This window comes from Eucalyptus grandis, chromosome 3 (assembly GCF_016545825.1).
Source record: "Eucalyptus grandis isolate ANBG69807.140 chromosome 3, ASM1654582v1, whole genome shotgun sequence".
Lineage (NCBI taxonomy): Eukaryota > Viridiplantae > Streptophyta > Magnoliopsida > Myrtales > Myrtaceae > Eucalyptus > Eucalyptus grandis.
Window position 1 is genome coordinate 63,668,895 of NC_052614.1, and position 60,948 is coordinate 63,729,842.

A 60,948-nucleotide genomic window follows, 5' to 3' on the forward strand; every position below is an offset into this window, starting at 1 on the left:
GGGCCAGAACATTACTGTGGTTTTAACAAACACAGATGGAGAAGTCAAAATTGTAGAGATAACAAAAGAGGACAAAGTTCCAACATCCTTGTAAATCATATCTTGGAGACCAAGGCTCCAAAAGAGATATACGATATGATCGAAAATAGTCATCGGAACAAGCTGCACAAAACACATCCTAGATATTGTTGGAACACCATACTACTCATCAAAATTATTGCTGCTTGCGTGGAAACACTATATACTCATAAAAAATCCTGAAGCCAAGTGACCTACTTCTCAGTAGATTGAGAAAAAGTGTCCAAAATGAGATTGTTTAATCTTTAATCAATGCGGCTCTCTCCACCACTGCCTGCATCTCGGTGAATTGCAGTTTACTCCTTTCTTTCAACTCCACCCTCCCTATTTGAGTCTTCCAACAATTCCAACCCTTCCTTCCTAACCCTTCATCCAAGCCATCCAAGCCAGTCCTAGACATTTGTAACATGTCATCAATATATACATGCATAATTTGACTTTGATGCCAGTCGAAGCAACAAATTTATAGCACCACAAGTCATGCTCTTCTCACCATTGCTTCTTTGCGCCAGCGGCAGCATCACCAATCTTCTCATCGCCCCAATTTTTCTTCGACAAATTGAAAATTTTCGGCTCGCGAGGATTCACGATCATCGATCCTCTCTCTCCATTCTTCCCCTGTCTACCGTACTTCTTCTTCAGAACTCGGAGCCGGCTGACCATCGATAAAGTCCCTTGACATGATGAAGGAATGCGCTGGCATTTAGTGAGGGATCCATGCCTTTCTTCTTGCAGTAATCGATCATGCCCGATCTGGTCGTAGTCGCCCCATAAGGTGGCTTCTTCAACTTGTCCCTTGTTTCCAAAGAAGAACGTCTCCTTTGCCTTATGGAGTGTTCGAGCTTGTCAGGAGGTGGATGGCTCGGATTTCGGATTTCGACTTCTTCAGAAGAGGGCCTCCCCGTTCTCGGATTCATACTCAGATTGGGTAGACAAAGACGCAGAGATTTTTGCGGCTGCAGAGGAGGCTGTTTGCGAGGGGTTTTTCTCGCGTTTCGTGATCATCGTTGCGTTCAAATTCGGACCCCGACTCTCTGCATTCATGCCCTTCTTCTTATGGTCCTTCATCGGACGATTCGTTGGAGAAGGAAACCGGCAGCTGCTCTTTCACCGGAACTGGATCCTTTCACTGGAACTGGACGACCAAACGCAGCCAAAGGTTCCAGTTCCGGTGAAGAAGCAATTGCCAGCCACTTTCTCCAACAAATCGTCCGAGGAAGGACCATAAGGGAAGAAGGGCCGAATCTGTATCTGACGACAATCAAGAAAAGCAGAAGAAAAATCGTGAGAGCTAGGGTTTATGTGCATTGGATGGAGGTATGAGATCGGCGGTCTAAAAGTGTGTTTCCCCTTTTCCAAGTACTGACCGGTAGGGTAGGGTGATTGGTTCTCGATGCGGTCTAATCCTACCCATGATCCGGACCAGGAGGACCAGTAACTTGTTTTCAGAATTGAGAACCGGATAACCTAAGACCAGATCGGGCTGGACCGACTTGTTCAGTTTTCGGGCAGTCCAATTCAATGGGTGGATTCACATATCTTGGCCGAAAGTTTTAGATTAATTGAATTGCCAATTCATGTCACAATTTGAAACTGGGATTTCGTTCAAGATTTGCTTGTAGGGGCACACTCGATAAAAGGAGGATTCAGTGGATTTTTTTCCATAAACGATAGATTCACAAATTTAAGGAAGGTGCGGGTAAGTGAGGGAAGTAAAATTAGTGAATCTTTACTAGGAAAAGAAAGAAGCAAGAGACACAAGGAGCAAGTTAGATGAATATTTATAGCAATATGAAAGAAATAAAGATTTGCTTCATTACGTGAAATAAGCAAGGCGTGGAAGTTTACATTTTACTTTGCAAAACAAAAAGCATGTAAATTGGTCTGTTTTGGTTCCCACTCTGGAATTGGACATAAAATCACCAATTCCAATTTTATGGAATTGAGAACTGGACCGGTACCCCTAAGAATCGCTCAAAATCGGCCGATTTGATTTGGTTTGGGCGATTTTGGGTTTGGGTATTTCTATATGATACCCTTACTGGCCAGAAGGAAACAAAGGGATCTCTACAAAACAAGAAAAAAAACTTCTTTTAAACCTAATCAACAAATTCCTTTTCTCACTTTTCTTGCAGCAAGCCACATTTATTATTGCAAATGACTTTTGAATTTTTGGATGCTGTGCTTGTCTTCTATGTTTATATGTAATAAAGTAGTCATTTAGTAAACGAATTTTTTTCCCATCAAAAAGAAAAACATAAATCCTTTTTTTCTTAACTTCATAAACGGATTTTTGATATGTCTTATGAGTAGGATTTGATTAAAAAAATGTAACTGTTAAATTCCTTACAATTGTCATAGTAGAGAACTCAATTCTACCCATATAAGTTTATTATTTTTTTTTTGGAAGAATTTATAGGACCATCCTTGTTCCCAACAATGGGAATGAGTCGGTTCTCATTAATTCTCTAAAACTCTTAATATAACGTTTATTAAAAAATGATGATTCTTCATTTCTCATAGAAACATCAGTAAAAGAATAATGCAAATCATGTCTTTTGAAAAAAAATGAACTGGACGACGTGGTTTTCACTTTGACCATGGAGAAAAAGATAGTGTAAACCTTCACCTTTTTGGGGTTCTTTATGTCTTGCAGCTTTAAAATGAAAACTCGATGATAAGTTTTGGATTTTGATTAGGTCAATTGTCAGTATAAAAAAATTTACACATGGTGTTTATAGATATAATTCTGTAACCGTATTCATTTACATGTCTTCATCTAATTGTAAATGTGCAAAATGTTTTCTACCCTAGTAATGGACATAACTGAACGAGATTAACTGTTATTATCTTGAAAATAATATTTGGTAACACCCGTCACTCTATTTTCCTCTTCTTTTCGCAATATTTCTATAATTTTAGTTTTTTTTTTTTTTTTTTGGCGTCTGAATGTTTTAGTGGAATTATTTTGAAGTTCTAACTAGTGTGACCTTTCTCTAAAGTACGTCTTCAAAGGCTGTAATTTAACGGAAAATGGATGATTTGGAAAATATTTTCCTAAAATAATAATTTGTATTGTTAATAAAAAGTAGTCAATGAAGATCATTTTCATTGTTAATAATGATTTATTCCTATATATTTTCGTTGAGGATGAAAATATTTTTTCTTCCCATATTTTCAAATTGATATTAGCAATCATTCTGAGAAAAATATTTTTCAAATTATTAAAATATATAGTCTTTATTTATGTCCAAATAAATGGAGAATTACCAAAAAAAATCTTGAACCTATTCAATTCAGTCCTATTTTTTTTTTTTTTTTTTTGCCAATTTAGTCCTAAACCTTTTATAATTGTGTCAATTTAGTCCATTCGGCCAAAATTGGCCGGCGAATGCTGATATGGCAATTTTTTAATATTTTTTAATATTTTTTCGAATTTATTATTATTTTTTTTCCCCAATGGCTGGCCAGCGGCGAGGGTTGGCGAATAGCATCGGCCACTGGCGAATGCGAGCCTCGCCCAGTGACGGCGAGGCTGCCGTCGCTGGCCACCGACAAAGTCGACCCTTGCCTTGGCTGCGAGGCACAATTGCAATAGGTTTATGACTTTTTTGGTAATTCTCCCTCTAAATAAATGGCAATGGATTAACTTGAAATCGCCCAACATTCCACATAATCACATTTGATGCATTTTCTTCTACGTATTTATTTTTATAATTTACGGTGTGATTAATAAAAGTCTCTAGCTATATGGAAGGACTTATAAAAAATATTGATCATGCCTCTTCTATGAAATTAAAAGGGAAAATGATACAAATAATTCTTGAATTAATGTAGTCCATGAACTTTAACTATTTGTGCAATATGGTCCCTAAATTTTAATTTATTCGATGTTATCCTTAAACTTTTAGTACTTGTTCAACTTAATCTCTGAAAAAGGTCGAGAACTATATTATATATTGGGTTAAAGTTCAAGTACTACAATGAACAAATTAAAAGTTCATGGACCATATTACATATTGGGCAAAAATTTAGAGACGATTTGGGTCATTATCCCAAATTGAAATGACATCTACTACAATAATTTAACTTCAACCCATGTGAGTTAATATTAAGAAAAAGTTAAATCTCAAATAATAAAGGTTAAAATAAAAATCAAAAGTAAAAGTCATCTAGACACATTTACTTAGCATGTCTTGTTTGTGTTGTCTATTTTAGATTGTGTTTGATGTTTTGGATTCTACTTAGGATAGAGTTGAATATGATAGAATATGAAATTTGAAGAATTTTCTATATCCTATCAATTGCTTGATGAAAACGGTGACAAAATAGGATAATTCCATTCCATATAATGTCCATTGTTTGGTAGGAACGACATATCTATGTAAATGGATCTAAAAATGCACAAGTGAGATGGTAATAATCTATACATGTTTATCTTCAACAAGAAAGGAACTAATCACACCATTTTAGAGTCACAAGTACGATTATGACAAGAAATTTAAAGAGGTTACGGCAACATTGACGATGTCGATTCCAATGAATGTCAAATCTAGTCCAAGAGAGAAAATATGATTATTTAGCTTCACCATTCCAAAAGAATAGTGCTTTAAACTCTCCTTGCCTTCATGAATTTCTATGTGAACCACAAAGCTATGAAGGAGAAGAAGTTTCAACTCTCTTGCTGTCTTAATAGAATTTTTACGTGAACCAAAGAGCTATGAAGAATGGGTGAAAGTCCGCAAAACTCATTTCCGAAAAATGTTTTCACTCAAACAAACACCCTCTTAGTTTTAATTGTGCGCATGGGGCCACTTTGAGAGTAGAAACATTAATTTGCTCCAAAATGAGAACAAAAGGAAGGGTAAATACCACAAACAAATCCCAAATTATGTCAACAGCGACGCAAATATCCTAAACTTCGGTTTGTATCACTTAAAACCTTAAACTTGCCCATCATGACGAAAATATCCTACATTTTTTTTTTTTGTTATGGAAAAACCTAAATTTATACCTATGTGACATATATACTATCTATTTTAGTCACACTGGTATAAGTTTGAGGTATTTTTATGACATAAAAAATTTGGAAACACTTGTGTCACGATGGTCAAATTTATGATTTTTAGTGACACAAAAAAAGTTTGTGATATTTGTATTACGATTGTTATAGTTTAGAGTTTTTTATCATGTTAATCCCAAGATAAATGATATTGACAAGAGAAAAAAAGATACAATTAATTAATTAGTGAGCGAAAGGAAGTTGTGTATTTTCAAGGACGAGAACTTTATGGCGCGTTTGGTAACGATTCTATTTATGGGAACAGATTTTGATCAGAAACGATTCTTTTTTATTTTGTTCCTAGGAACAATTTCTGAGCAAAAGAGCGCGTTTGGTAACTATACAAAATTTCTAATTTTTGAATAAAAAAATAACAGAAATGCTTTTGCTACATAAAATTTCTATTCAAATTCTAAAATTTTATCAAATTATAGAAATTCTATTGATTAATTATATTTATACTAAGTAATAAACATATTAACTAATCAATTTTTTATTAAATAGTAAATAATAAACTATAGTATAAAATATAAATTAAAATAAAAAATTAAATATGTATTCTATAAATAGAAAAATTTCAATTCATATTTCAAATCATTTTTTTTATTTTAAAAATAATTTTATTAATTTATTAATTTTTCCTTTCTTCCTCCCCTTCTTCTTCTTCTTCTTGGCTGGTCACCTTGGGACGATCGGCGATCGGCGGATGAGGGCTGGCGACCTCACCGGAGCATCACTAGCCCTCGTCGGCCAAGCCTTGCCGGTGGCTGCTGTGCCTCGCGGATCACGAGGCGCACCCAGCCCCACTAAGCCTCTTTGGTGGCTGGGCTTGCCTCCGGCAAGCTCGCCGGACGTCGCCCTGGCCTAGCGAGCCTCTGTCGAGCTCACCAAACTGGTTGTCGGCGACCGACGGCGGTGGGCGGCAGTGGGCGGTAGACAGCAACCATAATGATGGCGGTAGATGAATAAGAAAAGGGAAGAAGAAGAAGAGAAAAGAGAAGAGGAACAAGAAAATGGCTTGATTCTTGTTTGATTCTTAGATTTGTTCCCGGGAATAAGAATCAACTTTTTTTTCTTTTATTTTTTATTCTTTTCCAAATTTACTTCCGGGAACAAAAAAATAGAAATTTGTTTCTGGGAACGAAAATTTTACCAAACACGATTATGATACAAAACTATTCTCGGGAATAAAAAATCAGAATCAAGGTCTGTTTGGATGGTTACCAAACAAGCCCTTATAATATGTGATTTGTTTTCTTTATTAGGGTTACCGAAAAGCATGTGCTCCTTGTGCTTTGAGAATCGCGGTCTTTGCTGTTTTAAGGTCCGTCGCGCGCAATTTCCAACGCTATCCTCGGTTGCCATTTCTGTCGAACTCGAGTGACCGCTCTTTCTAGGATATGTTCCCATGATCAGGAAGCACGAATGTTGGACCATCAAGCAATGTCAACATAACGTGAGACACCAAGAATTTCTTCTTCTCCTCTTCTCTTTTTATTACAAAATTCCTTTTAAAATCTAATGATTATTCCTAGTGCAAAATGTACCATCATCTCCAGACATAAAGTTAAAGCAACGTCAACATAAGGTGATACACCAAGAATTTCTTCTTCTTCTCTCTCTCTCTCTATTACAAAATTCCCTTTAAAATCTAATGATTATTCCTAGTGCAAAATGTACCATCATCTCTAGACATAAAGTTGGCGACCGTATTGACAAATGACATCTCAAATCTGGTGTTTGTTAATAATTGAACTAAGCCAAATGTACTTCTTTTGTTTAATTTTCAAGTCAAAATATAAAATATTATTCATATATTTTTGAAAATATGAACATACGTATATCGATGTACCTGCCGATGTTTATATCATGAGTCATAAGATACAAATTAAACAAAAAGTAAAACCCAATTCAAACACATTCTCGTTTTAATAAAACAAACAGTTCATGTAAAAGATGTTTGGATGTCGTGTTCATTTTTTTTTTTTTTTTTTGGGAGGCATGAGGCACTGGTTTTGGTGCTCCAAATGGGGGAATGTTACTCAATTTTAAACTTATTATATCGTTACTAATTTAGTTTTGAACTTTCTAATTTTATCAATTTAGTCTTAAATCATTATATGAAATTTCAATGTAAATCTTTGGGCTAACTTTCGCTTGAAATCACTATGTATACTAATTAGTCCAAACTACGTATGCTATTGTATATATATGCTAATTCAGTCCTAAACTTTCAATTTAGTCTTAAACCTTTATATAAAATTCTAATGTAAATCTTTCTATTAATTTTCGTTGGAAATCACTACATAGCAATTCGGTTAGCATTAGCCATCCTATGTGACACATCATTGAGCCAATGATTTTCAGCGAAAATTGACCGAAATGACTACATGATAATTTCGTACAAAGATTTAAGAAAATTGAGAAGGTTAGGATTGAATTAACTAATAAGTTTAGAATTGATTGGGTAAATTTTTTCCCTCAAAAGGTAATAATGGATTAGCATCTCTCAAACTCCCCCTCATGTTTCCTCGGGCCAATTGATCCATAGCTCATGGAGCATTTCCGCATCAATGCTTTGCAACTCTCACTCGGCTCACATGGTTCCCTTAAATCTAATTGGGTCGACATTAATTAATCCTTCAAGGGCTGATGATCCCAATAGTCGTGCGAGAATTTTCAAAAGGCCATGGGACTGGGAGCAAAAAAGCTGCTTAAATTGGCCTCGACCGCCGCAAAGATGGGATGTTCTTGTCCAACCCATCGGAAGCAGCATTTCTCTCGTTCACGTAAATTTCCCAAAATTAGAGCCGGCCCGCTTATCAAAAATGGAAAGGGAAATGGATGGATGAATCGAGGGATAACTGCGGAACTGCCCTTTAACGTGTTTGCCGTGGATTAATTGAGTTCTTAACGTTTCAATTAGGTTGATTAAGTTTTTAGTATTACGTCTGTTGGTCACTTAGTTCTTGAATTTTCAATCAGGTCCATTAAATTCTTAATATTTGCAAAAAAAAAAAAAATACAATCATATCCTATAATTGCCATAAGTGGCTTTTCGACGCTCAAAAAGATTCCTATGAGGCTTTTCTGCCACCGTGCGCATGTACATGTTAAATGGCACAACTGTCTCAGCCTAGAAAAGACGGTGTTTGAGATTTTCCCTCCAAAACTGCCAAAGCAAACCTTCAAATCCCCAATTAAGCAAAACCTAAATAGCAATTAGCAACAACAAAATCCCTAATTTCATTCCCTTAAGAAATTGCATCTTTTGTTGAGAAAGTGAGCCACTGTTGCATGATGTCAAGGGTAATGGAGGGGAGAATGAGGGGAATCGCATTCATCATAGTTTGAGAAAAGAAAGGCACTTACTTAGGACTTCAAGAACTTGATTGATCAAATCGTAGAGTTAAGGACTCGATGGCCAGCGACTACGATGCTAACGGCTTTAACTAAATTGAATTCTAGGATTCAATTAATAAAAGGCCAAAAAATAAACATTTAATTTGGCACTTATCTCGACTTTCGGTGAAAAAAATGTTTTGTTGCGGAGCAATTCCGGCGAAACAAAATTTTTATATTCCACTATTGAATAAAAAAATGTTTATATTCCAAGATTGAGCATACTGTGGTACTGAACATTACAAAATATTGTTTATGTGCAGAGTCAATTTTGAAGTATCTATAGGCTGAAATTTTAAATTGATCGGATTATTCTATAAATCGATCTTTGGTAACAAGGTAGGAAACATAATGCATAGTAGTTGTTCAAATACATTGAGGAAATACATTCAGCATCACTTTGGTCCCATGACAAACAACCAACTATAATGGAGATATACACCCTCAAATCAAATTCGTCAATCACGTGATCACGTCCAATAATTATGCCTCACTCCGAATTGCTCTCGGGACGAAAGATGCTGGTTCCATAAGTGGATTTAACCATTTGGTGTAGTAGGGGAAGCTGTAGTACTAAGAATAAAAATGCGGGGATGGTCAGCAAAATAATGGGAATGAGAAGCCACTTCGGTCTCTTGTCCAGCACAATTGAGAGAGTTGCAGCGAAGGCCACTAGCATGAAAGCCAAGGAGAGGAAGAGGAAAGAAAGGCCCATTATGATCTTCCTAGGCAATGATTCGAGAAAATCTTGTGCCTCATACCGCGAAGTTAAGATGGCTAGGAATAGCAAGATGGCCGTCACGGATGAGAACAAACCTAAAGCATCCGAAATTGCGAAAACCAAGAAAGATTCATGTCCTAACAACAAGGGGACTCCAGTATTGTTGTTATTGCCTCCAGGCACAGTGAAAGCAGCGGCGAATAATACTGTGGCAATTAGAGTTGAGACAAGCATACATGAATTTGCCGTGTCCTTCATCCACTTCTCTCCACTCTCAAGCAAATCTTTGTGGTTGTCCACAAATTTATTCCAATATGTTTTCTTGTCGTAGTAGTTGGATGCCATACCAGGGATACTCCAGCTTTCCACGGCCTATGCAAAAAACTCACAAATAGGGGTTTCAATAAGTGGATAAAGTATTGAAAAAAAAAAACTAACGAGGGCACATTTTAAGGAGATTGACTTATCCAACAATTGATGCGAAATTGCTTAGAGTTCAGGTTCATCTTTGCCCAAGAATTTCAAAGGTCACTTTCTTCATAGCTTTGATGATGATTTTGTGCTTCATTTTAGTCCAATAAACATAGAAAGCACTATGTTTCTACTTTCTAATGAATTGAGTCTCATGAAATTTTGAGTCCTCTAGAAGAATCAAGGATGTAGTGTTGTATCTCAACTCACTTTAGCAATTTATGTTTAGCATGTAGATTTATAAGTTCTATATATCGACAAAGTGTTGGTTTAGATGGCAAAAGAGTTGTTTCTTGTCATTGTGATCTTGGATTCAAGTTGTATTGGAAGCATTTTAGAAGTGAAGTCCTGAATGCACCGGACGGATCTCGTGGTGTGCAAGCCTGATTGCTATAAAAAAAATGTTCTATGTATATTCTCAAGACTATCCAAATAGAGTTCTAGCCATTGTATTTTAAGAAATTCGTTAGGAAATTTGTCAAGAAGAGAATTATCATTAAGTGCGGTTACTAAATATATGAAAGGAAAGATTCTTACCTTGTACCATTGGAGTTCTCTTTGCATCTGAAATGCTGCTCCGGCCACATTAGTTACTGCATCGAAACTAGGGTAGTACTCTGCTGCTGCATACTCTGCTGCTGCGTCCATCATCTTCTTCGATTCTTTCTCTGTAGGCCCTGGAACTAATGACAACTTATTGGTCGAGCTTACCTTCAAAAAGAGTCTGAGAGTCCTTTCTTGGCGATACTTCACAGCACTTGTCGTCAACCTGTCGTCATCACTATCATCATCAGGCGAAACCAAAATAAGCTCCGGGAAAAACTGAATAAGTATCTTCACGATTTCACTGATGCCCCTTATTGTAGCTTCACCCAACACGTCTTGCTCTAGGATAAACTCGGTGATCTCGGTAGATTCCCAATCAGAGATAGCATTGCAAACTTGTTTTGCCAACTCGACTGCTGCCATGTGTCGCAACTTCACCTCGTGAATCCTCTTAACTATAGGAACTGCAAAATGTTAAAGAAAAAATGAAAACAAAAAACGAAGAGGTGGCGATTATATTTTACTTAAAAAAACAGTCGTCCAGCTTTGCATCCCAATTTTTGTTATCAGACACAACAGTTTATTAATTGTCGTATTTTCCCACAAATGCCCCTACCGCATTTAGAGCTTTGGTTGGCGGGTGATTGGGAAAACGATCTTATTCTTTTTAACTTTTTTACTCTTCTAGAAAAGCTATTTTGACCTTTTTTCTTCATCGGGATTCAGTTTCTAAATGCAAAGGGTGAGTTTCAGCAATTGCTATCGCAGATTACAAAAGAAGGTACAAAATCATTTTTGGCATTTTTCAAGAGAAGGTTTATATCAGCATGTCTGGATAAGAAAAAAAATAATTGGACGTGAAGAAAGGAGAAGCGATTAGAGGGTAACAGAAGAAAGTGATCTTCCTTGAAGTTCAAACGAGATTTATAATGTTAATCATACCTGATAGAACATATCGAAAATAACCACGCTAATGACATCTTCCAGCTAGAGTAAATCAAGTAGTCTTTGCGTAGATAATATTATTCAAATATGAATAGCAGCTAGTAATAAAAAAATCATATTAATTGTACAATCCATTGAATTGTTATTTATGCTCAGCACAAGAGCAATTTTTTTTTCTCCATTCTCTGTCCCTAGCAAAATCAAAACTTCCGCCTCAGGTCACATAATGCTATGTGATGTTCAAGTTTACTTGTTACACCCAAATGACATAGTGGTTAGAGTTAACTTGACTCTATTCTAAAATAGCTTCTAATTTGATAAAAATATGCAACGACTTGACCCAAAAAAAAAAAAAAAAAACCCACAACGACATTATACTTCTGTCTTCTTTTTGTTCTTTGACATAAATAGAAGAGTTAGGGACAAGGCTAAAGGGTATTTCTAGTGCATGCAGGTTGGGTGAAGATGACAAATGCAACTGTGGGCAAAGTTGTTAATAAATTTTGAGAACTGTAGGATTATTTTTAGTGGTCGCTGGTCAGGTGGTGTTAAGACTAATTTTCGAGCACTTTGTGGTCCAACTTCTCAGGTTATCTTAACCAAGGGTACTTTCCAACAAATTTGAAATATAGGATTAGAAGAAGAGGAGAAAACTCCTTTATTATCTAACCAAGAACTTGTTGGTATAGAATATATAAAGTGGGGTGAAATTCTGCTATGCACGATTTTGTTGAGACCCATGAAATTCGCTCCCATCGAAATTTTCTTCTATTGCAAGCCCTCCCAAACAAAGTTTTTTGAGTTTTCCTACCTGCTCCTATTCCTATTGTTCACGCCTTTTTTAAAGTTGCCAAATAAAAGTGTAAATTTACTATATTAAATGCGATTAAATGATAAACCCATGCGATCATCTATTGGAACCTTATTTTAGAGTAAATGACGCTTGGGGCTTGGCCCCGTCCTATGCCCAATTCTTGCACGCTCTCAACATATTTTTTCATGATGTGTTGAGATGGAGTAGTCAAAGTAAATAATATATGGGCTTTAAGCACCTCATATGACAAAATTACTAAAAAAGTCATAAAATTATTGCATGGTATCAATTTAGTCTCAAATCTTTCAATTGAACCAATTTAAGCTTAAACTTTTTTATATTGGTATTAATTGAGTCCATCCGGCTAATATAGACCATAAGTTATTGATGTGGTGCTAGCCATCTTATATGGCACGACCGACGTTGGCGTAGACATTTTTTTAATATTTTTAAATATTTTTTTAAAAAAATTCCTCTCTTTTTTTCCCCTCCTCTGTCTTGCATTCATCGGTGGCCACCAACCTAGGCTATGGCCAACAAGGGCTGGACTCGCCTAAGCGAGTGTCACCCTTGCTAGATCTAGGGTTTAGAGTGATCCTCTTGGAAGCAAGCCAAAACAGTGAACAGAAAGCAAAGGCGTGGCCGGTGCCATGGCCACCTAGCCTTGCCTGGCTGCGACCCTTGCCAGGCAAAAATACATGTCACTCATCAATGATAAATGTGTAATGGTTTTTTTAACACATGAAGTGGCCCTAACGCAAATTGTTTTCCAAATTATGACAACGGATTAAGCGGGATCTTTTTTTTACTTATAAAAGAAGTCAAAAACAAACAAGCCATAGACTTTTAGTTGGAGAGAGAGGGAGGGAGATAGAGACAGTTTCTCGATAAAATGGAAGTGTACCTACAATTTTGGCAGCATTCCGAAGTGATCTTGTAAGACTTTGAAGCGCTAGAATCACGTTGCAAAGAAAAGTCAGTCATTGGACATGAAATCATTGTAAGACCTTGTAACTCGTTAGTTACATTGTCCAATCAATTAAGTAATATGATACTTACACATTTGGTTTAATCATACATGGTTAGTAGGGGATAGCTTATCCATAAAGTAGTTTGTTTTCAGGCCATTATTCAAGTAAAACAAAGTGAAGTTACTAGAGTATGTCCAGCAAAAGAACAATCGTTTCAGTTTCTTTTGCGAGTACGGAGGGAATCAATCTAGGAAAATTGACTTAAAAGTTCAAAATCATAAAATGTCCTAAGGTAACGCCCAACAGCAAAAGTGCATACCCACCCGGATCTGAATTTTTACCTGTTGGTCTGTAGTTCAAGTCCACCGGAATACCTTCAGGTCAGATACAAAAGAGCAGGTAATGAGCTAGGTATGATCATCTTGAGGGGAATCAGTAATGAAGGGATGAGAGTGCAGAAAGTACTGACATTTGTATATCAATTTTTCCATGACATTGAGCCTGGTCCCACTGGGAAAGTTAGACTCCCTCGACGCCAATGCGTCCAGTATAGAATAGCGTTCATTATCATCCTCACTTTTTTTGTCATCTTTTTTATCATCCTCACTTTCTTTATCATCTTCTTTATCATCCCCACCTTTTTTCTTGATAATTAAGTGAGGGTACCGCCTGACTAGATAAAGGGCGATATCTGTTTGAATTCACCAGCAAAGTTGATCAGGAAAATAAGGTAAGTCTAGAATCAAGGAAAAAAAACAGATGGAATTGAAATAAAGAGCGATGGTGATCTTACCTAGATGGCCAGCATAGACGAGATCTATAATGGTGTCTATCGCAGGCTCATTGTCAGTTGTATTTTCTGCCAAGAACCAGGCAATCTCCTTATGCATAGAAGCTTCCAGAGCAGATATTCCCAAAGGAACACGTCCTTTATTATCTTCAATTTTGGTCAAATTATGATTACTTCTAACTAATACCTTGACCATCCTTATCCTTCCACACAGGACAGCAATGTGGAGGGCTGTGCGGCCATCCCAATCAACCATTTCAAGCACATACGGATATGGAGTCAAGAGCTCAACCAGCTTCTCAACAAATTGGTCTTGTGCACTCAAAGCAGCTATGTGGAGCACTGTTTCTGATCTGCGTGTTATTTTGGTCGTCTTTGAAGCAGAATCTTGATTGAAAAATCTTTTAGCAAATTCCCAATCGCCCCTAAATGCAGCTTGCAACAATGGTCGGTAATAGAGTTCATTCACTTCCACTGCAATGGATGCGAACTTTTTAGGCCATTCAGTTTGTACTTTTTACTTGCAAATATTGAGTAGTAGTGTCCCAGAAAAGAACTATTTCATCAAAGTCCGCCCCAAATATTAATTTCGCAATGAAATAAATCTGTAGAGGGATATCGCACCTGGGGCACCTCTGGATTGAGGGGAGGATCCAACGGTTTCATCTTTGACATCTGTAGGAGGAGTGAGCACAAAGTCCTTCTCATAATGATTTTTTTTTTTTTAATCTTTTTATAAGCCAAGGCGGGAGTTATGTTTGTTCAATGATAAAGGAAAGAAAAAGAACCGTGAGAAAATACAAGTTCAGCATATTTAAAGACCAAAGCGCTTATACCATCTTTTTTCTCGGTTGGAAAATGCAAGGTCAGGGTTATGTTTGAAGCAGGATCTTGTTCGAAGAATCTTTTAGCAGATTCCCAATCGCCCCTGAATGCAGCTTGCAACGATGGTGGGTTACAGGGTCCATCCACTTCCATCTTCGATATTTCTGCAACGGATGCGAACTTTTCAAGCCATTTTGTTTAGACTTTTTCCTAGTAGATATTGAGAAGTGTCCCAGAAAAGAACAATGTCATCAAGATCCGCCGCAAATAGTAATTTCACAATGAAATAAATCTTTCGAGGGATACTGCACCTAGGGCACCTCTGGATTGAGAAGGAGCTGATCCAACGGTTACATGAACATCTTCGACATATGTAGAAGAAAGAGTGTGTAGAAGAAAGAGTGAGCACAAAGTCCACATACTGATTTTTTTCTCTCTTTCCTAGCCAAGGTCATGGCTACGTTTGTTTGAGGATAAAGTAAAGAAAAAGAATAATGAAAATATACGAATTCCAGCATATTTAAGACCAAATAGCTCATACCGTATTTTTTCTCGTTTGGAACTTGAACATCTGCTGGTGGTTCTGCATGATTCGAGCTCCCTTGTTGTTTGCTTAGTTGCGTCGCCATTGAATTGCTGTCCTGGTTACAGTCTTTCAACAACAAAGCAAACGGAGAATGCAAAAGAGACTTTCTACTTTCCTACAAAGTTAAAGATGAGATGTCAAGTGGCTTAAGTTGCACGGTCGTGGAAATTGTGATCCATTCTCTAATTCTAGAAACTACTTGCTTAATGATGAAGTCAAGAACTTGAAGGTTTAGTTGCAAGTAGGAATATGTTTAATAACCATTATGTTCTCGGGAACAAATTATGCTCAAAAATAGTTTTTTCTAATTTTGTTCTTTGGACGAGTTTTTGAGCATTCAAACGCGTTTTGTAGTTATACAAAATTTCTATTTCCGAAATAAATAAATAAAAGAATAGGAATGAAATTTGGTATTACTTTCAATTTTTTTGTGATAGAATTTCTTAAAATTTTTTAATAATTTTATGAGATTTTTCTTTCTCTTCTTCTTCCTCCTCTAGTCAATTGTCTAGATGAGAGCCGACGACCTCGTTAACCTCGAGGAAGCCTTGTTGGCCCCCGGCAAGGTCGAGAAGCACAAACGTTGGACCAACAACCAATGCCAACATAATGTGAGACACGAAGAATTTCTTCTTTATTATTATTATTATTATTATTATTATTATTATTATTATTATTATTATTATTATTATTATTATTATTATTATTATTATTATTATTATTATTATTATTTTAAAATCTAATTATTATCCCTTTAAAATCTAATGATTAATCCTATTGCAAAATCTACCATCATCTCTAGACATAAAGTTAGCGACTCTATTGACAAATTACATTCCAAACCGGATGTTTTTCAAGAATTAAATTAAGCGAAATGTACTTTTTCCTTTTATTTCACGTCAAAACATAAACTACTATTCATAATATTTTTAAAATACGAACATACCATATATCTATTTACATATCGATATTCATATCATGAATCATAAAATACAAATTAAGTAAAAGTAAAACTCAATTCAAACACATACAAACAGTTAGTTCCTACAAAAGTTCTTTGGATGTCACGTTTATTGAGGGGGAGAGAGGGGGCACTGATTTTGTTGTTCTCAATAGAGGAAAGTTACCTAATTAATTATAAACCTATTGTACATATAATTCAATTTTAAACTTTACATTGTTAATTTAGTCCCAAATATTTTTTAGCCAATTTTTGCTAGAAATCACTAATGTAGCTGTTCAACAATCATTAGCCCTTATATGTGACACACTACTACATCAATGATTTTCAATGAAAAATTGATTGGAATGATAATATTGAAATTTTGCACAAAGATTTGTGACTCTATTAGCAAAATTGAGAAATTTAGGACTGAATTGACATCTAGATAATAGATTTAGAATTGATTGGATAGTTTTTCCAATTCAAAAGGTAATAATGTATTAGCAAGTGTCTCTCAAACTCTCCCTCATGTTTCCTCGGGCCAATCATCCGTAGCTCATGGAGCATTTCCGCATCAATGCTTTGCCATTCTCACTCGGCTCACATGGTTCCCTTGAATCTAATTGGGTCGACATTAACTAATCGATCAAGGACTGATGACCCCAATAGTTGTATGAGAAATTTCGAAAAGCCATGAAACTGGGAGCAAAGGAGCTGCTCAAATTGGCCTCGACGGCCGCAAAGAAGAGAGGTTCTTGTCCAACCAATTGGAAACAGCATTTCTCTCGTTCACGTAAATTTCCCAAAATTAGAGACGGCACGCTCATAAAAAATGGAAAGGGAAATGGATGGATCAACGGATAAGTGTGGAACCACCTTTTAACGTGTTTGTCGGAGGTTAACTAAGTTCTTAACGTTCGGAGATTAACTGAATTCTTAACGTTCCAATTAGGTTGTTTAAGTCTTTAGCATTCTCCTGTAGGTCAATTAGTTCTTGAATTTGCAATTGGGTCAATTGAGTTCTTAATGTTTGAAAAAAAATACAATCAAATCCTATAATTGCCAGTAGTGGCTTTTCAATCCTCAAAAAGTTCCTATGAGCCCTTTTTGCCACTGTGCTCGATTTTATGGCAGATGGCACAACTGTCTTAGCCTAAAAACAACGATACTCGAGATATTCCCTCTAAAAGCCCCAAAGCAAACCTTTAAATCCACAATTAAGCAAATCCTAAGTTGCAATAAGCAACGACAAAATCTCTAAATTCCAATCCCTTGAAGAAACTGCGTCCTTTTTGTTGAGAAAGTGACGTCACAGGTAATCGAGGGAGATTGAGGAGAATCGCATTCATCATAGTTTGAGAAAAGAGAGATGCTTATATATGACTTTAAGAACGTTATCATTGATCAAATTATAACGTCAAGGCCTTCATGGCAAGCAACTACGGCGCTAATGGCTTTGACTAAATTGAATTATGAGGATTCAATTAATAAATGGCGAAAAAGTTAAAATTTGGTTTGGCACTTATCTCGATTGATATATATTATCTATTACGAAATATGCTACACATAGATCTTTGACCAGCTTTTTGATAGCTTTGACTTTTGAAAGAACAACTTCTATAACATAATAATATAGCACAGATCAGGCGTTCAAATCATGATACTCCTCAATTTTAACTCTCATGTTATTGCTGTTGTTGTGCATGTTTTCTAGCTCTTCGGTTGTCTCATGTAATTACGGCCATATCTTGTCTTGCACTTTTAGAGGACTAACTTATCTCTTGAAGGAGAGTAGCAAGTAATATACTTTCCCATTTTCTGATCGATTTACTTTTCAAAAGAAGAGATTGTCTAACCATGTGGTTGGTTTAAATTGATAATATACGATTATGGGGCACGTCGAGGAAGAAGTGTTGCCTTGTGCTTTACCATTGCATTAGAGGAGATCGCATTCAGATGTGGAAAGGAAAGATGTGACTGCCTTTCGAAACTGAGGTGGCAACATCATGAGATTGAATTTTTAGTCCCAAAAAGATAGACACAACATCTATAAATAACCATGGAAAAGAGTATGACAGCCATACTCCGATTGCCTAACACCTTAAAAAAATCTTAACTTTACGTTCAGTCCCAATTTTATTTAATATTTTTATCTCATAAAAAATCCTCAACTTTAAATCCAATTCCTAAACTTTTTTTTTTGTCCCAAGAAAAACCTCTAACTTTAGGTTATGTCTCATTTCTACTGTTCGATATTAATTTTACCCTACAATTCTTTTAGTACCACAAAATACCATCAACTTTTACTTGAATTACAAATATGCTCTCCTTGACTCTTTGTCAAAAATTTCCCACCGACAACCGAGAGATGGAAAACTCTCAAGCATGTGCTGTTCAAGCATCCCAAATTGAGAGTCCCAATCATAAGCTCTCTGATTTCAAGAGATGGAATACTTTTGAGCACAAAATCAAAGATCCCTGAGTGAGATAGAAACAAGTTTTTTAAGAGTAAGAAAAATTGAAGAAAGCCAACCTAATTGTTCTAATTTTTACTCAAAGTTCAGATCCAAGAAGACCTTACTTGGCCGATATGGAAATTCATACCCAAAAGATGTATTCTTGGATGTGAAATTTGGGGAAAAACTTGAGCAATAACGTGGAAATGCCACATGAAATCACTAATAGCAATTTTAGATGGAGGGTTCATGATGGCATATTTGGGACTCGAGTAAAAGTTAATGATTTTTTATGAGACAAACAAAAATTTAGGGTAACATTGGAATTGGATCTAAAGGTGGGGTTTTTTATGAGACAAAAAAAAGTTTAAGGTAGAATTGGAATTGGAATTGGAGCTAAAGTCTTGAATTTTTTAGGGTATTAGGCCTAGCTTTACCTGTTTCTTAAAATTATAATTGCTATTGCCAATGTTTTGGAATGAGTTCACGCAATATAAGTGCTCATTTTTCTTCCAATGACGGATTAAGGCTCAATTGATGACACAGTGATGGCGGATTGATTCCTTGAAGTGTTTTGGCAAACATTTCACTACTACATTGCTTCCAAAACAATAGTAGCTTTTAGTGGTTTTTAGAAAGTTTCTTAGACAGAATATTTATTCCAAGATTGATTATTATTATTACACTGCTAATATAAAAGACATTGTACACAATTGCAGTTGGATGGACACGTGGATGAATTCGATTACATAATTATCTTTAAATAAATGTCACCCATCCAAATGAATGCGTACCAAGTTGTTAATAACAATGGATTTGATTAAATCCCATCCAATTTTCCAAACATGAAGTTACAACAATTCAAGCACCATTCATCTATTGGGAAATTACCAAAAAACTCATAAATCTACTCTACTTGTGTCAATTCAATCTTAAATATTTTAATTTTGCCAATTGAGTCCTAAACTTTATGACGATTTACTAATATAATTTTTTTCAACCAATTTTGATTGAAAATTGATGATTTGGATGTTGGCCGTGCCATGGCCGATCGATGTTGAAGTTGAAAATTATTTCATTTTATAAAAACTTTTTGAAGTTTTCACAAATTTTTTTCTTTTGAATTTTTTTTTTATATACTAAGTCTGGCGAGCATCACCAAGAAAAAAAAATTAATACGAATCATGCCACTATTAGCCGGCCGGCATCCATGTCATCAATTTTTTTTAAAAAATTAGCCAGAAAGACTGTATTGACAAATTGTCAAAATGTTTAAGATCAATTGGTAAAACTAAAAGATGTAGGACTAAATTGATATAAGGGCAATAAATTTATAACTTTTTGATAATTTTCCCTCGATCTATCAAAAGGGTGCATGGCCCTTTTTTTACTCATATATATTGGATCGGGTTATACATGGGTTATTCAAACATTTATAGGGCCAAGTCAAAGTGGGTTTAAAAGATTATGGTTCAATTAGTTTGGGTCTAAATGGGTTTAAAGAATGATATATTTTAGACCCATTTAAAAAATTGAGTTGAATCAACTTAGGTTGGGTCATTTATCATGAGTAGAGACACACCCCCATTAATCTCGACCGCATCACTTGTCGTCTATGTAGCATGGACACTCTCCGGAAGCTTTCGTGTTATGTCCGACACTCCGACATGTATCCGACACGTTTCGACACGTCCTGACACGCTCCGACACGTAGTCAACGAGTGTAAAAAAATCCGACATGTGGTCAACTCTCTTCGACACGCGAGTGCAGAATTCCGACATGCGATTCCGACACGCACGGGGTCAATTTTAAAAATTTCTAATATTTGAGGGGTCAAAATATAAATATACACAAAAGAAGTAATAAAAGAAGTAATAAATTGCTATAAATATACACGCATGGGTCAATTTTTTATTTTTTCAGTTTTGTTTTTTTTAAAATTGTTTTAGTTTTTTTAGAAGTCTTTTACTATGAAAGAAAAATGCTATATATGATAAATAAATAAATTTAAAAATATCATTTCAACATTTTTCTTTAAACAATGTTTTTTTCCTCTAAGTTTTATGTATTATTGTAACAAATTAAAATAATGAATGATTTTATTTAATATTTTTCGTGTAAATTAATTCTAGGCTATTATTATTATTATTATTATTATTATTATTATTATTATTATTATTATTATTATTATTATTATTATTATTATTATTATTATTTATTATTTATATATAAAAAATATTTAATATATAACGTGTCGGAACGTGTCGAAATTCTCTATTTTTAAGAAATGATGTGTCGGTGTATTGTGTTGTGTCATGTCATGTCGCGTGTCGCGTGTTCGTGTCGATGCTACATAGCTTGTCGTTGCATCGCATTCTCCACTTTGGTCTTGGTCATCGCATCTATCTTCCCCCTCACTTAGGTCGGATCTGAGCCCATCTCTCTCTGTCTTCGTTTTTTTCCCTTGTATCGGTCTTCATCATCTTCTTCTGGCCTCGATTGCGGATCCTTGCTGCCTCTAGCTTCAATCCTGCGCCTCTGTGACGTCGATTTGAGACCAGCCAAGGTGCTTGACCAAGGATCGAGCTCGTAATAGTCGCCCAAACCCCAAATAGGTTTTAGTGCTTCGGCAGCATCGGATATAGGCTGATCGGGAACAGTCCAGCAGCGCACTATTGGCATGCAACGAACTAGATTTTTCCAGCTGCCACTCCGTATTCTTTTAGTTTGCTTATTGATCGCAGGGTACAAGGTCGGTTCCCATATAGAAGTTGGAAGCAAACTGGCTTGAACTAGGGGTGAAGAAGGGACATTGAATGTGTTTGATAGTTTGTTGGAGATCCGTTTGCGTACTTTTGGGCATTTTCATCATAGAATCAAAGCATCATTTTTCTTCAAATGAGATTAATTTGTATTGCTTGTGATCTTTAAGTACATTGTTCATTTAACATCGATTGAACAATTAGAATGCAGCACAGGTGTTCAATATCCCCATAGGAAGAAGGAAACATGGGATGAGAGTGATGATGAAATTATTTAGTGTGTTTTTGGCATCATGTCGTGGTCCTGAGGGATCCTTGAGGGATAAGTGATCAAATTTGCATTTTCAATTTTACTCTAGCCCAATGAGATTTTTCTCTTCAGATGGGCCTCAATGTTCTCGAATGAATCTGAGCTGAGAATGAACTGTGCATTGTGGACTGAGTGTTCCAATCTGTGATCATGAATCGTGGTATACTTCTCACAGGCGTCGTCTTTCGAACACTTTAATCTCATGGAAGAGCTACCAGAAATCGCCGGATTTACAAATTCCGGCTGGTTATCACATTAAATATGCAAATAATATCTAATGCTCATTTTGATGGAAATGTATTTTCAGACGTGGAGCGCCCCCTCCCCCCCCAAAAAAAAAAAAAAAAGAAAAGAAACTACAGCTATATAGTCCACTCAAGAACAAAAATACACAGAAAAAGAGGCGCTATTTCCACCTTTATATGACTAAATCCACCCAATTTTGATAAAAAGACAAAATTGTGCTCAATCATTCAATTGAAATTTAAGCTAGGGCCTAAATTTATTAACTTTAATTTGTATTAATTTTTTATTTCTATGTAAAACCTAGTTACCATATTTAAGAATTTTACATTTACAGTTTTTCTTCATTGTAGGTGTCACAGATACATTAAAGACACTATGTTTTTTTCTCATTGTTGGATTTTCTTCGATAACAATTAGTTTTGTGGAAAAAAGAAATTTCCAAAAAACCTAGTTCTTTTCTATGTTGTCGAGCAAATTGAAAGATACATTGTCAAGTAGAATCTAGAATTTTCTTTGTATATAGACAATGTTTTGACATAATCACTTATTTACAAATTTTCACTTTTCTTGTGCATATCACCACCAAACCCCTTCTGATTGGTTTTCTCCTATATACACACATATATGAATTGGATGATCGGATGAAGAAATAAAACCCTCTTTGAAGATTTTCCAAAATAACATTCTCCAATGAAAAACTTTAAAAGATGAAATTTAATTAAATAAAAAAAATTGCATAAGATATATATATATATATATATATATATATTTAAAATGCCGGTGAAATCTCATCATTGAATTGACATAAATTAATATCATCCATGAAGTGCGTCCGAAAAAATAATAAGATGCCTCATTGTGCAAATGTTTTTAATTTACTCCTAGATATTCCATAACACTTTACATCTGTGTAAAAGCATCTCACCAATAGGAAAGGAAAAAGAAAGTTCTTTAATATATTAAATAAAGAGACTTGATATATATTTTAGACTAATGAAACTAAAAAAAAAAAAAAATTCACCAAGAAAGTGAGCTTTTGAGATGAGAGAGAAAGAATAAATAAGTTTTTTTTTTTTTTTTTTTTTATATAAGAGTACTAATGAAGAAGAGACTTTCAAGTATCTTACTATATCAAATAATTTGTCTTTTTTCCTTACTGGTGGTTTTTACATAGAACATGTAGAACGTTATAGTAATATCTAAGAATACACTAAAAAAATTCTTCAATACACTAAAAAGAATAAAACATGTGAAATGTATAATTAAGGCAACTAGATCGTTAATTAAAATAGAAAAGATATGAAAAAAAGGAACGATTACTTTAAATTGCAATTAAATGATTGAGGGCAAATCAGTTATTTTAGTGCAAATTGGCTAGATTTAGTCATATAGGGGAGGAAATCGTGCCGAAAAAAGAAGAAGAAGTTGCCAATCGGTTCATACTTAACCACAATGAATATTACCTATGGCACTTTGAAGTCGGCTAGGCTAGGGTAGTATGACCACAATCTGTTTGCATGTATGCACATGTTCTTGCACTTTGTTGTTGTGGCCGACCAATGCTGAGTGAACTGGTTCACTAGAGTGAGGGCATTGCTTGTTACTTAGGCAAGACCCACCACCCTTCACCTCATTGGCACCTTTATGCCTTTGTCTGAAAAAAAGAAAAAAGAAAAAAGAAAAAAACACTCTTCAACCCGACTTGAGCACTGAGCTCTTTCACCAACTTGACAAGCTAATCCATGGAACTACCCATTCTTCAAAGACAACAATTTGAGAAATGAGTCTAGGCCAGGTTGGGTATGGGTCAGGTACAAGTCGGGTTGGGTATGGATTACTAAATTTGTATTATATGTAAATGGATCAATTTGGGTTGGACTATCTCTAATTCGACCCAAAACCTACACAATCCATCCATTTGACAAGCCTAGCCTTAGAACATAATGAACTTTGTTGTAAAAATTGTGAAGAATTCAATAAAAGAACCAAGTGAAACTCTATTCAATCTCCAAAATTCCAAATTAGGTTGACCGCCAATTGGTCCTTTTTCAACTTAAACCCATCTACAAGGGAGTCATGAAGGGATGCAGCGATGAGAGAAAGTACTTCTCCGCTAGATTAAGAAAAAAAGTGAAGGAATGCTGATTGCACAGGGCAAATGAAAATAGGGTAAATGATAAAAGTTCACAGAGGAAGAAGAGCTACGCCACAAAGCACCGCCTTGAGCCTTGAAACATGCTTTAGTCATACGTTTGCATCTGACTTATTGAGTTTTTCCTCTGTCACGGTTTACAATATACTTTCCAAGAATATTCAAATGTGATGCCCCTGTGATATAAGACAAGCGCAAGTAGATAAAGTTGCCCTATCCGCAAACAGGCTGTCCTTTACATTTGTCTTGAAGAAAGCTAATTGAAATTCCTCCCGCAGAACAATACAAAAGCAAAACTAGAGAGCAAGCTAGGAGGCCCGCGCTGTAATGTCTATAAAATTTGGAATGAAAGTGCAATCCTCCAGGGATCAACAGTAAGATTATCTCACCATAAACATATATTTTGAGCAGTTGATTCCACAATTCGAGAATGGTAATCCACATCATAGGAACAGCTTGAAAGCAGTAGATAATAAAAAGAAGATATTTAAAATTTCCGCAAAATGGGCCAGAGGATAGGAATTCGTAGAATTTGATCATCGGAAGCAGTCATATCAGCTCAAATCATCACTGTGGTTTTAACAAACACAGATGGAGAAGTCAAAATCGTAGAGATGACAAAAGAGGACAGACATCCTTGTACATCATATCTCGGAGATCAGGGCTCCTAAAGAGATATACAATATGGTCGAAAATAGTCATAGGAACAAGCTGCACAAAACACATCCTAGATATTGTTGGAACGCCATACTACTCATCAAAATTATTGCCGCTTGCGTCGAAACACTATATACTCATAAAAAATCCTGAAGCCAAGTGACCTACTTTTCAGTAGATTGAGAAAAAGCCCTTAAAATTGTTTAATCTTTAATCAATGCGGCTCTCTCCACCACTGCTTGCATTTCGGTGAATTGCAGTTTACTCCTTTCTTTCAACTTCCCCCTCCCTCTGAGTCTTCCAACAATTCCAATCCTTCCTTCCTAACCCTTCATCTTGGTAGTGCTAGTATGAACACCTAGAGGGGGAGTGAATAGGTGTGAAGACAAAATTTTCAAAAGAAACAGGAGTTATATTTTGCGTCTAAAACAGAGTCTGAACAACAATAGATTTTGAGCGAGTTCAGGCTTTATCAGTTAAATAGAATTATGAACAAAGGAAATGAGTTTAGGAAAGAGAATAAGAACACAGAAGTTTTAGTGGTTCGACTTAGATCAAGCCTACGTTCACTCTCCATGCGACGAGCCCTACCGGCTGAATTCCACTAAGAATCAAAAGAGATTTTACAGCCTTGTGATCTCAACTTCACAGTGAAGTATCTCAACTGTTCTTTCACGAAGTCACACTAAGTGTTTCTCTTTTTTGTATACAACTTTGAGCTCAGTATTTGGAGTAACAAGGAAATGGAAAGCTTTAGATTTTCAAATTTCTCTTTCACTCACTTTGTCGAACAACTGGAGAGTCCGCCTTAAATACTCCTTGATGCCTTCTTGACAGTTGGCACTTTCCAAAGGAATTCTTCCAATCTACCCATTGTATAGAATCAATCAAGGAGATCTTGAGTCGTTTGAAGATTGTGATGAAAGCCCGTCAATCTTATTTGTCCATACAATCAGGATCTTGGTTTCCATAAGTTGATACTTTCCAAGTTTACTTGCAATCCAAAAAGATTTGATTGATCTAAATTTATTTCAATAAAGATAATCAATCCTATAAGTGATATATCCAACTAGAAAGCCATCCATAATCCATAAGAATTGAACTCCTAAAGAAATAAACAAAATATCGCATCTGGATAAGTCTTCATTCTTGGAGCGTTCGGTTAGGAATTTGTCGGTGTGGGCAGACTTTGACACAAAGTCGGGATACTTCGAGACTTTGACACTAAAGTTTGGAAGTCTTCAGACTAGACTCTGGATAAGTTTTGTCAACTTCAAAACATTAAATGAGCTTTCTCCAACAATCTCTCCCTTTTTGATGGTAACAAAACTTTCTTGCAGATTTATGAACTTTTGACTTGCAAAACAACTCTTAAGTAGTACATGATATCTTGAAAAATAAGTTGATTAGGATCTGGATAGCATCGATTCTGTAACTACAAAAAACAAGTTAATCTTGAAAATATAAGACTAGTTTCAAGACTTAAACAACTATCCATCCAAAATCATTACCACAAAAGTAAGTTGCCTGCAAACGTCAAACAAAATAACATAATAAAAAGGTTCAAGTAAAAGTTCAACACATCAAAAGTTCAGTTCAAGTCAAATAAGTCAAATCTGCACATTCTCCCCATTTTTGTCAACAGCAAAAAGTGGAGAAATTCAAAAATAGATGAAAGAAAAATGAAATCAGGTTTGTTTTGGAATGCGAACGAGTTGGAAATCCCTTATCGACTGAATTGTCTCCTCCAGCTTTCGCACTGTTTCCTTTAGCTTCTCAACATCTTTAACCTTGGCAGTCTCTTTAACTTGATGTTGTAAAGCTTGAACTTGAAGATTAAGAACCTGTACCTTCTCATGGAGAGAATATGAAGTAGATTTCAAAGCAGATTGGAGGTTTTGAATTTGACACTCCATTCCATATTGTTGTACTTTTATCTCTAGAAGGAGCTCTAGCAGTCTTTGAAAGTCTGCAGTAGTTTCTATTTGTGCATCAGCTTCAGCCAAATTAATTCGAGGAGTGTTGATAATTGAGGGAACATCAGCTTGTCGAATACCTTGACTTGGACAAGATTCATCAATGTCAGCTTTAGGAAAATGTGAAGCATAGACATCCTTTGGATCGGCAGGAGATCTCCTAATATCATCACTTATAAAAAGAGGAGAAGAAGAAGTACCTCTTTTCTCATGAACTCCTGATGTTTCTGTGGCTACAGGTGGAGAAAGGAATTCTTCTTCTTGTTCATTCTCAATTTCAGCACAAGAGTGATGTTCTTTTTCGGTTTAAGCTCCTACAGTTCCACTCTTTGTCTTTTCTGAATCCTGAGACAAGGATATTGCAAATGTTGGTTCATAAGAGTCATCCTGACCCTCCTCTTCTTCTCTTCCTGCTTCTTCGGCTTATTTTCTTGCTTCTTCTTTTTCCTCTGTTCCTTCTCTATCTTCTCTTCCTTCTTTGTCCCGTTGTTGCTCAAAATTGACAAAACTCTGAAGATTTTTCAAGGCAAAGGCAGAGATAGTAAGATCATCCTCATCCTTTTCATCCTGCAGAATAAGAGATTCTCTTCTTGACAGGTTCACACATAATTTCCTTGCCTTTCCTCTTTGCAGCAGAGTCTTGCTTGGTTTTGCTAGGGGACTTTTACTTCAAGCACTCGATGGCTTTGTTCAGTTCTTTCACCCTCATCTTGGACACCATCTTTAATCCTATAACCATAGGAGCAATAGTTCTAGCACAAAGAGAGGCTGGAAACTCAATCTAAAAATATCTGAACAATATTGTGACCAACACTGAGTAATGGAGCTGTCCCATATCCTTTACAACATTCCTGTACATATGCATCAGGATTGTATGAGGCAGAGAGAACTTCATTCCATTACTGATGGCAAACGTCAGTTTTGCTTCAGATCGAGAAACATCTGTCTTTGAAGTTGACTTTGGCCGGATGCAGTTGATCATGACTTTGTGCAACAAAATATTCGAGGCAGACAATCTGGAATAAGTGATGCCTCCTTTAGGGAGTTTTTCCTAAACAAGAAATCTTGTCGCATGTCCAACCGAGACAGTTATTGGTTGGAAACTACTCCTTTCCACCTCAATAATGTCAGCCAACGTGTCAACATCTACCACATAGCTTTTATCATGCACGGTGAATTGAAATCTATTCAGGTCCAGAAAAGACAAGTTTGAATAGAAATATGCAGTCAACTCAGGATATGTGACAGCAGTTTTGGAGGGAAAGTTCTCTAGTTGAAGGAGAGTCAGCTTCTCCCTCAAATTCACCTTTATCGAATCCGGAAAATCAAAATCAACCGATTGAGGGTTCATCACCTCTCTTTTTAGCAATTTGGAGTAAACCTTTCTGTGATCCTTAGAACGAAAAAGACTCATTCCATCACCAGTCACTTCAATAGCGATGCCCATTCTTGGCTGGAAGTTTGAAAACATCCTTTCATAACCGTCTTTGCTTTTAGGTTTATTGAAAGAACTAAAACGAGGATCAACAAGAAAGTTTTGAAACGCCTTATCTGCCGCTCCTTCTGGCGCTATTCCTAATCTTTCCATCGCTCGCAAGAACAAAGTCTCGTTCTTATATCCTCTTTCTCTTAGAAATTCATTGATAAAAGACATAGGAGTACCACCCTGCTTCAAATGAGAGTAAAGCTTATAAAGAACCTGGGGTTTCAAGGTTCTGAGAGGTTCTGCGTCTTCCTCGACTTCTTCTTCCAATGATTGGCGCGGAGCATTCTGTGTAGCACGCTGTGGAGACTCTTCTTCTTCGGTCAAATCAAAATGTGTAGGATCCTCAGGCATATTTCGTGGTCCCCTGCTTGAGATCCGAGACAACTTCTTTTGAAAAGACATCTTCGTAGTCTTTGAGGATTTCTCGAACACGTTCGAGTGAAAAAGATGAAAAATTGTGAAGCAAACTTGAGAGTAGAAATGAGAGTGTAGAGTCTGTATTTTAGGGTTTTCGAAAAGATGTGAATGTAGAAAAAGACTCGATGGTATATAAAGAAAGTAAAACGGGGTTAGTCGAATGGTCATAAGGAAAAAAAGAAAAAAGAAAACTGCCTTTTTTAAAAATAAAAACTACCAAAAATTTAAAATTCGAAAAAGATAATTTCTAAAAATAAAATAATCAAGCAACGATTCAAATATCAACATACCTATTCAGAATTTTTCATACTAAAATTAAATTACCTGCATTTACAGAAGTAATTATTGGACATTTTGAGTTTGACCAACTTCAGACTTTAATCGGTAGGAGATAAAATATTCAATCTAGTACGAATAGACTCAAATAGATTTTTCTCCAGAGGCTTTGTAAATATGTATGCCAACTGATTTTTTGAGCCAATGAGCTGAATCATAAAATGGTGTCGAATCTCTTATGAAATGGTGTCGAATCTCTATATGCTTTGTCCTTGAATAAAGGATTTGATTCTTTGTGAGATTAATGGCACTGGTGTTGTTGCATCTTATCTCAGTGCATGATTCTTCAATTCCAAAGTCTCTTAGCTATTGTCTTATCCACAAAATTTGAGAACAACAGCTCCCAAGAGTCACATACTCTGCTTCTGCTATTGATAAAGCTACAATACTCTGTTTCCTTGAGAACTAAAACATTTGCATGCTGCCCAATAGTTGACAAGTACCAGAAGTGCTCTTTCTATCGACTTTACAACCTGCTAAATCTGCGTCTGAATATCTAAGAATAGTAAATTCTCATTCTTTGGGATACCACAGACCTAGCTTTGGAGTAGTTGCAATATATTTGATGATGCGTTTTGCAGCACTTAAATGAGATTCTTTGGGATCTGATTGGAATCTAGCACAAATGCAAACACTAAATAAAATGTCAGGTCTAGATGCAGTAAGGTAAATAAGAGAACCTATAATACTTCTGTAAAGCTTTTGGTCTACTTTCTTTCCTCTTTTATCTTTGTCCAGCTTTGAAGAACTTGACATTGGTGTTTCTGTCTTCTTACAATTCTCCAATCCGAATTTCTTGATGAGATCTTTCACATACTTCTCTTGGTGAACAAATATATCTTTCTTTGATTGTTTAACTTGCAATCTCAGAAAGAAAGTTAACTCACCCATCATACTCATCTCGAATTCATCCTATATACATCTAGAGAATTTCTTGCATAGATTTTCATTAGGGGAACCAAAGATAATATCATCAACATAAATTTGAAGTAGTAGAAAGTATTTACCCTCTCTTTTTATGAACAAAGTAGTATCTACCTTTCCCTTAACAAAACCATTTTGGGTTAGGAATTTACTTAACCTTTCATACCAGGCTCGAGGTGCTTGCTTTAGTCCATACAAGGCCTTTTTCAGTCTATAGACTGAGTTTGGCTTTCTTGGATCTTCAAACCTTGGTGGTTGTTCCACATAGACTTCTTCTTGGATGAATCCATTGAGGAAGGCATTCTTTACATCCATATGGAATAACTTGAAATCTTTATAGCAAGCAAAAGAAAGTAATAATCTAATTGCTTATAACCACACTACTGGTGCATAGGTCTCGTCATAGTCTATCACTTCTTCTTGCGTATATCTTTTGGCCACGAGTCTTGCTTTGTTCCTGACCACTTTTCCTTTCTCATCCATCTTATTCTTGAAAACCCATTTTGTCCCAATAACAGACTTAACTTTAGGTTTAACAATTAGCTCCCAAATATCGTTGATGCTGAATTATCTGAGCTCTTTTTGCATAACTTCGATCCGGCTTTCATCAGACAAGGCTTCTTCTACACTTTTGGGTTCCATCTCAGAAATAAGTGCTAGGGCACTAGACTCTTCTCGCCTTTTGGATCTGGTGCGAATTCCTTCATCAATATTGCCAATGATGAATTTTTTGGGATGACTTGACTTATGCTTCAAGTTGCTGGTTGATCAAGAGTCTACTGATCCTCTGCTTCGGTTGAGTCTTCTAGATCTGCTTGTTGTTGATTTCCAGAAGTCTAAACCTCTTCGGGGGAAGTAGACTTTGTAAAGTCTGGAACGGGTTCAGTGTGACATCCTGAAAATTTAGGTTATGATTTCAATCAGATAAGTCGGGCCTTTCATTGACGTGATTGTAGTGCTTTTCTTTAAGATGGCCACTCTCGGGATAACTAGACTATCCGGGGAAGCCATTAAGGAATTTTAATGCGATAGACCTGAGAATTCGATCAGGAATCGGTTTCTTGACCGTGCTCATCTTTAGAAGCTATTACGGCACAGTTAAAAATCGATTTGAGATCAGAGATAGATCTGTTCGACTGAGATGTGTGGCTAATTGTGGGTGACACCACTAAATTGGAAAATTCTCGTCGGCCGGCGCTAGACTGATTTCTCTATCGTTTTGGTACCTTGTGTCCGTATCATCGAGATTTTTACGACAACTAAGAGTCGCCAATGAGTCGAGTGGGTTCATTGTGGCTCGAAGAAAATTGACCATGAGTCAATTGCACTAAAAATTCTTGAAAACTACCCGGTAGACTAAGTCACACTAAAGACGCACCAGATTGAAATTAATTGCGAATTTGAACCCGATTACAAAAATTGAAAGTTTTGTGGTGTCACAATCTATTTTAGGAATGTCGACTCATCCTCCGAAGAATTTTTAGAGATTTCAAGATTTTTACAGAAAATCGATTTGGACGTATGCGGAAAAATAGTGGAAATTCGGAGGGGCCAAATTAAAGGAAATTTGGACTTCCAAGCCGAGTCTTTGAGTGTCAGGGGCTTATAGAAAATTGTATGGGCTTTTTCCTTAGCGAAATTGGACCTCGACTTAGAGAATCGGAGAAGAAATTGAAGTTTATGAGATGAAATTCAAAGCTTTGGTTGGGGGGTGCATTATTTACATCAAAATTGATTTATTATGGACTTATATTGTTGGAAAGAAATAGGGGACAAGGCATTGAATTGAAGAGATAAAATTGATTGACTTTAAGCCTCTCCAAGCTTGTCGAACACGTTCACCCAGCTGCCTCCGTCGCTGCCTCATCCCTTCATTTCTTCAGTTCTGTCTTCATTCATTCCTGCTTTGCTTTTCATTTTTCTCCATCCGCGACATCCCAAACGAAGACCGAGCAGCCCACTGAAGACCCCTGCAGCCGTTGCCTTCATGCCAGCGTCTCCTTCTCCACCGAGTTGCCAGCCGCTACCACGTCTTCCAGTCAACCTTGCTATCCCTCGGTGGAGTTGTTGACCCTTGCACAGCCAGCGTGCGCCAGCTGCTTCCTCGTCCGCTTCTCCGCCGCCTCACACGCCTACAGCAACGCACGAAGCTGTTGTTTCCTTCGCCAGCTCGTTGATCCACGCGTCTCCTCAGCCCACGAGTTCCACCGAAATTTCCAGTAGCTGCCTCCACCCACACGTTGCTTCAACCCAGCGTCTTCGGTCCACTGCAACGCCTCCACCAGCGAGCTTTAGTCCACGCATCTCCTCAGTCAACTGAAGCTGCCGCCCGCTCGTCCATATCCACCGAAGACAGGCCCACGAAGCCCACGCGAGTGCTAGTCCACGTCTTCTCCTTTCAGCAGCAACGACGTCCGCGTGTCTTGGCCCAACAGCAGCCCTTGCTGCTTCATCTCAGCCCGGCAGCCCAGCAGATCCAGCAATTTCGGCCCAGCATCCAACCCAGCAAAATCTTCAAGCCCAGCAGTTGGGCTATTTGAAGCCCACGAAAATTACAGCAGCCCAGTTTAGCCCAAGCCCGCGAAGCCAAGCCCAATTCAGCAACTCCCATGCCCAAGAAGCAGGCCCAAGCCCAGCTTTTTGCTGTGGGCTTGCAAGGCCTTTGGGCCTGGTCCGAGTATCCGTCGATGCCGCCAAAGATTCGAAATTCGGCCGCCATCGCAGTGTTTCGATCTTCACTTTGCACAAGTGAGTTTTGCTCACTAATCCCTTATTAGTCGGTTAATGATGCTTAGGGGTTTATTAGATTTAATTAAGTGCAATTAGGTGGATATATTAGATTAGAGTAATTAAATTAGAGACTTATCAATGCATGTTAGGCAAATGGATAGTGTAGTTAGCAAGGAAATAGGTCTTGATATTTATTGAACGAGTCTTAGTAATTTTCCGGACTCGTTTCGGCTTCCAATTAGGCATTACGGGCCTAAATTGGATTTATTGCATTTATTTAATATTTTCCGTAATTATTTAATTATTTAATTATTTTTCGGAAATTAGGTTGGAATAGTTGACGACTGAAATTTTATACTGATTATTGTGGTGCAATCCATTTATTTATTTGAGCGTTGAATTGTGCTGAATTGAATTAATAATGATTTTAGGATTTTATTCCTAAATTAATTAATTTTGGTAATTAATGGGAAAATTATTGGGCGTCAGTTTACAGCGCCAAAAATATGTAATGGGCTGTTGAAACTGGTGGGTTGTTCAAAAAGTGAAATTATGATATTTTGGCTAAGATCGACCATGTCCCCACACACGTCTATTTTATTGAGAATGATAAAAGATGGAATTTATTGAATGATTAGGATAGTATACTATATCATCCTACGGCTATGATATGTTAGCTTAGCGAAAGCAGTATACTGATGTACTATATCAGCCTGCGGGCCATATGTGAACTTAGCGAGAGTAGTATACCGGTATCCTTTATCAGTTTGCGGGTGATATATCAGCTTAGTGAGAGCAGTATACCTTAACCCTATCAGCTTAGTGCGAGCTATACTATCTATTTATTACCTTAGAGTGAGCAGTCTTGATATGGTTGGACTTTATATATAATATTGATTGAATTGACCATGGGATGGTCCGATGACATGTAATTGACTAAGTTGATTGATCGATGATTCGATCTGAGCTCTAAATCAACGTGATGACGTGATTCAATGATTGTATGAATTGACTGATTGATGTGATATAAGGCATCGGTAAATAACGTTGATTTGCAGGATGGAACTAGGGCCAAGGTAAGTCATCTGACTCATGTTGTGCTTAGGTAGCCTCTAAAGCGCATTGGCTTCCTAATCGGATCTTAGAGGGTAGAACTTGCTGAGACGTTGTCTCACTGGTTATTGTATAATCATTTTCAAGTCCTTAGATGATGTTGATGGAGAACCAAGAGCCCCGGAGTTTGGAAAGGTGGAGAGGCCAGAATCGGCAATTGAGTCTGACTAGTAGGTCATAGGACAGTTCCTTTTTGGAATGAGCCAACTTTTTTGTAAATAGTATGGTCTTGTAAATAAACATAGTTGTTTATAAAAAGTTTGTTTTGGTTTGAAAAATTGGCCCTACTTTTCTATCCCATTGAATTGTTGTCTGGGGATTATTTATCTGCTTCTGTATGTGCATTTAAAAATGAATGGGTTGGCGATGCGTCCTGGGACGTCACAATTTAATCGACCAAGGAGGGATGAACGCGTGCTCGGAGGATCGGGACGTGACATTCAGACTCTTCAAGTTGAGTCTGATTTGGTTGAGTCTCCTCAAATTTGACGTTCATAGATTCTATCACAGACTGAGTCTTTTTGTTAAAGACTCTATAAGTTTTACTTGTGATTGAATAATCAAGGAAGATTTCTTCAGGGTGCCATTTGTATTGTGTCTACATCAATTCTTTGACAAAAGGATGATCGCAGATGACATAGATAATAGAGTAGAAAAGAGAGCTTGAGTGACGAGAAGTGAGGCTCGGAAGGTTTGTGCATAGAGTAAGTCCATTGAGTTGAGCTGTTAAATACAATGGGTATATTAAAACTAGGAAACATTCAAGTGTGTGAGCATTTGTAATTCTATAATTCTTCTTTTCTTAGCAGAATATTTGCCGACTTTCCTCATGGATGCAGGTTTCGACATTCAAATTGAATCACGTAAATGTTCATGTGTCCTATTATTTTTTGTTTTATATGTTTGTCGATTTCCATAGCTTCTAATATAATTGCAAAGTTACGACGTCCTTCAGTCACGTCACAATTTCTCTGAGCTCCATTTCCCCCGTGGGATGGTGTTGTCTTAAAGTGAATGGAGGGCCGCCGAGGGCGAATAAAGAATTTTGATGAAGTTGTCGAGGGAGGTGATGGCAAATGGGACCTGTTTTTCACATTTTTGCTGGCAGTGGAAGAATCTGTTCTTTTATGTAGTCCAAGGAAATCCCATAAATTGTGGCGAACGAATCATGACATCGTGGAGCAAATCAAGAAACGTTTTTTTTTTTTGTTTTCTTTTGAAAATCATCCCTTCTCTGTCAAACTTTTTTCTTTTCTTCCCTATTTGTTTTTTGGCTCTTCCAATGCACTAGAATCTCGTTGTCTCCTAAATCCATATTGGCCGAAAATATGTTTTCTTGCTTTCCAAATTTTCTCATGTGCATTGCATATGGGAATTTTGGCCACAATAGGGTGGACAATGGGCTTGGCCGATTTTTTTTTGTTTTTAAACAGGCTTAATCCAGATTATTTAGCTCGAAACCAATCTGTACAAGTCCACTAACTCAGGTCCAGTTCAATTATATGAGTTTAATAATGCATAAAAATGCAATTAATATGTAGATGTATTTATTAATTTTCTGTTAGAGATCAGTGCCAGTTTCTCATTTTCTTTTTGCAACGAATAATCAGACAAAGTTACCAAATTTAGGTGCTAGCAGTTATCTGTTAAAGTTATGTGCGCATTCTCAAGGGAAGCCGGTATTTAACAAATGGGTGAAGCGAAGCAAAGGGAATTAAGGCCAATTCTTCCACACTCAAAGTAAAAACATTTTCCTTCACAGTAAAAAAATCATTTCATTAGGAGAGGGAAATGAGAGGTTTGAGTAAAAATATGCCACCGACTGAGGATCAAATGATTCGTTCAGATAACAAAGTTTGGTCAGTTTCATATCATCATAATATTTTTGAGATAAACAGCCTATGGTTTTCAAAATAATCGAAATCAACTATCCTGCGAGATTTGAGAGATTGTACTTTGCAAACACCGATGGAGGATGAAAGTTGTCGTCCTTTCATCGTCTTTCTTACCCTCCAGACGACTTTCCGATTCTGGTTCCACTAGTTCTTGTGGAACATTTGATGGTTCTTCAGCAATCTTTTCTTTGCCTTTTTGAGAGGTATATGCCCTCTTTGGTTGACTCTGCATAGGAGCTTCTAGTTCAGGAGCAGGGTTTGAGTAATTTTCAATTTCGCTCATAAGAAACTGAGCAGATGTCGTTGACTAGACTCAAAATATCCTCCGTTATAGCATCTTTCTCCTTGAGTGCATTCAGCATGTTCCTTACCACGCTGGCATTGTCAAACCTTGGTGAGTGAATAGTTGGAGGTGTTTCTGAAGTAGGTACAGAAACCGGTCCAGAAGATGGTCCTGGAATTGGAGTTTTGGGGGAAGAAGTAGGAAGGTTTTTTTGGCTTAAAGGGGGAAGTGTTCCTCGAATGTCTAACGAGAGGCGTCTCTTCACTCTCGTATTCCAGTGATATCGATGCTTCCTCGTCCCCTTGGAGCAGAAGAGAACACTGCCGTTCTTCTCTGTGATCTTCTCAGCCCAATATATCTCTTAGAAACAGTGTTTGCAACGTTGGGTGCCATTAGAGAGGATGATTATTCGCAAACAGAGTGAGGTTGAAGAAGATTTCTGGGATATATTAGAAGGATCGTGAACGAGGGTTTTGTGAACGAAAATTTGGCAACGCTTCAAGTGTAGAAAGAAGTGATTTTGACAGTTCCGAAAAAGGTTTGAATTCTGAAAAAAGTATGTTTGTCGAATCTCTAACAGGCTAATTAATATAGATGGAGGCGAGAAGAGGGGATAGAATCTCACTTTGTTATTTGTAGATGTAATTTCACTAAATTGACAACAATGGTAGTTCTAGATCCGTCCCATTAAGATTGCAACTTAAGTATAGGGCCCCTTTGTTAAGCTTCAATTGAAACTCATTTATAGGCAAAGACTATGCGTATTTATTATGATTGCTCGGTCATAATGTACAACCGTCATAAGGTCATGTCAAAAGCCAATTTTCTATTTGTAGGCGTTGGAGGACAACCATAAATGGATAGCGAGTTTGGTACGGTCTAGTTAGACCTGGCCCTATAAATCCAAGCCACCCTAACCAAACTTATATTGATTTTGCATTAGCGACACCCTGTCAATTAAGGGCGACTGAATTTGGGGGAATTATTTTTGCCATATTTAGGGGTGCTTCTCCCTCTACATAGGATTTTGTGATATTTGCGATTGATAGCAAGATTGATAGTAGACGGCTTGTCGCTTTTATTGAGGTTCCAATAATGAGTACTGTTAAAAATCTGCCTATATGGATAATAAAAGACAAATAATCATCTAATAGAATTTGACATTGACATGGCTTTAAGTGAAATAGTAATGATATCATTTTGTCTAGAAAATCATCTATTAGAACCTTGCCAAAAAGTAAATGTGGCATGCGGGTGTAAATTAAGGGTTTTGATGTCACAAGAAAAAGTTTAGAGTAAATATGTTATGGTTTGGGATTTTTTTATGTCACAAAGAAAATTCGGTCTAAATATGTCATTGTGGATATATTTTGGGATTTCTTGTGACTTTTTCAATTTAAAATTTATTATATATAAAAATATATATATCCCATAGTAAAAATTGCTAAATAAGCATTTAGGTTTATACCATGAAAACTCCAAACTAATATATTTGTGATAAATTTACCAAAGTTACCCTAAGCTAATTATTTGACCATAAAAAAATCCCAAATTGGTACATTTATGACAAATTTACCCTTTGTTAGTTTCCATTTAATTGAATTAATATCATAAAAAATCACAAATCAGTACATTTATGACAACGAAGGTTAAAACTCGAAACTGGTATACCTGTCAACTATTACGTGTCATCTAACGTAGCAATTTGTGGATAAAATTTAATGAAAATTAACGGAGAGTAAATTTGTCACGGGTACATAAGTTTCGGTTTTTTGTGGTCAAAAAATTAATTTAGAGTAAATTTATCACATATGTATCGGTTTTGGGTTTTTCGTGGCATTAACCCAAAGCATTTTGATGGCAGACATAACAATATGCCGACTAACGAACAAAATTTATAACATGAAATGAATCAATTTAATGGTCTTCACAAAATTGTGCTACAATACTAGAAGCAGTTTTTGAGTGATAATTGTTCGTAAGTTCTAAACCTATTTAATGGCCAATATTGTTATAAACTTTTAGTTTTATCAATTTAGCTTTAAATATTTTTACAATTTTTTTAAATTTTTGATTTTTCTATTCTTTTATTTTCTTTGTTTTTCCATTGTCCATCTTCTTGAAAGGGCTAGTGTAGGCCGATGGGGCCTTGAAGATGGCCTGCGCAAAATTGAAAAAATAAAATAAAAATATCAGATATTTTAAAAAAATTACAAACATAGGACCCATATTGACCCGGATAATTATATTAAAAAAGTCATCAAAATTTTATGACTAAATTAGTCAAACTGAAAAATTTAATATTGAAATAGCATTGTACAATAGGTTCAGGACTCTTTAGATAATTTTGCCTTATTTTTCAATAGAAAAAAATGGGATAAATGCATTAGAAGTTCTAAAAATTATCATGAAAGTGCAATTAAGTTTTAAAACTTTCAAAAAGTGCAATTAAGTCATAAAACTTGTCACCAAAGTGCAATTAAGTCCTAAAACTTATTACGAAAGTACAATCGTGTCCTAAAACTTTCAAAAGGTGTTAATGGAAGGACTTGATTGAAATAATTAGACAAGTTTTATGACTCAATTGCACTTTTGAATTGAGGACTCAATTGGACTTTCGTGACAAATTTCAAGACTTGATTGCATTTTTTGAAAGTTTTAGAAATCAATTATACTTTTGTGACAAGTTTTAGAACTTTCAATACACTTATCCCGATGAAAAAGTAAAAACTTACAGAATTTTTATGATATTTGGCCATCAAACTATTTCTCTTTTGTCTACTAATGCTGATTTCCTTTTATTAGGAGACAATAGGTTTTATCGACTCATTTTAGAAAAAAAAAAGATTTAGTCGAAAGATGCAAAAAGATTTCTAATCACGATGATAGTTGAATGCATGCGTGGGATCCTTCGAGAAATTTTGAGTAGATCCTAAGCACGAGATTCTTATTTATGCAAATCAATAATTGCATTTCCAAGGCTATAAACTTTTTTCTATGACCGGTGCTCAACAACAACACCATCTATATAAAGCGGGGTTAGCATACTGAGAGATTCACTACAACTTTCGCAATGGCTCTTCCTGTTTTGTTCACAAGCTTCGTCCCCTCCTCAATCAGCCATAACCAACCCTCTCTCTTGTCCTTTAGACACCCTCGCTGCTCCTCCTCCTCCTTCTCCTCAGGTGCTAAATCGGTGACATGCGCCGCGACGATCGAGAATCCAGAGATTGTGAGACGATCGGCAAATTGGAAACCTAATGTGTGGGACTACGAGTTTCTTCAGTCACTCAGAGTTGATTACACGGTAATAATCCTTTTTGGTTCGGCACAATACCTAGCCTGGGTATGTTCTATGGAAAATGTTCACATCTCGGTCCTGAACTTTGTATTCCTTTTTTTTCCAATCTTGTCCTTGAACTTGTGGGAATTCCCTATCAAATTTCTTGGTCTATGGTTCTGGCAAATTGAAGCTCATGCGCGTGTCAAAGCTAGCGGAAAGTATGATGCAGAAAACTCGGTACAAGTTTTAAGTTCAAGGATCATGTTGAGAAGGGGAAAAAACAACAACATAAGTTGAAGATCGTATGGGTGCTTTTCCCTACTTTCTTTTTACTTTGATGAGATAAGAGTCCACAACACCCAAAATGGCATAGAAATAAAAACGAAACTGTATTCTGAATTTGATATAAGGATGTATCCTACTTGAGTACTTTTGTATACGACCAACCACTGCCACTCTATCAAATACGACCGACATAACAATATTCCATAGAGATACTAATAAACTCGATCAAAATGGCATATTCTCAACAATGCTTACTCTGCTTATGTATTACTTTTGATTAAGATCTCATTTTTCTGAATGTTTCACGTGCCTAGGAGGATAAATATGCCGAGCAAGTCCAAAGGTTGAAGGAAGAAATCAAGGGTCTATTCAACAGGGAGATGAACCAGGTGGCCAAGCTCGAGTTCATTGACGTGGTTCAAAGACTCGGACTAGGATACCATTTTGAGACGGAGATAAAAAACGCTCTCAGTTCCATCTATGACAACACCGGATATGCTCAACTTTTGAACGATCTCTATGCAATTTCCCTTGGATTTCGGTTACTTAGACAACATGGATACAACATACGGCAAGGTATTCACCGTATGGCTACCCTTTTGCAAATCATGTTGATGCATCAAAAGTTACCTTACCGTTCCTTTTTTTGGACATATAGATGTGTTTCAACAATTTATGAACAAGACGGGCACATTCAACGAATCACTCAATAAGGATGTGAAGGGGCTTCTTGGTCTCTATGAAGCTTCTTTTCATGGATTGGAAGGTGAAACCATGCTTGATGAAGCGAGGAACTTTGCTTCTAAGCATCTAAAGGATCTAAACCTTGACAAAGTTCCCACTATGTTAGCGAGTTACGTGAGTCATACATTAGATATACCGATCCACTGGAGGCCAAATAGGTTGGAGGCTCGGTGGTTCATGGACATGTACGAGAAACAACAAGACATGATCCCTTCCTTGCTGCGATTGGCTAAATTAGACTTCAATCTAGTGCAATCAGTCCACAAGAAGGAAGTTAGCAATATGGCAAGGTATATGCAAGCACTCTAAATATAAGTTCATGCAAACACCAAACCTGTAGGAGCGCATTTAGATCAACTTAGTTGTTGCATGGTAAATTTCTCAGGTGGTGGGTTGAACTTGGCGCAAACAAGATGACCTTCTTCAGAGACAGATTGGTGGAACACTATTTTTGGAATTGCACCATGGTTTTTGAACCTCAATATACAGCTTACAGGGAAATGACGACGAAGCTCGCTTGTATGGTGACACTTATCGATGATGTTTATGATGTATACGGAACATTGGAAGAACTCGAGCTCTTAACAGATTTTCTTGTTAGGTTAGTGTTATATGATTACTATCATCATTTTCCCTCGTAACTATTGTTGCCAAGAGAAACGACAAGCAATTAAATAGTCTCTGAATGACACAAGGGATACAAAAAATTTTGATAGTTCTATGATATAAATTCTCCGATGTATTTTGAACATATCACTTTTTAAGTTAGATTTTTTTCCCTCTATATAATTGATTGGTATGGGCAATTAAGTAGTAGTAAGTACTAACCTTCATTGTTATCACTAAAAGTATATCGGGTGCTGGTAAAATTTACAAAATGTTGAAATGGTGATATCTTATCCAGGTGGGACATCACAGAAATCGATAAGCTTCCTCCAACAATAAGGGATAGTTACATGGCCTTGTACAACACGACCAACGAAATTGGGTATTGGACGATGAGAGAGCTAGGAATCAACACCATTCCTTACATGCGAAAAGTGGTAATCTCGCTGAATCTTTCACCTAATAATTTCTAGCCCGTGCAAGGCAACTTACTTTTCTACTTCTGACTTTCGTAATGAAACTTCTATTTAAACATCTGAGAATTCGAAAAATGTACGAGAGAAGAATGTCCCCTGGCTTTGTCATCGACACACTTTTTTCAAATTTCAATCCTCTAGTGGGCGGATGAATGCAAGGCATACATAAAGGAGGCCCATTGGTATAACAAGGGCATCAAACCGACATTGAAGGAGTACATGGACAATGCGGTGGATTCAATCGGAGGTTCGATTATGCTATTGGGCAGCTACTTCCTAACCACGGACAAATTGACGGAAGAGGGGCTTGATTATGTGTCGAAAATCCCGAGTGTCATGCATTGCTCTACCAAGATCCTTCGACTCAACAATGATCTCAGTACCTCATCGGTAAATTACTTTGACATTTATCTTTCTCCTTTTGTATAATTGCTTACGAAGAGAAAGCACGTCATTGATGGATTCAAAAATACGTGCTTTTCTTTTTAATATGTTCGATAAGGATCCTGAGACTTATGTTTGTGAAACATCAATGTCATTCATGGTCAGTATGAATTGGCACGAGGAGACAACTTCAAGGCGCTAGAATGCTACATGAATGAAACCGGCGCCTCGGAAGAGGCCGCGCGAGAGCATGTCAAGCAAATGGTGCATGAGACCTGGAAGAGGATGAACAAAGATGTGTTTGAGGACTACCCATATTCTGGGCTCGGGCCTTTTCTCGACGCTTGTCTGAACTTTGCACGAGCTTCTCAATGCTTTTACCAGTACGGAGACGGACACGGCCTTCCTGATAACGAAACAAAGGACCACCTTGTAAGGGCACTATTCGACCCTGTGCCCCTCGATTAGGGATGCATATTACCGACAGAGGTGTCGCTGTTGGAGAGAGCCTATCGACTTACGTGTTATTATTAGCTTTTGGGCTGGGTGGCTCTAGAAGCTCTAAGACTTTGAAATTGTTGTAATACGATAGATGGGCACTGTACGAGCTCCATAAAATTTGCCGGGGAACCTCATGCTATTCAGGGCTTTGAGTTGTGGTTGATATAAATAATTGATAATAAAACTTGTGGTGATTATTGATATTGAATTTTTAGTCGATGAGTCGAAAAGATAAAAAAATCAAGATTTTGGTTTCCAATCGTGATGGAGCCAATTTCTCACTAAAAAAAATATCGTTTCTCATTTCTTTATTTTGTATTGTTACTTTTAAGGAATTTCCAATTCATTTTCGAGAAAAATTCGAAAAGTCAAATAGTTAACTTTCGAGTTGACTTTTTGGTCAATTCTTTGATCAAAAGTCAATCCCGAGTCAAAAATCGACTTTTCACCTAAATTTCACTTTCATAATCAATTTTTCAAAAATTCAAAGATTTGACCAAAAAATCAACATTTAAAATAAAAATCAACTAAAAGGTTCACTTTTGGTCAAACCTTTGATTAAAAAATAGAAAAATAAAAAATCCATAAAAACACTTCTTTTAGCGTCAATTTGATTTGTATGTCGAAAATTTCACAAAATTCAACTTGTTTTTCCAAATTTTTCGATTTTAGGTTCTAAATTGTCCAAAAATGAAATTACTTTTGTTTTAGTTATAGTTAGGTGTAGTCCAATTTACGACATTTGGTCTAGGGACTATTTTAAACCCATTCGTTCACTTGAATTTGCAAATTACCACATTGAAAGACAAGTCGCCATTTTGAGCCCTACTTAGAGGGCCAACAGATAATCGATTTTCACTTAATTTCTTAAGATAGGTTCGAATCAGAGACTAATTTTGAGAAATTCACATTTGAACTCCCCGATTTGAGGAATTTTACTCTCTTGAGTATAAGAAAATCAAGCAATCGAGTTTCAATCAGAGAAATTCAAGTTGACCCATTAAAGTCTATGGTTCAATTGTATGGACCTAGGTCCAATTTTAATATTGGATCTAAGTTCATTTTTTACCTAAGCTTGGACGCTTCAATTTAAAGCCAATTTGAATACATTAGATGATTCTACACATGGGTAATTTGTCACGCCTCAATCCTCTGAGCACATGCTCATCCCTTTGCGATCGAGTAATAGTGACGTCCCAGGACACATCGCCGACCCATTCGTTTTAATGCACATGCGGAAGCAGATAAATAATCCCCAAACAATAACATAATGAGATAGAAAAGTAGGGCCATAATTTTTCAAAACCAAACCACACTTATATATACATATCACGATTAGTCATATACAACACAAACTTATATATAAATATATCTATCTATCTATCTATCTATCTATCTATCTATCTATCTATCTATAAGTTCTACAAAACAGGGGTGGGCTTCACAAACTATGGGTCCTCGTCCTCCTCTCCATCATCCTCGATTTCACCTTCTTCCACATACCAACTAGAGCCTTTATTAGACTGCATTGGGGACTTTGGTACTTCAAGAGCCGGGTCTACTGCGTTTACGACCGAGCCTTGAGAAGGATCTGTTGTGCCCTTTCCAAAAGCGACCTCCAGAACGTACAGAGGAATCTCAGACTTCGGTATGGGACCCTCTCTCTAGCCATTTTGAGTTTGGTGGTACCACGATCTGTATCGGTGGGGCATCTTCTAGGTGAGACCCGTATTGACCCAGACGATGGACCTTACCAACTCATAAGTCCAGCCGCTAGAGCTCCCATGCAACGGAATATAGGATGTTTGCTTTGTAACCTTCTTAGGCCGTCCAAAAAAATCAGGAGCTGCCATCTAAGGACCTGAAATGTTATCCTACAACAGGGTGAGACGACATCTCAGCGAGTTCTACTCCTTAAGACCTGACTAGGAAGAAAATACGCCCCAAGGGCTGCCTAAGCACAAACATAGGTTGGAGGACTTACCTTGGCCTCAATCTCTTCTTGTAAGTCAGTTTAATTCGTAAACTCAATCAATCATTTCAATTCACTAAATCAGATCAAACTATCGATCAATCGACTCAGTCGATTATATGTCATCACGACCATCTCTTGGTTGGTCCAGTCGATACTATCTAATAAGTCCAATCACGTCAGGACTGCTCCCTCTAAGTTGATAATAAATAGTATAGCTCGCTTTAAGCTGATAAATAGTATATTGCTCTCTATCTAAGCTGGCATATCAAGCCTGCAGGCGGATATAGTATGCTAATAATACTCACTCTAAGCTGATCAGGTATACTGCTTTTTATCTAAGCTAACATATCAAAGCCCGTAGGTTGATATAGTATATCGACATTGCTCACTCTAAACTGATAAATAATATTGCTCGTTCTAAGCTGATAAGGTATACTGCTCTCTTAATAAGCTTCCATATCAGAGTCCATGGGTTAATATAGTATACCACCCCAATCAAATAACCAATTCATCATTTTTATCATACTCAATAAAAATACTTGTGTGTGGGTACATGATCGGCCTTAGCCAAAATACAATATTTTCACTTTTGAATATCCCACTAATTTCAACAATCCCAAAATAGATTTTGGCACTGTAGACCGACGCCCGGTAATTTTCTAATTAATTACCAAAATTATCATTTTCTGAGATAATTACCCACAAACATCAATTACACTCAATTTGCACCAAATAACAGTCAAATAAATAAATAGATCAAACCATTGAAATCAGCACGAAATTTCAGTCACCGGCTATCCTGGTCTAATTTTCGGAAAATAAATAATCAATTAAATAATTACGAAAAATAATTGTTAAATGCAAATAAATAGAACTTAGGCCTGTAAAGCTTAATTAAAAGCCGAGACAGATCTGGAAAATTTTTGAATCACTCTAGATAAATACTAGAGCTTGTCTAGGCCCTAATTACACTACTCTAACCACCTAACATGCAATAATAATAAATTAAATTGCTAATCTAATCTAACTATCCACCTAATCAATACTTAGACTAAACTAAACAACCCTCAAATGTCATTAACTTACTAAGTAAGAATTAGTGAGTTAAAATCACTTATTTAATGATCCGATCGGATCAAAACGATGGGGGCGCAACGGGGGTTGGAAAACTTCAAAGCGGGCTTGCCTTTCGGAGTCGGGAACACACTAAAAATGAGTGAACAAAGGTCTTTGTGGAGACCCACTTAGCTTGCTCTCTGTCTGGTGCTGGTTGGTGGTTGCCGAAGCTTCTCCGGTGGCTGGCTGAGGGAGAAACGGGCTGAGATGGCTAAACCGGGTCTAGGCAGGGCTGGACGACGCTTCACGGCAGCGGAGGGAGCTCTGGTGGTGGCGGGATGAGCTCGAGTAGCTCTGGAGGGGCCTGGACTTGCGATTGAGGTTGAACGATGGCCTGGAACGACGGGGGACACGCGCGAATAGGGTGAGGCGTGCGACTGCTGCTGCTTGGGGTTCGGTGGTGGTGTGCGATGGTTGCGACGGTGGAGGGAAGTAGCTGGCTCTTCTTCTCGGTTTGCTGAGCTTCGAAGATGAAGAAGGAGGAGGAGAAAGGAATGCTCGGCGGTGGGGAAGAAGGAGTGGGTAAGGGAACCACTTAGTTTCTCTCTCTTATCCCTTTGTTCCCTCAAACATGGCCTACCATGTGTGTTGTCTTCCACCACCTAATTCCAACCCTCAAACCCTTCTAGAAGCCTATTGAAATGGTCCAAATGTTGAGGGGCTATTCGAGACACATGATAGGAGATTCGAGTTATTTTATAAAAGTTGTTCAAATAAATGGTGGAAAAGTTTCCTTTAGTGGAAATAGAAAATGAAGAATTGTTGGATGTGGAATCGTGAAAATTGGAAGCCTGACTATCAACAATGTCTCCTTGGTGGAAAGTCTGAATTACAATCTACTCAGTATAAGTCAGCTTTGCGATACTGGATTCAAAATAAATTTCCAAGAAGGCATCTGTTCAGGAATGAGTAAAGACTTCTCTCAATCTTTCATTGGACAAAGGCATGTGAACATTTACCTTCTGGATATAAAACCATAAAGTTCTCAGTGTCTTATATCTATTCAAGATGAAGCAAATCTTTGGCATCAAAAGCTTGGTCATGTTAACATGAAGCAGAATGCCAAGATTTCTTCCAAGAAGCTTGTTCGTGGTCTTCCCAACCTGACTTATCAAAAGTCTGAATTATGCACTCCATGTGTATTGAGAAAATAGGTTAGAAGTTCATTTAAACCTGTAAATCAAGTTTCTAACAATCGAGCTTTGCAGCTTCTGCATAAAGATCTCTTTGGACCAACCAGAACTCAAAGTATTGGTGGAAAGAAATACTACCTAGTAATCGTGGATCATTACTCTCACTTTACTTGGGTTTACTTTCTAGTAAATAAGTCTGAAGCCTTCTCTCACTTCTCAAAGTTTGCCAAGAAGGTTTAGAATGAAAAATTATATGTTATTTCAAGCATACGAACTGACCATGAAGGTGAGTTTGAAAATCAAGACTTTGCGAAATTTTGTGATTAATCTGGTTTCCAGCATGTTCTCTTCTCCATACACTTGAGAAAAAAAATGGGGCCGTGGAAAGAAAGAATAGATCCTTACATGAGATGGCTAGAACCCTTTTAATTGAGAGCAACATATCCTCTCGATTTTGGGTAGAAGCAATTTCTACAGCTTACTACATCATCAACAGAGTGTTCTCGAGGCCTATTCTAGAGAAAACTCCATATGAAGTGTATAAAGGAAAGAAACCAAATGTTTCTTACTTTCATGTCTTTGGTTGTAAATGTTCATTTGATCTTTTTCTTGATAGTGATCTGCAATTATAAGAAGAACTCAAGTTTTATTTGATACCCAAATTTTTTTGGGTCTAGGAGAGTTGTTAGAGAAAACTCCTTTATTGTTTTGAAGTTGACAAAACGTTTTTAAAAGACTAGTTTGAAGACTTGCAGACTCAAGTGTTATAGTCTGAAGAACTCCAAACTCTATCGTCAAAGTCTAAAGACCGCCATACTTTAATCTCAAAGTCTGCCCTCACTGACAGGTTCCAGATCGAAGAATGAAGACTTATCCAGATGCGGGATTATTTTCAAGGATTCGGTTCGTATGGTTTGTGGAAGACCTTATGGCTGGATATAGCATCTACTTGATTGATTATTCTTATTGGATTCAAGTCCGATATGAAGATCTTTTTGAAGGCGAACAAAATTGGAAGGTTCTACTTATGGAAACCAAGATCCTGATTATATGGATGAGCAAGATTGATGGGCTCTCATCATATTCCTAAAACGACTTGAGATCTCATTGATTGATTTTGTCCAACGGGTAGATTGGAAGAACTCTTTTGGAAAGTGCCAATGGTCATGAAGGCATGGAGGAGTATTTAAGGCGGATTCTCCAGCTGTTTGAAGTAGTATGTGTGAAAGACAAATTTCAAAGTCTGAAGCTTTCTAGCTCTTTCCTTTCTCATTCATCGAGCTCAAAATTATATCCAAAAGAGAGAGAGTTTTAGTGAGACTTTGTGAGAAACCAGGAGAAACTCTTCACTGAAAAAGTCGAGATCACAAGCTGTAAAACTCTTTTGATTCATAGTGAAATCTAGCTAGTGGGCTGTCAGTGCGGGAGAGTGGACATAGGCTTGATCTAAGCCGAACCACAATAAATCTTGTGTTTCTATTCTCTTTCCCTGAATTCCTTATTTTAATTCGTGATTTTATATAATTGTTTAAAGCTTATTACGTCCTTAGTTTATTATCTTCTAAAGGCAATTTACTTTCATTAAGTCTTGCGAAAATTTTTATTTACACCCATTCACCCCCCTCTAGGTGCTGATACTAGCCCTCTCAATTGGTATTAGAGCTTGTGTGCTCATTTTATTGAAGTATTTTTACTTCTGAGTTAAAGATCTATGGCTACTATTTTGACTCCAGGTTTGGTTGAAGGCCAAAGCAACACCAGACCTCCTAACTTTGATGGGAAGGCATTCCTAAGATCGAAAGATCCTTTGGAATGAGATGTGATAGAAAAAAGGGATCAATCCCAAAGCTACAACAACCTCAGAAAGAGGAAAGGAAGTTGTAGATGCTGGCGAAATGACACACGAAGAATTAACCAAGAGATAAGCTCTTGATACTAAAGCTATCTACTCTTTATATTGTGCATTATCTTCTACTGAGTATAACCGAATTTCTTCCTATGAAACAGCTAAAGAAGTTTGGGATAGATTGCACGTTACCTATGAAGGAACTAATTGAGTAAAGGAAATGAAAATCAATATTTTACTAGAACAATATGAAGCCTTCAAGATGAAGCTTGGGGAATCCATCACTGATATGTTCAATCGTTTCACTAAAATTGTAAATGGATTAGCATATCAAGGACAACCAATATCAGGACCAATGAAGGTCAATAAACTGCTGCGTGGACTCTCCAAGGACTGGAATCACATGAAGACTTCAATTAGAGAAACCCAGAGAATCATGCCTCTTTTAGTAGACGAACTTGTAGGCACACTTCAATCATATGAAGTGGAGAAAATCAATGAGGAAGAATATCCCAAAGGTAAGAAGTCAATTGCTTTAAAATATAACGATGATTATGATGATATAGATTCAGAAGAAGACATGGACGATGAAGAACTAGCACTCGTGATCAGGAAATTCAGGAAGTTGAATAAAAAGGGAAGAAGATTCAACTGGAAGAAGCAAAGCACTCAAAAATTCCAGAACAAATCAATTGATGATGATGAAGTCAACAAAGATGTGATTTGTTTTGAATACAAGAAAAATGGGCACATTAGACCTAATTGCCCTCTGTTAAAGAAAAAGAAATGAAGAATTGAGAAATACAAGAAGGCTCTCAAAGTAGAGACATGGAGTGATACTAAATGCGAAGAAAGTGATGAAGAATATGCCAACATATGTTTGATGACAAATTCAGAATCGGACTCGGACTTTGAAATAGATTTAGACTTAGACAAAGAAGTCGAGATTAGCAATTTAAAATTCCCGCTAAAGTCTCAAAATATATAGATGAAATTTGTCTTAATCTCAAAACATCTCTTAAAAGGATTTCCGAGCTGAAGAGGGAGAATTCTAAACTGAAGCAATGGGAAATTTCTTAAAAAGAAAAGTTTGAAAATTTAGATAAAAGTTTTGTTAATTTGAAAGAAAATACAGATTCTCTTTCGAAGGAAAATATTTTTTTGAAAGAGGACATTTCAAATATTACAAAAAGGTTTTCAAAAGGATCTAGTTTGGAAATGATATCAGAAACCATTCATTTAATTGATTTTCCAAAAGTGAAAGAAAGAATCAAATAAAGACCTACACAAATATTTTACAAGAACCATTTTCAAAAAGCTTTTGTAAAACCTATTGGCCGAAGTACTCTCAAATGTTCAAAGTGTAACAACTCAGAACATTTCGAGAAAGAATGTCCCAAGATTTGGAGACATGTTAAGAGAGATTGGGCAAAAACTGTATTTAGTACTAACTCCCCTGGACCCAAGAAAATATGGGTACCAAAGAAAACTTGAGTTCTTTTTACAAATGCAGGTCACTATTAAGAAAAAGATCAAGTGGTATTTGGATAGTGGCTGTTTGAGACACATGACAGGAGATTCAAGTTGTTTTATAAAGCTTGTGCAAATACATGGTGGAAAAGTTTCTTTTGGTGGAAACAACAAAGGAAGAATTGTTGGATGTGGAACTGTGAAAATTGGAAGTCTCATAATCAACAATGTTTCCTTGGTGAAAGGTTTGAATTACAATTTACTCAGCATTAGTCAATTGTGTGACTCTAGATTCAAAATTAATTTTCAAGAAGGCGTTTGTTCGGGAACTAGTAAAGATTTCTCTTAATCCTTCACTGGATGAAGACATGAGAATATTTATCTTCTGGATATAAAACCAGAAAGTTCTCAGCGTCTAATATTCATTCAAGACGAAGCAAACCTTTAGCATCAAAAGCTTGGTCACGTTAACATGAAGCAGATTGCCAAGATTTCCTCTAAGAAGCTTGTTCGTGGACTCCCCAACCTAACTTATCATAAGTCTGAATTATGCACGCCATGTGTTTTGGGAAAACATGTTAGAAACTCATTTAAACATTTAAATCAAGTTTCTACTAATCAAGTTTTGCAGCTTCGCATATGGACCTCTTTGGACCAACCACAACTCCAAGTATCGGTGTAGAGAGATACTGCCTAGTAATCGTGGATGATTACTCTCGTTTTACTTGGGTTTACTTTTTAGCAAATAAGTCTGAAGCATTCTCTCACTTCTCAAAGTTTGAGAAGAAAGTTCAGAATGAGAAATGTTATGATATTTCGAGCATACGAACAGACCATGGAGGTGAGTTTGAAAATCAAGACTTTGCTAAATTTTGTGATGAATCTAGTTTTCAGCATGGTTTTTCTTCTCCATACACTCCAGAACAAAATGGAGTTATGAAAAGAAAGAATAGATCTTTACAGGAGATGGCAAGAACCCTTTTAATTGAAAGCAATATTTTTTCTCGATTTTGAGCTGAAGCAGTTTCTACAGCTTGCTATATTATTAATAGTGTTCTTGAGGCCTATATTAAAGAAAACTCCTTATGAAGTGTATAAAGGGAAAAAGCCAAAAGTTTCTTACTTTCATGTATTTGGTTGTAAGTGTTTTGTTTTGAAAAATGCAAATGATCGAACTGGTAAGTTTGAAGAAAAGTCAGACGAAGGAATTTCCTTGGATATTCTACCTCAAGCAAAGCATACAGAGTTTTCAACGAGAAGACTCAATCTGTGAAAGAATCGATAAACGTTAAGTTTCAAGACTCTGGACAGTATCAACCTGATCAGATTCAACTTGAAGAATTTGAATCTACTCTAGACTTTACAAAGTCTACTTCCCCTGAAGTGGTTCAGACTTCTGAAGATCAGCAACGAGCAGAAAAAGAAGATTCAACTGAAACAAAGGATCAACAGACTTTCAGACCAACCAATAACTGGAAGCATAAGTCTAGTCATCTCAAGGAACTCATCATTGGCAACATTGATGAAGGAATTCGCACTAGATCCAAAAGGCAAGAAGAGTCTAGCGCACTAGCACTTATCTTTGAGATAGAACCCAAAAGTGTAGATGAAGCCCTGTCTGATGAAAGCTGGATCGAAGCTATACAAGAAGAACTCAGACAGTTCAGCATCAACGATGTTTGGGAGCTATTTCCTAAACCAAAAAGTAATTATATTATTGGAACTAAATGGGTTTTCAAGAACAAAATGGACAATAAAGGAAAAGTGGTCAGAAACAAAGCAAGACTCGTGGCCAAAAGATATACGCAAGAAGAAGGGATAGACTGATGAGACCTATGCACCAGTAGCGAGGTTAGAAGAAATTAAATTATTACTTGCTTTTGCTTGTTATAAAAATTTCAGGTTATTCCAAATGGACGTCAAAAGTGCATTTCTCAATAGATTTATCCAAGAAGAAGTCTATGTGGAACAATCCCCTAGTTTTGAAGATCCTAGAAAGCCAAATTCAGTCTATAGATTGAAGAAGGCCTTGTATGGATTAAAGCAAGCACCTCGAGTCTGGTATGAAATGTTAAGTAAATTTCTTAATCCAAAATGGTTTTGAAAAGGGAAAGGTAGACACTACTTTATTCATAAAGAAAGAATGAAAAGACTTTTTATTAGTTCAAATATATGTCGATAATATTATTTTTGAATCTCCTAATGAAAATTTATGCAAGAAATTTTCTAAGTCTATACAGAATGAATTCGAGATGAGTATGATGGGAGAATTGACTTTCTTTCTCAGATTATAAATTAAACAATTGAATAAATGAATTTTCATTCATCAAGAAAAATATGCAAAATATCTCATCAAGAAATTTGGATTGGAAAATTACAAAAAAGCTGAAATACCAATGTCAAGTTCTTCAAAGCTGGACAAAGATGAAAGAGGAAAGAAAGTTGGCTAGAAGCACTACAGGAGGATTATTGGTTCGCTTCTTTACCTTACTACTTCTAGATGTTTGCATTTGTACTAGATGCCAATCAGATCCCAAAGAATATCACTTAAGTGCTGCAAAACGCATGATCAAATACGTTGCAACCACTCCAAAGTTAGGTCTGTGATATCCCAAAGAATGAGACTTTAGTTTCCTTGGATATTCAGATGCAGATTTAGCAAGTTGTAGAGTTGATAGAACGAGTACTTCTAGTACTTGTCAATTGATGAGCAACAAGTTGGTATCTTGGTTCTCAAGGAAGTAGAGTATTGTAACTCTTTCAACAACAGAAACAGAGTATGTAGCTCTTGGGAGCTGTTGTTCTCAAATCTTGATGATAAGACAACAGTTAAGAGACTTTGGAATTGAAGAATCTTGTACCGAGATTAAATGTGACAACACCAGTGCCATCAATCTCACAAAGAATCCAACTTCATTCAAGGGCAAAGCACATAGAAATTCGACATCATTTCATTAGAGATCATGTTCAGAATGGAGAAGTTATGATTCAGTTCATTGACTCAAAGAATCAGTTGGCAGACATATTTACAAAGCCACTGGAGAAAAGCCTATTTGACTCTATTCCCACCAGATTGAACATCATATCTTTTATCAATTAAAGTCTGAAGATGATTAGACACAGAACGTTTAAAAGTTACGACTGTAAGTTAATTCTTTTTCAATGTAAGTAATTTAATTTTAGAATGAAATTTTGAAAAGGTACGTTTATTTTTTGAATCACTACTTGCTTATTTTATTTTTAGAAATTATCTTTTTCGAGTTTTGAATTTATGGCAGTTTTTCATTTTTGAAAAATGTAGTTTTTATTTTTCCTTTGTAACGATTCGTATACCTCATTTCATCTGCTTTATATACCATTTTTCTTTTCCGTTTACACTCACTCAAACCCTAGAATACAGAGATCCTACTTTCTCTCATTTTCTCTCAAGTTTGATCCAAAAAGTTCACATTATTCAACGAGCGAGTTCGAGAAATCCTCCAAGACAGTGACAATGTCTTTTTAGAGGAAGTCTTCTAGAATTGTGAATACGGGACCACGGCACATGCTAGAGGGTCCTACCCATTTTGATCTAACCGAGGAAGATGATTCTCCTCAATAGCAGTAATAACAATAACATTCTCAACATCGTCACTCTTCACGACAAGGGACACAAGTTCCTCTGTAGCAACAAGCAGAAGAAGAAATCATTGAAGATGTTGAACCCGTAAGAACGCTAAAACCCGAATTTCTCTCTAAGTTAAAAGAGGGTGGTATTGCGATGACATTCATTGATGAGTTCTTGAGTGAGAGATGGTACAGGAATGAGACTCAATTTTTTAGAACAATAGAAAGTATGGGCATTGCGCCTGTAGGTTTGGCAGTAAGGACTTTTGTCAACTTTTCAAGTGATCCACGATTCGGAACTTTTAATCAGCCTGAAGGGAAGGATGATGATGAAAGGATGTACACGAATTTTTAGCCTAGGATGGGCGTTGTTGCAAATGTTCGTGGTGAGGAGACTAACTTATTTCGTTCTAAGGACCATGGGAAGACCTATTCGAAACTGCTGAAGAGAGGGGTGATGAATCCTAGAAGTGTGGACTTTGATTTTCTTGATTCTTTGAAGGTGAACTTGAGGGAGAAGTTCGCTCTCCTTCAACTTGAACAATTATGTTCAAAGACATCTGTCGCCTACCCAGAATTGACTGCCTATTTCTATTCAAATCTATCTTTTCTAGATGTGAATAGATTTTCCTTTACAGTTAGGGACAAAGAATTTGTGGTTGATGTAGACACCTTGGCGAATGTGATTGGTGTGGAAAGAGGAAGTTTTCAACTAATCAGTGTGTTTGTTGGTCATGTAACTTTGGCTCTTGTTTGGGACAGGTTTGTTGAAGGCAGGATTTCTTACTCTAGAATGACTGCCTCCAATATTTTGCTTTACAAGATTGTGATCAACTACATCAAACCCAAATCCACTTCAAAAATTGATATCTCTCACTTAGAAGCAAAGCTGATGTATGCAATCAACATCGGATTCAAGTTCTCACTGCCTCATATTATCTTAATGCACATGTATAGAACAGTTGTGAAGGACAAGGGTAAACTCCCATACTCTACGCTTGTTACTCGACTGTTTTGACATTTCAACATTCAGTTTCCTACTACTCTGTGTGTTCGAACCATTACTCCAATGGTGGTTAGACTGAAGATGGTTTCAAAAATGAGACCAAATGAGCTGAATAAGGCATTGGAGCGCATGAAGGAGAAATCCCCTACCAAAACTAAACAAGACTCTGCAGCAAAGAAGAGGAAAGGCAAAGAGCCAATGAGTGCACCAATCAAGAAGAGGAGAGCCCTTATCTTGCAGGATAAAGAAGATGAGGACGACATTACTCTCTCCGCTTTTGCCTTAAGAAATTTAAGGAGCTTTGTTAATTTTGAGGAGCCAGAGGACAGAGAGAATAGAGAAAGAGAAGAGACAGAGAAGAGAAGTGAAGAAAGAGAAGAAATAAGAACAGAGGAAGAAGAAAGAGAAAGAGAGGAAGAGGAAGAAGAGGGTCAAGATGAACTCTTTGAGCCAACATTTGTTGTATCCTTGTCAGATTACTCGGACAAGACAAGGAGTGGAAATGCAGGAGAAGAAAGGGAAAAACATCACATTGGTGCTGAAAAAGAGCAAGAATAGGAAGAAGAATTATTTTCTCCATCTGAAGACACATAAATAGGGGGAGCAACCGACAAAAGATGTACTTTTCCATCTGTTTTCACTAGTGATGTTAGTAGATCTCCAGCAAATCCAGAGGATATCTATGCCTCTTAATACCCTAAAGCAGATATTGAGGCATCCACTCCAAGTCCTGGTGCTCGAACTGCCGATGGTCCCTCACATCTCAAGACTCCAGGAATTGATTCGGTTGGACGCAGTGCTACATCAGAACCAACAACAGACTTTCAAAGGCTGCTGGATCTCCTTTTAGAATTGAAGGGTCAGCAATATAGTTTCGAGTTTGAGATGAAGAACCTCATGACAGCTTTCAAATCGACTTCAGACTCTCCACAAGAGCAGATACAAACCCTGAAGCTTCGAGTGCAAGAAACTGCAAAGGGTGAGGATATTCAACAGTTAGAGGAGACTCTGAAGAAGCTGGAGGAGATTGTCAAGTCTATGGGGGATTTCCAAATCGTTCATATCCCCAAACAACCATGATTTTACCCAACTTTTTAAAAAGTTTTTCTCCACTTTTTGCTGTTGACAAAAAGGGGGAGAGTTTGTGCAGATTTGACTTGCCTTATCTTTTTGGGTATTTTTTCCTTGGTTTGATTTTGATGACTTTTTGCTTAGTATTTTGGTTTTGTTTTGGACTGACTTTGGACTGGTATACTTTGGACTTTTGAGTACTGTTTGATTTTGAATCTTTTTGGCGCTTGCAGTAACTAAGTTTGTGATATTGATTGTGGCTGGATAGTTATTTATCGGGAGAAGTACACTATCAGTGCCATAAGTTGTGTACGGCACTCACTTTGGTGCAAAAAGTTTCCGTCGGATCACTTAAGTGCTAAATCGAAGGAAAAACGATTACTTTGGTGCCACCGGCGAAAGATTCCGGCAAAAATGATTACGTGGCTTCTTTTTTTTAAATCGACAAGGCTTTTAAATGACGTCATTTTCGATCCTCCTAAAGAAAACGATGTCGTTTTGTCGTCCTACATGGATGGCCTCACAAAAACGATGTCGTTTAACTCATTTAGGGATTAAAATTAGGGTTTTTCCGTCATCACTCGGCCTCCGTTGTCACTGGGCCACCGTCGCTCGCTTAGTTGCCATTGCTCGGTGGTGTTCAGACGCCCTCAATGGCACATGAGGGAGCACCAGCCCCGGTTGCCGAAGCCTAGGTACTGGAAGACGCAAGCCAGGCACTCGTCGAGAAGATCGAAGATGGAGAGGGAGACATCAATGGCAGCGCACTCGTCGGTGGCCTCCTCGAGCACCGACTAGATCATGGCCTTCGACTTGGCCGCCGAGTGGTCGTCATCGGGGATAGGGTCGGGGTTGGGGTCGGAGCCACGGCCGCCGAGTGGCCATCGTCAGGGTTAGGGTTGGGGTCGGGGCTGCGGCCAACGAGTGGCCATCGTTGCGATCGGGGTCGAGGTCGAGGTCGGGGTTGGAGCCGCGGCCGCCGAGCACGGGGGCCGTCGAGGATGGCGACTGCTGGAGATTTAGGGTTTTGAATTGGGGGAGACATCAAACGGCATCGTTTTGGTGTTAGGATGCTAACTGTACTCTCTGGCGAGCCACATCAGCTTCAAAAATTAATAAAAAAGTGCCACGTCCGATTTCCGGCCAACCGGATCGAAGTTGGCACCAAAATGAGCGTTTTTCAAATTTTTTTGGCACTTAAGTGATCCGCCAGAAACTTTTGGCACCAAAGTGAGCGCATACACAACTTATGATACTGATAGTGTACTTATCCTGTTATTTATCTTGCATGATTAACATGTTTTCTGTTGTTACAAAATCGATGCTATCCAGGTCATAATCAACTTATTTTTATAAGATATCCTGTTTTGCTTAAGTGTTGTTTTGCAAGTCAAAAATTTTCAAATCTGCAGGAAAGTTTTGTCACCATCAAAGATAGGGAGATTGTTAGAGAAAACTCATTTATTGTTTTGAAGCTGACAAAACCTTTCCAAAAGTCTAGTTTGAAGACTTGTAGACTCAAATGTTATAGTCTGAAGGCCACCGGACTTTAATCTCAAAGTCTACCCTTGCTAATAGGTTCCAGACCGAAGAATGAAGACTTATCCAGATGCAGGATTATTTTCAAGGATTCAGTTCGTATGGTTTGTGGAAGACCTTATGGTTGGATATAGCATCTACTTGATTGATTATTCTTATTGGATTCAAGTCCGATATGAAGATCTTTTTTAAGGCGAACAAACTTGGAAGGTTCTACTTATGGAAACCAAGATCCTGATTGTATGGGTGAGCAAGATTGATGGGCTCTCATCACATTCTTAAAATGACTCGAGATTTCCTTTATTGATTCTGTTCAACGGGTAGATTGGAAGAACTCCTTTAACAAGTGCTAATGATCGTGAAGGTATGGAGGAGTATTTAAGGCAAATTCTCTAGTTGTTCGAAGTAGTATGTGTGAAAGACAAATTTCAAAGTCTAAAGCTTTCTAGTTCTTTGCTTTCCCATTCGTCGAGCTCAAAATTGTATACAAAAGAAACTTTTAGTAAGACTTTATTAGAGACCAGGAGATCTCTTCACTGAAAAAGTCGAGATCACAAACTGTAAAATCTCTTTTGATTCATAGTGAAATCCAACTAGTGGACTGTCAGTGCGGGAGAGTGGACGTAGGCTTGATCTAAGCCAAACCACTATAAACTTTGTGTTTCTATTCTTCTTCCTTGAACTCCTTACTTTAATTCGTGGCTTTATACAATTGTTTAAAGTTGATTATGTCATTAGTCTATTATCTTCTAAAGGCAATTTACTTTCATTAAGTCTTGCAAATTTTTTTATTTACACCTATTCACCCCCCCTCTAGGTGTTGATACTAGCCTTCTCAAGAGTTAGCATTAAAAACGGTCTTTGGCCAGTCCTTCTTAACAGCTCTCCAAACTTTGGGATATTCCTTCTCGAAATGTTCTGAGCTGTTACACTTAACACATTTGAGAGCACTTCGGCCAACAGGTTTTATAAAAACTTTTTGAAAATGATTTGTGTAAAATGCATTTGCATGTCTTTGTTTGAGTCTCTCTTTTACTTTGGGAAAATCAATTAATAGAATAGTTTCTGAAGTCATACCCAAACCAAATTTGTTAAAATAAGGTCTTTGTACTAAAAGAATTTTCTCCAACTTCTCAGATCCTTTTTGTGATATTTGAAATATGTTCTTTTAAAAAGACATTTTCCTTCAAAAGAGAATCAGAATTTACTTTCAAATCAATAAAAACTCTTATCCAAACTTTCAAACTTTTCTTTCCAAGAAATTCCATGTTGCCTCAACTTGGAATTCTCTTTTTTAATTCGGAAATTCTTTTAAGAGAGGTTTTAAGGCGAGACAAAGTTCTTCTATGTACTTCGAAACTTTAACAAGAATTTTCAAATCACTAACCTCAAGTTCTTTGTCTGAGTTTGAATCACAATCTGTTTCTGATTCTGAGTTTGAGTCTGAGTCGGAATAAGCCATCAAATAAATATTGACATATTCCTCTTTACTTTCCTCGCACTCAGTGTCACTCCAGGTTTCAGCTTTGAGAGCCTTTTTGTATTTCTCAGTTCTTTCATTCTTTTTTTCAACAAAGGGCAATTGGGTCGATATGCTTTTTTTTTCTTGCATTCGAAGCATATTACTTCTTTGTTGGTTTCATTTTCTTCAGTTGATCTCTTCTGGAAATTTTGCATGTTCTGCTTCTTCTAGTTGAATTTTCTTCCCTTTCTGTTTAACTTTCCGAACTTTTTGTTCATAAGCGCTAACTCCTCATCATCCATATTGTTGACTCCTAATTTGCATTTTCAAATATATATATATATATATATATATATATATATATATAAGAGAAAAAAAAAGAAAAAGGAAAAATAACAAAACAACAAAAAAAGAAAAGAAAAAAAAATGCCTCTTTTCCCCTTGCGCAGCCTAGGCTCGTTTCCCCTTTAGCCTGGCCCACGCTAGCCTTCTCCCTCCTCCATCTTCACGCAAGAGAGATGCTTATATATGACTTTAAGAACGTTATGATTGATCAAATTATAATGTTAAGGCCTTCATGGCAAGCGACTACAGCGCTAATGGCTTTAACTAAATTAAATTATGAGGATTCAATTGAATTATGTGGATTCAAATAACAAATGGCGAAAAAGTTAAACTTTAGGTTTGGCACTTATCTCAATTGATATATATTATCTACGAAATATGCTACACATACATCTTTGACCAGCTTTTTGATAGCTTTAACTTTGGAAAGAACAACTTCTATAACATAATAATATAGCACAGATCAGGCGTTCAAATCATGATACTCCTCAATTTTAACTCTCATGTTATTGCTGTTATTGTGCATGTTTTCTAGCTCTTCGGTTGTCTCATGTAATTACGGCCATATCTTGTTTTGCACTTTTAGAGGACTAACTTATCTCTCGAAGGAGAGTAGTAAGTAATATACTTTCCCTTTTTCTGATGGATTTACTTTTCAAAAGAAGAGATTGTCTAACCATGTGGTTGGTTTAAATTGATAATATACGATTATGGGGCACATCGAGGAAGAAGTGTTGCCTTCTGCTTTACCACCGCATTAGAGGAGATTGCATTCAGATGTGGAAAGGAAAGATGTGACTGCCTTTCGAAATTGAGTCGGCAACATCATGAGGTTGAGTTTTTAGTCCCAAAAAGACAGACACAACATCTATAAATAACCATGGAGAAGAGTATGACAGCCATACTCTGATTGTCTAATACCTTAAAAAAAATCTCAACTTTACGTTCAGTCCCGACTTTATTTAATGTTTTTATCTCATAAAAAATCCTCAACTTTAAATCAAATTTCTAAACCCTTTTTTGGTCCCATGAAAAACATCTAACTTTAGGTTATGTCTCATTTCTACTATCCGATATTAATTTTACCCTACAATTCTTTTAGCACCACAAAATAACATCGACTTTTACTTAAGTTACAAATTTGCTCTCCTTGACTCTGTCTAAATTTTCCCATTGACAATGGAGAGATGGAAAACTGTCAAGCATGAGCTGTTCAAGCATCCCAAATTGAGAGTCTCGATCATAAGCTCTCTGATTTCAAGAGATGGAATGCTTTTGAGCACAAAATCAAAGATCCCTGAGTGAAATAGACAACTCTTTTAAGAGTAAGAAAAATTGAAGAAAGCCAACCTAATTGTTCTAATTTTTACTCAAACTTCAGATCCAAGAAGACCTTACTTGGCTGATATGGAAATTCATATCCAAAAGATGTATTCTTGGATGTGAAATTTGGGGAAAACTTGAGCAATAATGCGGAAATGCCACATAAAATCACTAAAATCAATTTTAGATAGAGGGTTCATGATGGCAAATTTGGGACTCAAGCAAAACTTAATGATTTTCTATGAGACAAACAAAAATTTAGGCTAAGATTGGAACTGGATCTAAAGCTGGGGTTTTTTATGAGACAAAAACAGGTTTAGAATAGAATTGGAACTAAACTTAAAGTTGGGGTTCTTTTATGAGACAAAAAAAATTTAAGGTAGAATTGAAATTGGAGCTAAAGTTGTGAGTTTTTTTAGTAGGCCTAGCTTTACTTGTTTCTTAAAATTATAATTGATATTGCCAATGTTTTGGAATGAGTTCACGCAATATAAGTGCTCATTTTTCTTCCAATGGCGGATTAAGGCTCAATTGATGACACAGTGATGGCGGATTGATTCCTTGAAGTGTTTTGGCAAACATTTCACTACTACATTGCTTCCAAAACAATAGTAGCTTTTAGTGGTTTTTAGAAAGTTTCTTAGACAGAATATTTATTCCAAAATTGATTATTATTATTATTATTATTATTATTATTATTATTATTATTATTATTATTATTATTATTATTATTATTATTACACTGCTAATATAAAAGACATTGTACACATTCGCAGTTGGATGAAGGACATGTGGATGAATTCGATTACATAATTATCTTTAAATACATGTCACCCTTCCAAATGAATGCGTGGAGTGGGACTTCCTTCGAACTTTTTA

At 36.8% G+C, this 60,948-nt stretch overlaps 2 protein-coding genes across 4 annotated transcripts; one reads left to right on the top strand and one right to left on the bottom strand.

Moving 5' to 3' along the window:
* Positions 1-8,835: 8,835 nt before the first annotated feature.
* On the bottom strand, positions 8,836-15,332 carry LOC104429382. Of its 3 annotated transcripts, XM_018866648.2 has the most exons (10): positions 15,167-15,332; positions 14,937-14,987; positions 14,637-14,789; positions 14,425-14,475; positions 13,804-14,274; positions 13,480-13,701; positions 13,352-13,384; positions 12,944-12,991; positions 10,272-10,744; positions 8,836-9,635 (listed from the first exon to the last, which is right to left on the bottom strand). In XM_018866648.2, the coding sequence occupies exons 1-10, from the start codon at positions 15,252-15,254 to the stop codon at positions 9,033-9,035; spliced, it is 2,193 nt and encodes a 730-aa protein (XP_018722193.1). In that variant the 5' UTR covers positions 15,255-15,332; the 3' UTR covers positions 8,836-9,032. The 3 variants fall into 3 exon arrangements, with proteins under 3 accessions (XP_018722193.1, XP_039164806.1, XP_010040557.2); XM_039308872.1 differs by lacking the exon at positions 14,937-14,987; XM_010042255.3 differs by lacking the exon at positions 12,944-12,991.
* Positions 15,333-38,971: 23,639 nt separating this feature from the next.
* Positions 38,972-42,255, top strand: LOC104429381 (beta-bisabolene synthase-like). Its single transcript, XM_010042254.3, has 7 exons — positions 38,972-39,205; positions 39,781-40,042; positions 40,125-40,500; positions 40,596-40,811; positions 41,115-41,253; positions 41,434-41,682; positions 41,842-42,255. Exons 1-7 carry the CDS (start codon positions 38,972-38,974, stop codon positions 42,142-42,144), a joined length of 1,779 nt encoding a protein of 592 aa, XP_010040556.1. The 3' UTR covers positions 42,145-42,255.
* The last annotated feature ends 18,693 nt before the right edge of the window (positions 42,256-60,948 follow it).

Coding starts and splice junctions, on each gene's coding strand:
- LOC104429381 (XM_010042254.3), top strand. CDS start 38,972: ATGGCTCTTCCTGTTTTGTTCACAAGCTTCGTCCCCTCCTCAATCAGC. Junction 39,206..39,780: donor CACTCAGAGTTGATTACACG/GTAATAATCCTT, acceptor TCACGTGCCTAG/GAGGATAAATATGCCGAGCA. Junction 41,254..41,433: donor TTCCTTACATGCGAAAAGTG/GTAATCTCGCTG, acceptor TCAATCCTCTAG/TGGGCGGATGAATGCAAGGC.
- LOC104429382 (XM_018866648.2), bottom strand. CDS start 15,254: ATGGCGACGCAACTAAGCAAACAACAAGGGAGCTCGAATCATGCAGAA. Junction 14,790..14,936: donor TCAATCCAGAGGTGCCCTAG/GTGCAGTATCCC, acceptor CATCCGTTGCAG/AAATATCGAAGATGGAAGTG. Junction 9,636..10,271: donor GAGAACTCCAATGGTACAAG/GTAAGAATCTTT, acceptor TTTTTTGCATAG/GCCGTGGAAAGCTGGAGTAT.